The sequence below is a fragment of the Coregonus clupeaformis genome, chromosome 27 (genome assembly GCF_020615455.1).
Source record: "Coregonus clupeaformis isolate EN_2021a chromosome 27, ASM2061545v1, whole genome shotgun sequence".
In the NCBI taxonomy this organism is placed as follows: Eukaryota; Metazoa; Chordata; class Actinopteri; order Salmoniformes; family Salmonidae; genus Coregonus; species Coregonus clupeaformis.
In genome coordinates, this window is record NC_059218.1 from 30,408,735 (window position 1) to 30,480,823 (window position 72,089).

Sequence of the window (72,089 nt, forward strand, 5' to 3'; positions counted from 1 at the left end):
CTCGAATATGGAATTATCACAACACATAGGTTGTAATATGCCTTTTTCTTCTGGCTTGGCTTCCTCAGTGATTTAACCCACGCACCGCTACTGGTCCTATCTGCAAATTCTCGTCATTACACTGTATGCCTATATGTGACTACAGATAGAATGAACTTCTGAACTTGTTCAAGAGGGACCGAGACTAACTAGTGAGTAGGATTTGGTGAGACATTTTTCATTTGGTAGATTGAATACTGTCTGTCCGTCAGAAGACAGATAGAGTGAGGAGCAGGCAGGGGGTTCTGTTAGAGTGAGTGGGAGGAAGCAAGAAGCCTAATTACAGTAGAGTACATTACAAAGACCTCACATGGACAGACTTTACTTCTCTGAATCATCTCTTCTTCCTAGACTCAACTGACCTAAGATGAAACACAGCCACATTAAAATATCTAGTTTCCTTTTTGGCTAGGTTACATGAGGATGCGAATCGTAGAAATACACATAGTTTTTGATGCAGAAAGCAAAACCCTTCAATCTTTAAAATAGTTATTCATGTTAGTTCTTAACATCTAACTGTTATTCATGTTACATGTCTACTACTGTATGTTAGTAAATGCATTGCCAATTCACTCTACACAACATGTTTGCATACACTATCCAAGCTAGGAGTGGCACACGTAGACAGACATAGGGAGTAGGATGTGGCCGGAGGGGCTAGTGTAGTCGTGGTCGCTAACCTCCTTTGCATTCAAACTGTATGTGCTCGACTCGTCTGTACATCAAAGCTCACCTCTCTCCAGGGACAAGGACATAGGCAGCAGAATCAAATCACTCTGCATGTGATCTGATGGGGAGCAAGTGCCTGGCATGCAGATCCATTTCCAGCTCGGTGCATGCCAAGAGCGCTCCATGGGAAGAGGACAAACTGTTGGAGTGGGGAAATGCAAAAAATAACAGGAAAAAACAGAACTGACACCCACGGAAGAGGACTGTCATATTTACTCACCTGTCTGCTGGCATGAGAAATTAGGAAGTGTGCTCCCACTGGGGCCCTCACAGCAAGATGAGGATGAGGAAGCCATCAGGATGGCTGGGTGGTTACATAACGGAAGTTCCCCCACAGCACTCTGATTTATAGTTGTAATGCTGTCGAAGAGTGGGCCATGCCATGGTGAAAATGTGAACTAACACTTAGGGGGAGTGAGCATGAGAAGTGCCTAAGTGTGTATGTGTATTAGTGTATGAGAAGGTGAGGAGAAGGTGGGGAGACAGCCCATCAGTCCGCACAAAACCAATGGACAAGAGGGAATACATGCATACAAATCTACATAGGCAATTCTCCTTCCCTATTGGCAAAGGTTACAGTGATGTATTGTAGCTAGTGTGGTTTGGTTTCAACAGCTTATAGTGTTACAGTGAGACAATTGTAGAATTATTGCTCAAGCAATGAATCAATGTTGATTCATGTGATTTACATCTCAATGTTAATTAAACATATTGACCGTAAAGTGGTTTCCTGTTCCTCTTTTTCATCACATGAAAATGTAACAACCTGTTCAAATAATCATTTAAAAAAATTATGTCAAATAAACCTGATATACAACTAACTTTCCTTTTCACGTTGGTTTGTTGGAAATAATGTGCTTGGTCTGCACTCTTCTGATTTAGCTTATCCTCAGCTTATAGAGATGTCAGCAAAAGCTTATTTTAATAGTGTATATGTGTTTAATTCATTACCAAATGTAAACTTAACTCTGGAGAGAACAGCAAGAGGAGCTGGAGGTAAATTTGGAGGTTTATTTTACACCACTAATTACTCAGTAAATGCAAAGCCCCCATGGGAAACAGAGCACACTAGAATAAATCAGTGTTAAACGAAATTACTATTACACTGCCAGCACATGTAATTTTCCCCTAACGTGGTGAAACATACTTTAAAGATATTACCAAGAAAACACTATTTTGCTTACGTCAACAGAACTGGCTCAGATGTTCAAACAATACATTGAGCAATACAAAGAAAAGAACAGAACAGAATAGACGAGTGCCAGACAGAACAGCAAGGGGGGAGTAATCAGTAGATTACTTTACTCAATATTCTAGTCCTGAAACAACCTGTTATATTAAAAACCAAATATAAAGAAAGCAAAAGAATACCTATAAAACCTCTAGCCCTATGTTGATAGGAACATTGTGGGAGATCATGATGCACTATTGTAACCACATAGGGTTTTAAATGGTCTGGATGAATAAGCCATAAGTTAATATCCTATTAGGTATTACATATCCCATTGTAAACCCAGCCAGTAAGAACTAATACAAAGTAGCGACGTTCCAGCGGCAGCAGGAGTGTGACAACAGGGTAGTGATAAACTAAACATCATTGATGCATCCCTGTCACTCTGCCAAGGTGGTGCTGTTGAGACAAACACCCAGGTGCACCGTGCAACCTGAGTTAACTGGCAGCACAGAGGTAAAGCCAGCTAAAACATTCTTCTAGTAGACACCTTTCTGTCCTGTCCTGTCTGTCTGTCTGTCAACACATCCGTTGCCCTCTCTTTTCTCCTCGCAGAAGGATGGCGTTTCAATGTCACCAGACACCCAGTTGTCATTATAAGCCAGATAGACAGACAGACAGACAGACAGACATATAGACAGACAGATAGACAGACAGACAGACAGGCGACATTACAGTGGATGGGGTCTGGCTACAGGTGACGGCTTGGGGTGCTCCTAGGAATGTCAAGCACCTGGGATACAGCAGGAGGCCACGTTAGGCAGGAAGGTGAAATCAACAAGCACACAAACTAAACCATGCCAAGGATGATGAAGAAGAATTTAAAAAGTGGATGTATGGATCGAGGCATCCTAAATGTAGTTTATCCTTGTCTTCTGGCTCCTGCAACACTTTCATCACCTTGAATAGAAGATGAATAGAAGCATTAAGCTGTCCGTTAAGCCAAATCATATAGCTTTCACCTGGCAGTTCGAACCACTTCCCAACTCCCCCTGGTTAGGAAATGCCAGTATTTATCAAATCAAATAAAAGTTTATTGGTCGCGTACACAGAATTGCAGATGTTATCGCAGGTGCAGAAAAATGATTGTGTTTCTACCTCCAAAAGTGCAGTAATACCTAGCGATACAAAGCAATAAACACATAATCCCAAAATATTCAAATAAATAAGAAATATCAGACGAGCAATGTCAGAGTATATATACACTAAGTGTACAAAACATTAGGAACAAATAAAGGGAGCATATTCTATTACATACGTGAGATTCATGAGGAAAAACATCCATAAAGGACACAACATTACAAAACATTAAGAACACCTGCTCTTTCCATGACATAGACTGACCAGGTGAATCCAGGTGAAAGCTATGATCCCTTATTGATGTCACCTGTTAAATCCACTTCAATCATTGTAGATGAAGGGGACGAGACAGGTTAAAGAAAGATTTTTAAGCCCTGAGACAATTGAGACATGGATTGTGTATGACTGCCATTCAGAGGATGAATGGGCAAGACAAAATATTTAAGTGCCCTTGAACGGGGTATGGTAGTAGGTGCTAGGCGCACTGGTTTGAATGTGTTAAGAACTGCAACGCTGCTGGGTTTTTCACGCTCAACAGTTTTCTGTGTGTATCAGGAATGGTCCACCACCCAAAGGACATCCAGCCAATTTGACACAACTGTGGGAATCATTGGAGTGGAACGCTTTCGACACCTTGTAGAGTCAATGCCCCAATGAATTGGGTCTGTTCTGAGGGCAAAAGGGGGTGCAACTCAATATTAGGAAGGTCTTCGTAATTGTTTTGTACACTCAATGTATAATGGTGTGTATAAACCGTATGGACAGTATATGAATAGAAAAGATGTGTACAGCAGTAGTTATATAGGATGAGCCATGACTAGAATACAGTATATACAGTGGGGAGAACACGTATTTGATACACTGCCGATTTTGCAGGTTTTCCTACTTACAAAGCATGTAGAGGTCTGTAATTTTTATCATAGGTACACTTCAACTGTGAGAGACGGAATCTAAAACAAAAATCCAGAAAATCACATTGTATGATTTTTAAGTAATTCATTAGCATTTTATTGCATGACATAAGTATTTGATCACCTACCAACCAGTAAGAATTCCGTCTCTCACAGACCTGTTAGTTTTTCTTTAAGAAGTCCTCCTGTTCTCCACTCATTACCTGTATTAACTGCACCTGTTTGAACTCGTTACCTGTATAAAAGACACCTGTCCACACACTCAATCAAACAGACTCCAACCTCTCCACAATGGCCAAGACCAGAGAGCTGTGTAAGGACATCAGGGATACAATTGTAGACCTGCACAAGGCTGGGATGGGCTACAGGACAATAGGCAAGCAGCTTGGTGAGAAGGCAACAACTGTTGGCGCAATTATTAGAAAATGGAAGAAGTTCAAGATGACGGTCAATCACCCTCGGTCTGGGGCTCCATGCAAGATCTCACCTCGTGGGGCATCAATGATCATGAGGAAGGTGACGGATCAGCCCAGAACTACATGGCAGGACCTGGTCAATGACCTGAAGAGAGTTGGGAACACAGTCTCAAAGAAAACCATTAGTAACACACTACGCCGTCATGGATTAAAATCCTGCAGCGCACGCAAGGTCCCCCTGCTCAAGCCAGCGCATGTCCAGGCCCGTCTGAAGTTTGCCAATGACCATCTGGATGATCCAGAGGAGGAATGGGAGAAGGTCATGTGGTCTGATGAGACAAAAATAGTGCTTTTTGGTCTAAACTCCACTCGCCGTGTTTGGAGGAAGAAGAAGGATGAGTACAACCCCAAGAACACCATCCCAACGTGAAACATGGAGGTGGAAACATCATTCTTTCGGGATGCTTTTCTGCAAAGGGGACAGGACGACTGCACCGTATTGAGGGGAGGATGGATGGGGCCATGTATCGCGAGATCTTGGCCAACAACCTCCTTCCCTCAGTAAGAGCATTGAAGATGGGTCGTGGCTGGGTCTTCCAGCATGACAACGACCCGAAACACACAGCCAGGGCAACTAAGGAGTGGCTCCGTAAGAAGCATCTCAAGGTCCTGGAGTGGCCTAGCCAGTCTCCAGACCTGAACCCAATAGAAAATCTTTGGCGGGAGCTGAAAGTCCGTATTGCCCAGCGACAGCCCTGAAACCTGAAGGATCTGGAGAAGGTCTGTATGGAGGAGTGGGCCAAAATCCCTGCTACAGTGTGTGCAAACCTGGTCAAGACCTACAGGAAACGTATGATCTCTGTAATTGCAAACAAAGGTTTCTGTACCAAATATTAAGTTCTGCTTTTCTGATTATTCAAATACTTATGTCATGCAATAAAATGCAAATTAATTACTTAAAAATCATACAATGTGATTTTCTGGATTTTTTGTTTTAGATTCCGTCTCTCACAGTTGAAGTGTACCTATGATAAAAATTACAGACCTCTACATGCTTTGTAAGTAGGAAAACCTGCAAAATCGGCAGTGTATCAAATACTTGTTCTCCCCACTGTACATATAAAGTGGGTAAAACAGTAGGCCTATGCTAACATTATTAAAATGACCAGTGTTCAATGACTATGTACATAGGGCAGCAGTCTCTAAGGTGGAGGGTAGAGTACCGGGTGGTAGCCGGCCAGTAACAGTGACTAAGGTTCAGGGCAGGGTACTGGGTGGAGGTCGGCTAGTGGTAACTGTTTCACAGTCTGATGGCCTGGAGATAAGCTGTTTATCAGTCTCTCTGTCCCAGCTTTGATGCACCTGTACATTTACATTTTAGTCATTTAGCAGACGCTCTTATCCAGAGCGACTTACAGTTAGTGAGTGCATACATTTTTCAGAACTGATTGTTCCGAAAGGGTTCTTCGGCTGTCCCCATAAGATAACCTTTTTTGGTTCCAGGTAGAACCGTTTTAGGTTCCACGTAGAACCCTCTGCAGAAAGGGTTCTACATGGAAGCCAAAAGGGTGCTCCCTGGAACCAAAACGGATTATTCAAAGGGTTATCCTATGGGGACAGCCGAAGAACCCTTTAACCCATAAGAGTCTAAGCCCTGTCTAAGCCGGGGGGGGGGTTCTACTAAGCTATATGGAATTGTTTTAAGAAGGTCATACCAAAGATAATTTCGCTATTTTATTTGGAATTTTAAGACCCTTTGAAGTATAAAAAAATATATATACACTACCAGTCAAAAGTTTGGACACAACTACTCATTCAAGAGTTTTTCTTTATTTTTTTTATTTTTTACATTGTAGAATAATAGTGAAGACATTAAAACTATGAAATAACACATATGGAATCATGTAGTAACCAAAAAAGTGTTAAACAAATCAAAATATATTTGAGATTTGAGATTTTTCAAATAGCCACCCTTTGCCTTGATGACAGCTTTGCACACTCTTGGCATTCTCTCAAGCAGCTTCATGAGGTAGTCACCTGGAATGCATTTCAATTAACAGGTGTGCCTTCTTAAAAGTTAATTTGTGGAATGTATTTCCTTCTTAATGCGTTTGAGACAATCAGTTGTGTTGTGACAAGGTAGGGGGGGTATACAGAAGATAGCCTTATTTGGTAAAAGACCAAGTCCATATTATGGCAAGAACAGCTCAAATAAGCAAAGAGAAATTACAGTCCATCATTACTTTAAGACATGAAGGTCAGTCAATACGGAAAATCTCAAGAACTTTGAACGTTTCTTCAAGTGCAGTCGCAAAAACCATCAAGCGCTATTATGAAACTGGCTCTCATGAGGACAGCCACAGGAATGGAAGACCCAGAGTTACCTCTGCTGCAGAGGATAAGTTCATTAGAGGTAAAATTCTCAGAAATTGCAGCCCAAATAAATGCTTCACAGAGTTCATGTCACATCTTAACATCAACTGTTCAGAGGGGACTGCATGAATCAGGCCTTCATGGTCGAATTGCTGAAAAGAAACCACTACTAAAGGACACCAATAAGAAGAAAATACCTGCTTGGGCCAACAAACACCAGCAATGGACATTAGACCGGTGGAAATATGTCCAAATTGGAGATTTTGGTTCCAACCGCCGTGTCATTGTGAGATGTGGTGTGGGTGAATGGAAGATCTCCACATGTGTAGTTCCAACTTTAAAGCATGGAGGAGGAGGTGTTATGGTGTAGGGGTGCTTTGCTGGTGACACTGTCTGTGATTTATTTAGAATTGAAGGCACACTTAATCAGCATGGCTACCACAGCATTCTGCAGCAATACACCATCCCATCTGGTTTGGGCTTAGTGGGACTATCATTTGTTTTTCAACAGGACAATGACCCAACACACCTACAGGCTGTGTAAGGGCTATTTTACCAAGAAGGAGAGTGATGGATTGCTGCATCAGATGACCTGGCCTCCACAATCCCCCGACCTCAACCCAATTGAGATGGTTTGGGATGAGTCGGACGGCAGAGTGAAGGAAAAGCAGCCAACAAGTGCTCAGCATACGTGGGAACTCCTTCAAGAGTGTTGGAAAAGCATTCCAGTTGAAGCTGGTTAAGAGAATGCCAAGAGTGTGCAAAGCTGTCATCAAGGCAAAGGGTGGCTATTTGAAGAATCTGAAATATAACATATATTTTTATTTATTAATCACTTTTTTGGTTACTTTATGAATCCATATGTGTTATTTCATAGTTCTGATGTCTTCACTATTATTCTGCAATGTAGAAAATAATAAAAATAAAGAAAAACCCTTGAATGAGTAGGTGTCCAAACTTTTGACTGGTACTGTACGTCGATACTATTGTCAGAGGCGACCCGGGAACATTTCCCAGTCCGCGTGATCAAAACAATCTTGAAGCATTGATTCCGATTGGTCAGACCAACGTTGAACAGTCCTTACCACAGGTGCTTCCTGCTTAAGCTTCTGCCTATAGGTGGGGAGGAGCAGAATGGAGGCGTGATCTGATTTGCCGAAGGGAGGGCAGGGTGAACATATTTATTAGTTCAAATGTATGCCGGCACAATTTCCGACACTAGCTGTGAGGCAGCGTTTGAAAGTAGGAAAGACAATGCCTTTCTACTGTTCACACTCAGGGCACGACCGCAACAGATGTGTGTTTGTCATACCACAGATCTCCACATCAGACTCCACTCTGCATATCCGACCATGCCTGCCACAATTACCACTGAGTGAGCTCTGACATGAAATCTGTGATAGGGGCTTGTTTACTTAGTAAGGCTTTGTATCACAGATAACAGTGACAATCTCGTTCTTACCAGGAGGTCAATGGGGGGTGAGCAAAATAGTGGCTAAAAGGGACGAGAGTAATTGAAAAAGATGAGACAGAGAAACCATGCCTTATAAGATTTTCTTCTTTTTTTGTGTGTGCGAGTTCACAGAGAGAGACAGAGCGAGGGAGAGTGAGAGAGAAAGCGAGAGAGTGGAGCGATAGGACGCGAGAACCCCACAGTGAACAGATCCATCAGTCGCCTTTTTCCTTCCTGTATACGTCAATGAAAGTATATTTTTTTATTGTTGACAAACAAGCCTAGAGTGGGGCCAAACTTTTAATATATGGACTCGAATCTGGCCAGTCGATAAAATAATAATCAATTTTCAAACATATAATTATTTTCTAACAAAAATAAGACTTTTATGTTTCAAAGGGATGGTTGATTTTTATATCTATTTTACAATGACCTTGGTTGTTCTTGATTGATCCAGACAGTTTTTAAGTACATAACTTGCTGGACAGGTTCCTTGACATTTACATTTACGTCATTTAGCAGACGCTCTTATCCAGAGCTGTCCTGGCGTCGTGGGGGAGCTTGTCCCACCATTGGGGTGCCAGAGCAGCGAATCGTTTTTACTGGGCTGAGCAGGAACTGTGCTTCCGTAGAGTTAGGGGGGCTAGCAGGCCAGAGGTGGATGAATGTAGTGCCCTCGTTTGGGTGTAGGATCAGAGCCTGGAGGTAAGGAGGTGCCGTTCCCCTCACAGCTCTGTAGGCAAGCACCATGATTTTGTAGTAGATGCAAGCTTCAACTGGAAGCCAGTGGTGTGTGCGGAGGAGCGGGGTGACATGAGAGAACTTGGGAAGGTTGAACACCAGACGGGCTGCAGCGTTCTGGATAAATTGTAGGGGTTTAATGGCACAGGCAGGGAGCCCAGCCAACAGCGTGTTGCAGTAATCCAGACGGGAGATGACAAGTGCCTGGATTAGGACCTGTGCCACTTTCTGTGTTCCTTGAAGCACATTTTGGTGTTTTGGGAGAACAAAACATTTGCCATGAAGGATTCCATTAGCTTCAGTCTACGCTACCTAGGGAAAGCAAAAGAGAACCATTGCTTTAACCTTTTACTGCAATGGGCAAAATCAGGGGCACACAGTGTTTCTTGGTAGTCTTAAACAAATCTACTTTGAAACAAAAGTATACACTTCACACACATGGTTATGGGCTTAAAAAAAGAAGACACCTGTACCATGTCAGATATAGAGTTGGAGTGTACTCAATTTTGAGTTTGCATCCCAATATTACACTTAATATACATCACAGAAGACTGAAATATAACAAAACCGTTGGACATAGAAACACCAAATTTTCAGCGTTTAAAAAATTATTAATGTTTATTAATTATGAAATTATGAAAAATATTAATAACATTCCACCCATGAGGCCACTATAGCGCGATTTGGTCATTTGACTGCAGGAAAGCTACAGCATAATTTGGAGTTGGTGGGGACAGTGAACATGTATAATACAGGAATTACCATAACATCCATACCATTGACATTCATGACCATTACTATAGATTGAGGTTTTCATTAATAATGAAGAGTTCTCATGTAGGGAATAATCATAAAAAGACACAAGCTGTTTTGTGTAACCACAAATGCTACCAGGTCATTCAACTCACCTCTTACATAACATCTGACCTATGGACAACAATCAACAAAGCAAACTTGAGAAAGGTATTGCACATTCATTCATATCTCAAGGCAAATTCTTATCGATGACGACACTGTCCCTCTCCCATCGTCATCCCTCCTATGGCTGTACCCAATCATACTGAAAATGCAGCACAACTTCAGGATACGGTGACAACAATGGCAGAGTATAATTGTCTGGCACAGAGAAGGTTTCCCTTTGGTTTAATGGCACTTGACAGCCCCAACAAGAGGCTCTTAGGTGGAGGAGCTTTGAGACGGGCCCAACAACCCCTTGCCTCTCTCAAATCTGCAGCAAGGTGCCAGGAAGGTGCAAAAAGCAATTTGATGCAAGCTAGCAACAGAGGAGTTTGGGGGAGATGCCTGGGAATGGTACAGTAGAATAATAATGGAGTGATAGGGTGGAGGGTGGAGGGCTGGGGGCAGGAGAGCAGTTGTTATTGGTTTGAAAAGCTTGGTTGACATGAGGGAGGGAAGAGAGGCCGTCATCCATCCTGGGGCACTTTACCCACTCTGTCCAATCAGGATGTACCACTCTCTGTCCTCCCCTGTCCAATCAGGATGTACCACTCTCTGTCCTCCTCCTGTCCAATCAGGATGTACCACTCTCCGTCCTCTCCATGTCCAATCAGGATGTACCACTCTCTGTCATCCCCCTGTCCAGACAGAAGGTAAAGGACTGGCATGGTGGTGGGTGGCAGATGACAACAAGCTGACCTTTAATGGCAAAGACACTTCATTAGTGATTGTGAGATGTGAGCAGATCAGGCGTTAACTGAGAGGTGTTGCTTGACAAGCTTTCAGCTGAGAGGAAATGTGTGCCACGCAGCCAGGCATGCTGCAGAGAGAGACACTGAAACAGAGGGACAGGGAGAGAGGAGAGGAGAGGAGAGGAGAGGAGGAGAGAGAGAGAGAGAGAGAGAGAGAGAGAGAGAGAGAGAGAGAGAGAGAGAGAGAGAGAGAGAGAGAGAGAGAGAGAGAGAGAGAGAGAGAGAGAGAGAGAGAGAGAGAGAGAGAGAGAGAGAGAGAGAGAGAGAGAGAGAGAGAGAGAGAGAGAGAGAGACTGACTCACAGTGATACCAGCAGGGATACCTTTTTCTGAACCAATTATTCTGCCGCTGAGGGATGTGCTCTGCCCAGACAGGGCCAGTGAAGGGAAATCATTCAGAGGGCTCCAAGCTGTAGAGAAGCATGGGGACAGGACCCGAGACCTGGGTAAGGACGGATCGCAAAAAACTACCTGAATGACATGGAACTCACAGAGAAACAACACTTTGGGTTGAAGGTTAAAATAGCTGGATCACCGAACTCTCTATAGGGCTTAAAGATACAATGCAGCTGTTTTTATCTCAATATCAAATAATTTCTGGGTAACAATTAAGTACCTTACTGTGATTATTTCAATTAAAATAGTCAAAAATAAACAAAAATAGCTTCTTAGCAAAGAGCAATTTCTCAAGCAGAGTGGTCTGAGTGGGGTGGGCAAAACTGAAAACTAGCTGCTATTTGCAGAGGTTTGGAACTCTCCTTTTTATTGCTCACCAGGCAGGCCAAAACGCCATCCCGCCAAAACAGACTGAAATTTCAGGCAATCTTTTCAAACAGCTCTTACACTAAAAGGGAATTATCATGATTTTCACAATTTCACAGTATTATTCCAACCTCAATGTGGAAATATATATAAAACACAGGAAAATCATGTTTTTGACTGCAGTGAGCCTTTAACAGTTTATACAGAAGAGAGCGAGAGAGCTTGCACACATGCGTGTGTCGGCGTGCATGCACGTGTGTGTGTGTCTTTGCTGAGTGTGTGCACATGTGCCTGTCTGCCTGCCCCTAGCTCCCGTGGGTTCACCCAGGGTCATTTCTTTAACCATGCTCACCACCTGTGACAAATGCTGCATGATGTTGTGCTGTGAGTCTGACTGAGGACGAGCTAATGAAGTCAATGTGCTTCTCTCTCTGGGCTCAAGGTCAAGTCAATTCTAATAGGCCGTGTGAAGAGAGTGAGAGAGATGGAAGAAATGGTCTATAAGACACCTCATATACAGTACAGTAGCATCATCTGACATCTATCACAGTATGCTTAGTATTCTTCCCAGCCACGTCTTCTCCACAAGGAACACTATATAATCATGGCAAGTTTATATAAGTGCAAATGTGTGTTATTTTGTTTTTCAACTGCAGCAACTTTATAACATCAATCCATCACCAAGGCAACAGTATACTTGACTGACCATAGTCAATACACAATCCTTGATCTATATCTTAAATCATTGTTTTACATAAAGGATATTTTTGATATTTCTGTAATTTTCCTCTGAAATTTTTTTTTTCAAAAGAATACTGTTTGTTTTATGAATTCCATGGCAATTCCATTTCCTTTTGTGGTCGTTATTTGATAACTTTTCTAAAGCATGGCTAAGTGAAAATGAAATTAAACATCACCATCAAATGTCACACCTACTGATAAACAAAGGTCTCAAAGTCTGAAGTTTGTTAATTGTTGTTCTGTGAGTCGGTGAATACACATGGTGATCAAAATGCTGGGTAACAACACGCTCTAGTGGAAGAGGTAGGTCCTTCAGACAGATAGGCCTAACACATGGAATAGTTATCTGCTGCATCATGACCTGTTAATGGCTTTATAATGATGTCCTCTTCCAGACCGAGGGAACGCTTCTGATGGAGAAAAAGCACAACTGCATGAAAAGGTGAAAAGTTATATCAAGGAGATAAAAGAGAGATAGAGGGACGTTATTTAATGTAAACATATCAAGCTTCAGGTTTATAATAATGTGTTGAAGTAGTAAATGCTCATTTAAATTATAATTTAAAAAAAGCCAAATAATTGCTTTGGGGTACTGAATAAAACATGAATAGAACAAGTATTTATTATTCAGTTCTCTGGAAAATATGTATGTATATAAGGATACATTGTACAGTAAGTAGTACATAATCAGTAAACAAAGCACAGAACATACAAAGGAATACACTATAGTCAGTCTATACAAAACACTGAATAATTTTCGGTATAAAAACAAATATATCTTAAGTGCACAGAAACCTGGAAAATAGTTAACCTTTATAATTTTGTATACAATCCCAATGTGTTCCTTTACAATAGCAAAGTAGCAATATATTTGTTGTCATTCTTCTTGCTGCATTTGCACTCAGTCTGAGGAAAATAATTAATGTACAGTATATTGGCATTGTATTGCTATTGAGAGCCATAGCACGTATATAAAACCCAAAGTGGACAAACTGACATTTCCCTGGAAGTAATTTCTGTGTACAAAATGTTAGTTGAAATTAAAATGGAGGGTAAGTGGGGGTGATCTGCCGTTGTAAACTGATAACAGAATGAGTACAGCTCAAAAGGCATTTATATCCCCGGCTCCCCTCCTCTCCTCTCCTCTCTCACCAGACGTTGTGCTGGAAGGCATTCTAGAACCTAATTAACTCCTCTGACATGCTGTGAATTCTCATCTCCCTCCCTGACTCGGATGACTCGGAGATCGACTGATTGAAAAAATCTGATTTCAGTTTCAATCTCCAAATTAGACATGGCAAACAATATCTTGCCGCTAATGCGCACTGATAATCATTCTCATTTTACACAAGTTTGGTGAAAAAAATGGCCTTCATTTATCGCAGCAACAGGCACACACACAAAAACTACTGCACTCTGGGTACAAAAAAATCAATTGACAGTACAAAACATTGCACGACATCAATGAGGTTAAAAACAGAGAGAAATTAGATGAGCTACATCTTGAGAATATGGGTAGAAAAGAAAGCAGTCGTTCTTCATAGCGTGATCTAAAGCTACATCTGATCAACCCTAGTGAGTTAACCTCCTGGGGTAATGGTATTGATTGTCTACTCAGAGCTCAGGGTTGTACTGCAGATGCTGTCACACTAGGCCAGGCCTGTGAAAAAAGAATACTTGTGAAAAAGCCATGATGCGGCCTACTTCTTCTGCACAATGTCCATCAGTCCTGTTATCCGGCCCTCTCAAGCTCTCTCTCTCGCTCTCTCTCTCTCTCCATCTCACAGAAAATTGATCATCCATCATAGCTCTGTCATACGTTGAAAGTGTTGTAGCAGTGGAACAAAGTGCCAGCCCAGCAGTGGTTTGCCTTTTCTCAAACCAATAAAAAGAGTCTCCAACTGTTCTTCTGTGAGACCAAGAGTTTGATTATTGTATTGATTAATGTCAGTGCCATGATGATGGGCAAGGCAGACCAAAGATTGTACCTGCTTATTCACTGACTTGGTAACAAGTACCATATACATAATATTCCATAGAAGTAGCAGAGATCAATCAATGTAACTACTAGCTCTTGTAAATCAGTGGTGAGAGTCCTCTTTGGTAGGTACAGCTCTGAACAACAACAGCCAATCCTTTACTCAGCCCCTGAGCGTCCACCAGAGTCCAGTCAGTCAGATGGTTGAGAGGTTGATCCATACTGAATTGCTGAGGATGGCACTCTATTTTCACATTGTTGGTGGAAGTCTGTATAAATAAAAGTGTGAAATTCACTGGGATATTAGTAGAAAGTAACGGGAGAAGACCGACAGACGCATACAAACAGAGAAAACAAAAACACCCACACAATAAGGTGGGAGGGACATGGGTAAACACAGCCAATCACACAGATCTATAGTCCTGTTCAGACAAACAATAACAGAAATGAGAGCTCTGAGCTGACCTTAGGTATAGATTGGACTGTCAGAACAGCACAGTCTCTGGCTCGGGGTCTGAGTAGCGGCTGGTCACATGGTGATGACCCTGGAATTGGACTGACTCTTTGAGGCCCTTCCTGGAATGGTGCATGCTGGGAGTAGACTTCAGTAGACTCACTGAGGAGAACAGGCCTAGAGCAGGAGAAGATTGGATATCGATTAGAAAGATCCTTATATGATCTAAAGCAGGGGTGTCAATCAAACCAATTGAAGAATTTCTGAAGAACCTTTAATTTAAAAAAAATAACTAAGTGTCTTCCCTGTGTCTAGCCCGCTAACAGTCACCACAACGAAAGCTAGACAGGAACATTAAAAATGTCCCAAAAGAGTGGACAGAATATTTTGTGTGGATCTTGACAGCAAGGCAAGATAACCAATTTGCCGTGTGGCCTCGGTGAAGACCGAATGTGACCCTTAGGGCAAAATTAGTTTCACACGCCTGTTCTTAAGCAACAGAGCTAGTGTTATTCAACTCAGTTCTGAACATCTTTAATTCACAGACAGTGGCATGCCAGTCTAAAAAGGAACATTATAGCTCTCTCACTTCTGCCTTCAAGGTCTTGGTCTCCTGGCTGAATGGACACATCAGTTGAATCCCACTCATAGTTCTCATCCACTGAGGCCTTTCTCCTGAAGAAACACACACACACAAGTGGAAAGTTTGTGATGGCTGATGTTGAAGGACATTTTATTTAATTGGCTATTCATTGTGTTGCATCTTGCTCAATGTGAAAGGGACAATGTAGACAGATAGCAATAGAGATGTAAATAAAGGAAGACTGAAGCACTCACCTTTTCAATGCCTCCATGTCCTGTAGGCGTGTCTCCTCTGTGTTCCCCTGTATCTCCTCGATGGTCTCAGGAGAGCTGGTGAGGGTTGGGGACAGGCAGATGGACAGGCGCCCATTGGGAGGCTCCAGACTCCCCCTGCCACTGCTCTGGCTGGTATAGCTACTGTAGCTCCCCCCTGAGTCTGGCACTCCCCGATGATACCTCCCAATCTCCACCTCTGTCTCATGCCCCCCATACCTCTCCTCTCCTTCCTCCTCCTCCTCCTCCTCCTCTTCCTCCTCCTCCTCTTCTACCACCTCCTGCTTCTCCTCCTCCTGGGGTGGCTGAGAGGTGTGAAGGGGTGCAGGCCAGCTGTAACCCCTGACCAGGGAGGGAGCTGTAGTTCTGCCTCTACAGTGCTCCCTGTGGTCCCTGGGGAGAGAGGCATTCTTCCTGGCCTCCATGCGCTGCACGGACCTCAGGGCCTCCTGGTAGGTGATGGGCCACCTGGAGGCGTCTGGGAAGATGGAGGCCTTTTTGCGGGGGTTGTGGGGGTGGTGGATGGGGCCCGAAGGCACTGGAGGAGGGGTTGGGGGGAGCGGCTGCTGTCTCTCCAGCACCAGTTTTCTTACTTTTGGGATGTGCATATTACCCTTGTATGCTTCATAAAGCTGCTGTGGGGCCCTGCTGGGAGGCTGGGGGTCCTGGGGGGGAGGAGGGGGAGGAGGGCAGGCAGGGGGGGCCTCTGTGTGGTTGGTCTCAGGAGCTGAGGTGAATTCCGGTTCCCAGAACACAGAGTCTGGCCGGATGGAGAAAGGAGAGGAGCAGTTCTCCTGGCTGAGAGAGTCTACCCAGGCATCAGGCGTCAGGAAGTTAACCTGGGATTGTCTCCTGGAGTCTAGACTGTGGCTGCGCTGGTGGTGGCGGTCATCCCCGTTCTGAGAGCCTCCTAGACTGAGGGCCTTCCTGAGCACCGGCCTGGGAGGCTGAATGGTAGCTGGGCTTCTGCCCCAAGGTGACCTCCTGTGCCACTTCTCCCGCTCCTCTCTAGACACTGGGCTCTTTCTGTGGTCCAATGGATGGCCTCTGCGGACTTCTTTTGTGGTTTGCGGTCTTCTGTGGTCTTTCTCGGCCAATAGGTCATGTCTCTGGAGCATTATGGGATTGGTAGGAGGATCCACTGAGCCTTCATCCTCTGGTTCATCCACGCTCATCTCTATACAGTCTAAGAGATCCACCAATGTGTGTTGAGATGGCTTTTCAAATGGCTGTGACCTTGCTAACTCCACTTTCCATGAACCAGGCACTTTGTTGACAGATACATCTGGTTTAGACTTGGAATGGCATTGATTACTCTTGCTGTTCCATTCATGTGACTCTGAGTCATCTCCCTTCATCTCTGTTGACATGTGAGTAGCATCACAAAGCCCTGTGTGTGTCTTGACCCTCGCAGCTTCTTTCCCTTCTTGCCTCTCTAGTGGCTGGTGACTCACCCTCCTCTTAGAGTGACCCTCTGCTCGCTTATCCCTGAGGGGGTGTTGTGTGACAGGTGACAGAAAGGGACATTGAGTGACTGGACGGTCACAGTGGAGGGTCGCTGTCCTCTCAGAGGGGGTGTGATGGGCTGCGACCAGGCTGGTGGCTGAGGTGAGAGGGCTGGCCTCCCAGTGAATATAAGATGGGGACAAAGGCCCTTTGGCCATGCTAGAGCTCCCCAAGTTGGCCTGGGGGTCACAGTGATGGGGGTGATTTTGTGGAGAGGTGCTTTCCTGAGGTTTCCATATGGGATCGCATTCTTCAGTCTCTCTACAGCTCTCCTCATCTCTGCCTGGTCTCTCGCTCTTCCCATCTAAAGTAGCGTTCCTCTCCAGCGTGTACTTCCGTAGCTTTCTCTCCAGCTCCTCTCTCTCCCGGGCCAGCTTCAGACACCTGCTCATGTTGCCCGTCTCCCTCTCATGCTCCATCTGTAGCACCAGGGTGCTGGCGGTAGCGGGCTGGACGGCCCGCTTTAGTGACGTGTATCCTGGGTTGCTCTCCTCCAGGCTTGTCTGGGGGTACATGTCTGAGTTACTGTCTGAGTAGGGACTACTCTTGCCTGGATGTCCAGCAAAACTGTCCTGCTCCCCATCCAGATAGAATCGTCCATGGAGGGAAAGGTGTTTGGCCATGGCCCGGACCCTGGTCGTGGGGTTGGGGTTAGATCCACCACAGGGGGGTAGGTCCACTGAGAGAACAAACGGCGGCTCCCTCCTCACACTCTTCTCAGAGCGAAGGGACACTGACCTCTGGACCCCTGTGGATTGTGGGAAGTCTTTCCTCAGGGATCTCATGTTGTGGGAAATGTGGATGGAGGCCTGGTCGTAGGGCTGCATCATGAAGAGACTGTCAGGGCCTCTGGAGATTAACTCTAGAGGGGAAGTGGGAGAAGAGCCTGTCCTGGGGAGGTGGTGGTGGTGGTGGGGGGCGTAGTGAGGAGGAGGTGGGCGGCAGGAGAGCAGCTGCTGGCACTGGTCCTGGTACTCACCGCGGCTGGGTCTGCCGAAAGAGGAGTGGTCCGACTGGGAGGAGGAGCAGGAGGGGGAGGTGGAGCCAGGATAGTGGGAATGGAGGAGCTTCTGCTTCAGCACACTGTCTGGACTGTTAGCAAGGGACCCGCTACGAGAGAGAGCGAGAGAGCGAGAGAGCGAGAGAGCGAGAGAGCGAAGGGTTTAAAGGAAGGATGAGAGCGAGAGAGAGCGAACAGGGAATATTCACCAGGTCGAAGGGCCACTTTACCGAGCCATCACCAACCATGTCTAGAGATGTTTTGTGAAGACATCTTGAGACATCTTAAGCAAGGTTGGGGAGTAACGGATTACATGAAACCCGTTACATGTTACAGTTTAACAAAAGACTGTAACTGTAATCTGCTACGCTACCAGCAAAAATATTGTAATCAGATACTTTTGAAAAACTAGATGATTACTTCTAGGGTTACTTTAAATTCAGAAAGGATATTTGCGGAAAAACATATTTGACACATTTCTGTTTTCTCAATGACATTCAAATCAGCATTGAAAAAAGGCACAAGTTAAAATTTGTTCCGCCTGAGCGAGTCTGACCACAAGTCAGAGACCACTATGATGACACACTAAAGCGTTTGATGGATCGCAGGAAAAGAGCAGGAATAGGCTTTTGTAGGATACAATGGTGTGACTGCTGTCGGCATCGAAAGTTTATCCAACTTGAATAAACGCTTGGAGGTAAGGACGATACAGATATCACTTATTATTGATATCTACATAGCGCATTGATGTGAATCACACTGCTGCTCTCTCATTTAGTTATTTGAGCCTTACAGATTATGGTTGTTGTGGATGGCTGTTCACAAATATAGATGTGTATTTTAACCCAATTATGGTTGAATTGAAGAAGTTTAAATTGCCTATCGATCATTGTTTTTGCGACCAGTGGACAGCCAGTGAAAGATGCGCTCTTGCAACAGCTGCATATGGATTATTATTTGACCCTGCTGGTCATCTATGAACGTTTGAACATCTTGAAGAACAATCTGGCCTTAATGGCCACGTACTCTTATAATCTCCACCCCGCACAGCCAGAAGAGGACTGGCCACCCCTCAGAGCCTGTTTCCTCTCTAGGTTTCTTCCTAGGTTCCTGCCTTTCTAGGGAGTTTTTCCTAGCCACCGTGCTTCTACATCTGCATTGCTTGCTGTTTGGGGTTTTAGGCTGGGTTTCTGTATAGCACTTTGTGACATCTGCTGATGAAAAAAGGGCTTTAGAAATACATTTGATTGATTTAATTTGATCATGGAATAAAAGTTTGAGGGAGTTCCTAACTTGTAAACTCCTCCTTGGTATTGTGCTCCATACTGTCAAAAACAAGTTTAATTTAAGAAGACCACGACTGGGGTTTTTATTGCTCAATCTAATTTGTGCTGATTGAAAAATAATGTCTATAGGCCTAACGGACACATACTCTGATTCGCATACTTTTAATAGACTTAAAGGGGCAACATGTAGTTGCTACATCCATGTTTGGACTTATAAATTAATGACATATACCCATTGATTCTTGAAGAATATAACTTATAAATGCCTCATGAGCTTAGTTCAACTGTCACACCCCATGAGAACCCAAAATATATACTTGTTTTTCTCTAATGTTTGTAAACATTGTCAATGTAAACAAACAATGTAGCCTTAAAACATGGTTCAAACAATAATGTTGATATGATAGATGGTCAGTCCTTGCAGCTGTAGCTCTGTCTATTCATCTGAGCGTGGTTACATTTCTCCAGGCCCAGCCCTCAGCTTTTTACCAAAATAGAGGCGGGGTGTCCATTTTGTTATTGTTTCAACTGTGGATTCACCCTTAAACCGCTGCAAATTATTGAGATATCAAAGTGTCACCAACAAAAACGTAAACAATAGGGTTATAGCAAATGCAGCATATGGCATACATTTTTCAAATGCAAATAGCACTTTCTCGGTAGTGCTCAAAGCATACCATTCCATGAGAGCAACATTTATTTTTCAATTCGAAACAATGAGCCCAATCAGTCCTCCATGACAACAAAATCATAAACAACAGAGTAGGCTAATAAATCTGTAGTTTTTGGGTTATGCTGAGGTAAAACAATTTGGCTAATCTATACTTCCATATTTATAAGTCCTATTTTTGAAGATCAAGGGTTATTAAATTAATTGAAATGACTGGAAATCTGACAGACTTAGTTTTTTTATGTAAAGATATAACCTAATAATCATATTATTATCTGTAGTAGAACGCAATGGGTTAGAAGAAGCCTACATAACCAACCCATAAAGTAAAATGCAACATCCATTTATGGCCAGCTATGTAAACTCTAACTTTGATTTATCCTGCAATAGATGTTGTTTAATTGGTCATATATATGTGTGTCTTCTTCTAATGCCTCTTAAGGGGAAACTAATCTAAAATTAACTTAAAGTAATCAGATTATGTTACTGAGTTTGGGTAACAATTTTGGACAGATTACATTTAGGAGGTAACCTACCCAACCCAATGTCTTTGAAAAAATTGAAATGTGTCTATAGACACGTCTTGAAGACGTCTTAAGATGCCTTGAAAATACCAGTCTTTTAAAAAATGACATTAAGACAAAGGCGAAGGTTGGGTATGGTACTTTCAAATTTCCTGAAAGTCTGAAAAAAATAGAATCTTAAGTAAAACTAAAATGGCAATGAGAGGGAAAACAATGAAAAAGAATATGGAGGAGAGGGACTTACTTTGAGGAGGGGCTTTTATAGATGGCAGGAGGGAGATCTGAAAGGGCAGGGGGGAAAGATGATGATTCACAATGACACAGTCACCATTGAAAGGAAATCAACGAAAAAATTAAATCAAGCCCAATAATATGAGCCCAATCAAAGCAGCCATAAATGTCCGGAGGCACAGCAATAGGCCATCCCTCAAAGTTAATTACTGGCACATTAATCAGCAACATTAATGAGAAATGACCCTAATTAGCTGCAATGTAAATTACATTAATATATTTTACAACTAAAGTGGGATGGAGTTGACAAGCATGGCATCATGTCTATGCACTGAACTATGATTTATGAAAGAGTATTGGAGGACATCTATATGCTGTATCGTGGTGCTCATAGTGCATGTAATTAGTTAAGTGATAATATTTCACCATCTTTCTTCTTCCTGCGTCGCTGGTCTCTCTTGTGACTGATGATACACACTGTCCCTACGACCAGGATGAGGGCCAAACACAGGAAGGCGACGCCTCCCATCACTCCAGCCAATAGCGGTTCGGGTACAAACTCCAGGAGGCGGGAACTGGCAGGGTACATATCCATCCCTGTGGCATGACCACAACATCAGCATCCATAACACAGAGATTTACCACAACCAAATGTTAACAATGCATTAATTCCCTTACAGTAGATACACTAGGGCAGTTCACCCAATATACAGCATGACAGAATAGAAGCATGATGTCTACCTCTGTTATATCGGTCTTCAATATGTCCCATAATGAAATATTAATATCATGTTAAAAAAGCCAGACTATGGTCTAATTCTAACTAAGTTATTAGCTGCAATATTTCCATCATTCAGACTCCTAATAGACCAGTATTCTCCAGAGGGCTGTTCTAATTATGTGGTGCCAGTGGAACAGAGAGGAGAGAGACTGCCTGCATGGCTCTGCCTGGCTCCCCAGCCTGAAACACTAACCCATGTTGGAGACGTTAACTGATGGACTAGGCTCGCTCAGCAACTCCCCTCGCCGGGACAGCAGCCGCAGCTCGTACACAGAGTCCTAGACACACACATACAAACACACACATAGATACACACACACGGGGAGGACAGAGGGGCAGGGGGATGAAACCATACTTTGTCAACATGGGATTGCGCCTGCAATGCTAATCAGGCTCATCTGAATTCAGATTTAGGGAAGAGAAGGAGAGAGTGAAAAAAGGAGGTAGACAGAGAGGGAAGGAAGGATATACAGTGCATTCGGAAAGTAGTCAGACCCCTTTACTTTTTCCACGTTTTGTTACGTTACGGCCTTATTTTTAAATTGATAAAATTGTTTTTTTCCCCCTCATCAATGTGCACACAATACCCCATAATGACAAAACAAAAACAGTTTTAGAAATGTTTGCTAATTTGTTAAAAATAAAAACAACTGAAATATCACATTTACATAAGTATTCAGACCCTTTACTAAGTACTTTGTTGAAGCACCATTGGCAGCGATTATAGCCTTGAATCTTCTTGGGTATGATGCTACAAGCTTGACACACCTGTATTTGGGGAGTTTCTCCCATTCTTCTCTGCAGATCCTCTCAAGCTCTGACAGGTTGGATGGGGAGCGTCGCTGAACAGCTATTTTCAGGTCTCTCCAGAGATGTTCGATCGGGTTCAAGTCCGGGCTCTGGCTGGGCCACTCAAGGACATTCAGAGACTTGTCCCGAAACCACTCCTGCGTTGTCTTCGCTGTGTGCTTAGGGTCGTTGTCCTGTTGGAAGGTGAACCTTCGCCCCAGTCTGAGGTCCTGAGCGCTCTGGAGCAGGTTTTCATCAAGGATCTTTCTGTACAATGCTCCGTTCATCTTTCCCTCAATCCTGACTAGTCTCACAGTCCCTGCCGCTGACAAACATCCCACAGCATGATGCTGCCACCACCATGCTTCACAGTAGGGATGGTGCAAGGTTTCCTCCAGACGTGACGCTTGGCATTCAGGCCAAAGAGTTCAATCTTGGTTTCATCAAACCAGAGAATCTTGTTTCTCATGGTCTGAGAGTCCTTTAGGTGCCTTTTGGCAAACTCCAAGCGGGCTGTTATGGGCCTTTTACTGAGGAGGGGCTTCCGTCTGGCCACTCTACCATAAAGGCCTGATTGGTGGAGTGCTGCAGAGATGGTTGTCCTTCTGGAAGATTCTCCAATATTCACAGAGGAACTTTAGAGCTCTGTCAGAGTGACCATTGGGTTCTTGGTCACCTCCCTAACCAAGGCCCTTCTCCCCCGATTGCTCAGTTTGGCCGGGCGGACAGATTTAGGAAGAGTCTTGGTGGTTCCAAACTTCTTCCATTTAAGAATGATGGAGGCAGCTGTGTTCTACGGGACCTTCAATACTGCAGACATTTTTTGGTAAACTTCCCCAGATCTGTGCCTCGACACAATCCTGTCTCGGAGCTCTACGGACAATTCCTTTGACCTCATGGCTTAGTTTTTGCTCTGACGTGAACTGTTAACTGTGGGACCTTATATAGACAGGTGTGTGCCTTGCCAAATCATGTCCAATTTACCACAGGTAAATCAAGTTGTATAAACATCTCAAGGATGATCAATGGAAACAGGATGCACCTGAGCTCAATTTCGAGTCTCATAGCAAAGGCTCTAAATACTTATGTAAATAAGAATTTCCGTTTTTTATTTTTTTAAATAAATGTGCTAAAAATTATAAAAACCTGTTTTTGCTTTGTCATTATGAGGTATTGTGTGTAGATTGCTGAGGAAAATGTTTTATTTAATCAATTTTAGAATAAGGCTGTAACGTAACAAAATGTGGAAAAAGTCAAGGGGTCTGAATACTTTCCAAAGGCACTGAACAAAAATACAAACACACATGCAACAATTTTCAAGATTGTACTGAGTTACAGTTCATTTAAGGAAATCAGTCAATTTAAATAAATTCATTAGGCCCTAATCTATGGATTTCACATGACTGGGAATACAAATATGCATCTGTTGGTCACAGATACCTTAAAAAATAGGTAGGGGTGTGGATCAGAAAACCAGTCAGTATCTGGTGTGACCACCATTAGCCTCATGCAGCACGACACATCTCCTTCGCTTAGAGTTGATCAGGCTGTTGATTGTGGCCTGTGGAATGTTGTCCCACTCCTCTTCAATGGCTGTGCGAAGTTGCTGGATATTGGCGGGAACTGGAACATGCTGTCCTACACGTCGATCCAGAGCATCCCAAACATGCTCAATGAGTGACATGTCTGGTATGTATGCAGGCCATGGAAGAACTGGGACATTTTCATCTTCCAGGAATTGTGCACAGATCCTTACAACATTATCTTGCTGAAACATGAGGTGATGGCGGTGGATGAATGGCACGACAATGGGCCTCAGGATCTCGTCACGGTATCTCTGTGCATTAAAATTGCCAACAATTAAATGCAATTGTGTTTGTTGTCTGTAGCTTATGCCTGCCCATACCATAACCCCACCGCCACCATTGGGCACTCAGTTCACAACGTTGACATCAGCAAACCGCTCGACCACACGACGCCATACACATTGTCTGCGGTTGTGAGGCCGGTTGGTGGACAGTGCTGCAGTCAGCATGCCAATTGCACGGTCCTTCAAAACTTGAGACATCTGTGGCATTGTGTTATGTGACAAATCTTCACATTTTAGAGTGGCCTTTTATTGTCCCCAGCACAAGGTGCACCTGTGTAATGATCATGCTGTTTAATATGCCACATATGTCAGGTGGATGGATTATCTTGGCAAAGGAGAAATGCTCACTAACTGGGATGTAAACAAATTTGTGTACAGAATTTGAGAGAAGTAAGCTTTTTGTGCATATGTAAAATTTCTGGGATCTTTTATTTCAGCTCATGAAACATGGGACCAACACTTTACATGTTGCGTTTATATTTTTGTTCAGTGTAGATTGAAAGAGTGAAGAAAGATGATAGCTGCCATGTGATAAGCCTAATTTACACTGTTAGAAAAAAGGGTTCCAAAACGGTTCTTTGGCTGTCCCCATAGGAGAACAATTTTGGGTTCCATGTAGAACCCTCTGTGGAAAGGGTTCTTCATGGAACCCAAAAGGGTTCTACCTGGGACCAAAAGGGTTCTACCTGGAACTAAAAATGGTTATTCAAAGGCTTATCCTATGAGGACAGCCAAAGAACCATTTAGGTTCTAGATAGCACCTTTTTTTCTAAGAGTGTAAATACCACAGCGCTGTCTAAAGTGGTAAATGATCTTAGAGCCAATACAGATCTTAGAGCCAACACAGATGCCAAACAGTTCTCTGTCCTTGTACTCTTGGATTTAAGTGCTGCATTTGACATTGTTGACCATGATTTCCTTCTGGACAGACTAAATTGGTTTAGGACTTATTTAACAGGTCGAGAGTTTTTTATCACCCTTGGTGAACATAACTCAGAGAAAATAAATATCACGTGGCATTCAACAAGGTTCGATTTTGGGTCCGGTACTGTTCAGTTTATATATGTTACTCATTGCCAGCGTTATCAGAAAGCACAGTATTGATTTTAGCTGCTACGCAGACGATACATAACTTTACATTTCTGTGTCACCAGAGGATTTTAGCTCCACGGATAAATTATTAGACCGTATTAGTGATTTAAATACTTGGATGGCTCACAACTTCCTCCAGCTAAATCAAGACAAGACCAATGTTCTTATTGTTGGAGCCAAAGCACAGAGAAAGAATCTGGCTGCACATTTTAATTCACAAGCAATAAAGATAAAAATAAAACAGGTAAAAAACCTAGGTGTTATTTTAGATTCTTAACTCAATTTCGAATCGCACATCAGGAATGTGACCAAAATAGTTTTTTACCACCTGAGGAACATTGCCAAGGTGCGGCTGTTTCTCTATCAGGCTGATACAGAGAGACTCATCCATGCTTTTATTACAAGCAGGCTTGACTACTGTAATGCTTTCCTGTCTGGTCTACCCAAGAAAGCCATTGGTCAACTACAAAACATACAGAATGCTGCAGCACATTACACCAGTTTTAAGGTCTCTGCACTGGCTGCCTGTGAATAGATTTTAAGATTCTTCTATTAGTTTTTAAATCAATCCACGATTGTGCACCCCAATACATGTCAGACATGCTTTTAAGTTATGTACCCAGTAGGTCCCTCAGGTCCTCTGGCACTGGCCTTTTAACTATCCCAAAGCCTAGGACCAAGAGGCATGGAGAGGCAGCCTTTAGTTACTATGCCCCCAGCCTCTGGAATAGCCTGCCAGAGAACCTGAGGGGGGCTGAAACCGTGGACATATATAAAAGAGATCTTAAAACACACCTTTTTAGCTTTGCTTTTCCTTGGCGTGCTTTTTAGTTGTTCCGTTTTTATTGTTATTATTTTGTTTTTTATCCTCTTATGTTTGTTGTGGGGTAAATATTTCAGTTTTTATTTTCATTGTTTTTATTACTTTTTTTCCTGTGAAGCACATTATGTTGCATTCCATGTCTGAAATTTGCTGTATAAATAAAGCTTGATTTGATTTTGATAACCAATATAAATATCTCTAAGGCAGCTAAAGCAGGGGATGATATCTGTTGATTGGTCTCAGAGGGAGTGACTAACAGGGACTGGCGGTTACCTTGCGCAGACCTGGAATGATCATCACACTTCTATTGGCACTGATGTCCTCGTCTAGATTTAACCACTCCCCTTGCTCGGAGCGCGATTGGAGGACAAATCCAGTGATGGGCGGGAACTGAGCCACAGGAGACCATTGCAGGACTATACCTGCCGAGCTCTTATTGGCTGACAATGATGTGGGCGGCTCTAGTTTCGCTCTCCTTGGGAGTGGATCTGATGGTGTAAAGCAGAACAGCCTTAGAAAAAAATGCACCTACTTTGGAATAATTTTTTGGGGAGAAGAACATTTCTATTTCTCCAAGCATGCAGCCTTGAGTAGACAATGTCATTCAGGCTCTCAACACAACGGGTACTGACTCAGAGTTCGGATGGTGGCGATCTCACTGAAAGGCCCAGTGCCCACTTTGTTGTGTGGCAGGACACTGAACTGGTACTCTGTGTCAGGGACCAGCCCTGTCACCTGCAGACTGGAGCCAGAGGAGGAGAGCACGGGCACAGAGAGCCACTCCTGTTTCACCCCACTGTCACCCGCCGACATCTGCTTCAACCTGCAGAGAGAGGAGGAGAGGGGGAGTGAATGGAGAGAGAAATAAGAAATAAAGAGAAAAAAAGAAAGAGAGAGAAAGAAAAATTAGAATAAAAAATATATAGAAAGTGTGTGTGTGTGTGTCTGTGCGTCTGTGTGTTAGGGTTGAATATTTTCCCAGTATTTTACAAATGTTCCATCCCGAGAACAAATCACTTTTCTCTCGGGTAACCCGGTATTTCCCACCAAAACCGTAAGTGTCATTCAAAAGCATTATAAAGCATATAAATAGGCCTATGTCTGGATTTGATTAGAGCTTTGATCGGAAATTCAAGCCTGATGCTACCTGAGCCTGATGAGCCATACATTAAATACATTTTATGAGCCCTATATTAAAGACATTTTATGAGCCCAAGCCCAAAAAAGGCTAAATGATTGTGCTGTTATCCAATAGGCTACATACAGTATATGATATACAGCGCCTTCGGAAAGTATTCAGACCCTGTGACCTTTTCCACATTTTGTTACGTTACAGCCTTATTCTAAAATTGATTAAATAAAACATTTTCCTCATCTATCTACACACAATACCCCATAATGACAAAACAAAAACAGGATTTTAGACATTTTAGCACATTTATTAGAAATAAAAAACTGAAATATATTATTTACATAAGTATTCAGGCCCTTTACTATGAGACTCGAAATTGAGATCAGGTGCATCCTGTTTCCATTGATCATCGTTGAGATGTTTATACAACTTGATTGGAGTCCACCTGTGGTAAATTCAATTGATTGGACATGATTTGGAAAGGCACACACCTGTCTATATAAGGTCCCATTTGACAGTGTATAACAGAGCAAAAACCAAGCAATGAGGTCGAAGGAATTGTCTGTAGAACTCTGCGACAGAATTGTGTCGAGGCACAGATCTGGGGAAGGGTACAAAAAAAATTCTGCATCATTGAAGGTCCCCAAGAACATAGTGGCGTCCATCATTCTTAAATGGAAGATGTATGGAATCACCAAGACTCTTCCTAGAGCTGGCCGCCTGGCCAGACTGAGCAATCGGGGGAGAAGGGCCTTGGTCAAGGAGGTGACCAAGAACCCGATTGTCACTCTGATAGAGCTCCAGAGTTCCTCTGTGGAGATGGGAGAACTTTCACCAATCAGGCCTTTATGGTAGAGTGGCCAGACGGAAGCCACTCCTCAGTAAAAGGCACATAATAGCCCGCTTGGAGTTTGCCAAAAGGTACCCAAAGACTCTCAGACCATGAGAAACAAGATTCTCTGGTCTGATGAAACCAAGATTGAACTCTTTGGCCTGAATGCCAAACGTCACATCTGGAGGAAACCTAGCACCATCCCTACTGTGAAGCATGGTGGTGGCAGCATCATGCTGTGGGGATGTTTTTCAGCGGCAGGGACTGGGAGACTAGTCAGGTTTGAGGGGAAGATGAACAGAGCAAAGTACAGAGAGATTCTTGATGAAATCCTGCTCCAGAGCGTCCAGGACCTCAGACTGGGGCGAAGGTTCACCTTCCAAAAGAACAACGACACTAAGCCCACAGCCAAGACAACGCAGGAGTGGCTTCGGGACAAGCCTCTGAATGCCCTTGAGTGGCCCAGCCAGAGCCCGGACTTGAACCCGATTGAACATCTCTGGAGAGACCTGAAAATAGCTGTGCAGCGATGCTCCCCATCCAACCTGACAGAGCTTGAGAGGATCTGCAGAGAAGAATGGGAGAAACTCCCCAAATACAGGTGTGCCAAGCTTGTAGCATCATACCCAAGAAGACTTGAGGCTGTAATCGCTGCCAATGGTTCTTCAACAAAGTACTTAGCAAAGGGTCTGAACACTTATGTAAACATGATATTTCTGTTTTGTATTTATAATACATTTGTAAAAATTGATAAAAACCTGTTTTTGCTTTGTCATTATGGGGTATTGTGTGTAGATTGATGAGGACAAAAACATTTTTTTTCATCCATTTTAGAATAAGGTTGTAACGTAACAAAATGTAGAAAAGTCAAGGGGTCTGAATACTTTCCGAATGCACTGTATAGGCTACTGCACATTACGCATGACAGAAAAACTTAAAAGCCCATAGATGTAGCTAGCTATATGCTCTCTTGGATAAATAAATGAAACTAGCTCCAGTAGGCTAATCTTTTTGAGTGTGAACTGTATTACTGTACTGTATTGTATTATACTGTATTATATGGACTGGAATTACGCACCTTGTTCAACCCATGTTAAAGCTGAGAGAACACGTGATTCTGGTGCAGCACATGCGGCCTACAAAGTTACAAGTAGCGAATTAGATTTTAATTTTGGAATATAATAAGGCCTATTTTTATAATTAGTAGGCTGATGCATATATAGGCCTACCTTTCATAATATCTCGTGTGGCTCAGTTGGTAGAACATGGCACTTGCAACGCCAGGGTTATGGGTTTGTTTCCCACAGGGGACCAGTACAAAACAAGTATGAAAATGTATGAACTCACTACTGTAAGTCGCACTGGATAAGAGCTTCTCGCTTTCAACAGTTAAATATATTTTGTTGTCCTTATCTTCATCATTCTAATAACATCCTTGAATAATATAGGACTAGAGTTAGATGCAGATGGCTTTCACTTCTCTTCACGAAGATCGAATGGTTATGGGTCTGAATAAATAACTGCTATAGCCTACCGCCATCGCGCGTTCGCTCTTCTTTCAAACTACCCGTGAGATCTATTGGCGGTTGTATTTAACATTCAGAAAACAAGAGCTTGCGTCCCTCTTCGAATAGTCGATTGGTATAAGAAATGCAACAACAACAAAAAAAGTCCAGCAAGCTATTCTAGTCTAGCTTTTCCTGTATGGGACTCGAAGAGCTAAGGAGCGTTTTTTTAAGGAGAGAGGCCAGCGGAGCACAGGTGCGTGCGTATTGCGCAAGAGACAGAGGCTATAAGTTAGAAGCTTATTATGCATAACCCATCATTAATTAGCTAAATATAAGGCTAATACTGCATTGCATTTATTACCTAAAAGAGGTATGCTAGGCCCTATATATACTGTATATATATATATCAATCTAGAACAGGATGATCTATTTTGGATGCAATTTTAATGGAATTGATGGAGAGAGAAAGAGTGCTCGCACGTGCTCTGATTTAAAGCAACGATATTCGAGTGATAGGCTGTTTTAAAACTTTGCAGTTGCAATAAAAATATATATATTTACAACAAAAAAATAAGGTGGCCCCTGAAAACCAGATGGAGATGTGTAAATTAGACGTGCATTCGGTCCATATATTACTGTTGCATGGAAGAAAAGTTACCCTGAAGAGATGATAGGGCTACATGCATTGTGAACTGCGCTCCATACTGAAATGGGTTGTGTCCCCACCATGAGCGTTGATGATTGATCATGCAGAGAGCAGAGAGAAGGCCGTAGAGAAGCCAGATTTAAACATTGCATATCATTTAACAATTCCATTTCACGTCATGCTGTTGACATAAATAATTTATTATAATTTACCGGTTTCTAGCAATTATTAATCACGGGAAAAGGGAGTGGTTTTGGGCGGTAAATCTCGGTAAATCTCAGTAACCGGGTTCCCGCCATTCAACCCTAGTGTGTGTGTGTATGTGTGGGTGCAAATTATATGCACTATAAAAGATGAAGAGACTGCACAATGCATTCTATGTTCTATGTGATAGATCTAAATGACAACGTAGATATTCTATACAATATAATCATTTTCACATTTGTTGAACAGCATCATTTTTTAAGCGGTTTCTCTTTTAAATGTTCTTCTATCTGGCATCCATAATTACTATTTGTGGATTTCTGTGTTCTGTACCCCTCTGTGTCAATTCAGCATGTCTGTTTCCCTGTTTGTGATTGTTTACCCCTGCTGTTGATGATGAGCTGTCCTCCACTGATGTTCAATACAGTATATTAATATGTTGCTGCTATGGTTACACAGATGGAGACAGATCAGAGGCTAGAAGAGTAGAGGACTCACCAGACAGTGAAGAGAGGGAGACAGAAAAGAGACTAGAAGAGTAGACGACTCACCAGACAGTGAAGAGAGGAAGACAGAAGGTAGTGGGTTCGATCCCCGGGACCACCCATACACAAAAAATTTATGCACGCATGACTGTAAGTCGCTTTGGATAAAAGTGTCTGCTAAATGGCATATTATTATTATTATTATTATTATTATTATTATTATTATTATTATTATTATTATTATTATTATTATAAGAGTAGAAGACTCACCAGACAGTGAATGTCTGGGGGTATCCCCCATCAAAGCCTGGTTCCCAGGACACATTGGCCTGCTTGAACCCTGGAGACACAGACACCAGGGTGGCAGCATGGGGACTGGTGCCTGACACACAGACAGATAAGGAGAGAGAGAGGGAGTGAGAAGGAAGAAGAGGGAGAATAGAAAATGAGATAAGAGCTGCATCCTTATTCAACACAGATTCATAATACACTGGTGAGGTTCCATAATGTAATGAACACTTTACATATTAGCTACATTAATAAAGATGACATAGATGTATGTGAGTCAGTCTGTCTGTTCCACTCACCCAGCACTGAGATGAGAGTGCTGGCTTTGACAGTGGCCACGAGGTTGGTAACGCTGCACTCCCACTCCCCCTGGTGGTCTTTACTGAGAGGAAACAGCAGCAGGGAGCCGTTGGCTGCTATAGAGTACTGAGAGAGTGTGGCAGGTCCAACCTACAGACAGGGAGGACAGGGAGGAGATCGGACACACCAGCTGGGCTGAATGCTGATCTGCAATCAGTGAGTTTGTTTGTCTCTGTTTGTCGGGAAAAGTGTGTGTGTGCGTGTGTGTAAGTGTGCTTTCTTGCTTGCAGGTGTGTGTTAAATAATAGCTATTTCTGCTCCAGGGTATGTCCACAGTTTACACTATCTCAAGTAGTCAGTAGAGTACAGTTATTTGCTGTGGGGCGGATTGAAGTGCACTCACCTTGCTCCAGGTTACAGTAGGGGCTGGCTCTCCAGTGGTCTGGCAGGGGATAACAAGCTTCCTCCCCACCTCCTCTCGATACTCCTTTCGGGGGGACACGTTGAGTGACGGGGGGTCCTGCGGGTCAGAAACAAAACAACCAGCCGTGTCAATTAGTCAAGGACTTTATCACAATTAGAGAAAGTGAGTGAAACAGTAGATTACCTTTAGCTTCAGCCAAGATTAACCTATTCACAAAAGGATTAGCGCCACAATTAACCTTGTCATACAGGAGCTATTGTAATCAGGACCACATTAAACTCAATTCATGTCACAGATTGACAAGTAGAGGAGTGAAGAATAGATCATCGAAATATATATTTTAAAAGTCCTTACCTGCCTGTCTCAGATATGAGCTCTCTCTTCAGACTGAGAGAGGCAGATAATTGGGTAGCACTTTATTTTAAAGTGCTGTTTTCACATAGTAGGTATTTACTTGCAATTTACAAGGAAACTACGTGGTAAAATGGGACATTCTAGTCTAGGTAAATTGCACAAAATTGGTAACTAACTACCTGGTGCCAAAAAATGGGTCTGTAGTGGTAATCATTTTATAAGAAACAAAAAAAAAATTCAAAAGTTATTATCGTGTAATTACCATTTTACCACGTCATTTCGAGGATGAATACCTAATCTCTGTACTGTACAATAAAGTGCTAGAAAACACTGTGTGCACCCTGACCTGTAGGATGACTGTCGTGGGCCCTGATTGACCCATGGTCCCGAAGCTGTTGTAGGGGGTGCACGTGTACACGCCTGTTGCATCATCATTGACAGTTGCCATGAACACCGAGCCTTCAGACGTCAACGTCCATCCTGGGTACTGATTGGATAAAACAGTGAGGGGTCAGAGAACTTCTCAACAGTTTTTCAATTTAGGTTAATGTACATCTATCTCTCTTGAATGGGAACATATTATCTTCTGAGCACTAGGCCTACAGGGCATATTGATTCCTTATGTAAATGGTAAAATTAGCAGCATCAGGGTAGATATGAGGTTGATCTCCCCACCATGGCCAGATTCAGTGGCTGTCCATCCTTGGTCCAATCAACACGGAGCAGGGGGGGCTGGGCTCTCACAGGGCAGGAGACCAGTCCCCCCAGGCCTGTGGGGAGATATGTCTGCTGAGGCATCAGGAGAGCCTGGGCACGGTCTGAGAGGAAGAAAGGAAACAAATAAAATGATGGATGGATTGATGGATAGGAAGGATTTGTGTCATTATGTGGAGACTGAAGATTAGAGATGAAAACATCAACACATAGACACTTACGTCTCACAGTGAGACTGGCGGATGCAGTAGGCGGAGTTAAAAGCCCATTGGTGGGCATGCAGGTATAGTTCCCAGAATCTTCTGGGGTGACGCGGGTGATAAGGAGGGTGCCGTCCACCATGATCTTCACACGGGACTTCAGAGCCCTAACAACAAAGCAAAACATAAACATTCAGACACACAACCCATGAAGGACATTTAAATAGAGCAAACGCCACATTAGAAACATCATAACAAACGCATAATCCCATGTAAACACACAAATCCGATATAAATAAACCGTGACAAAATACACCAAATTTACTCTATGTGATGGACATTCTCTCCCTGCCTTTGCCACACATAGGTCATGTTGGGCGGATCAGCCACGGCCTGGCACCGCAGGAGGGCATTCTGGGTCAGGTTGAGAGCCGTGTTCTTCGGGGGGATAACAATGACTGGAGGACCTGTTTGAGACCAGATAGAATAGATCAGGGATTTCTTTCCATGATCAAATTTAGCAGGACATCGCAGATTAGCAAGATATCTCAAATCCGATCAGTTATCTGGTGAGAGCAACACTACTACACATTTTTCATGTTGGGAGATTATGGCTGATTGAGATAAATGTTTAGAGGATTTGTTTGAAGGTCTGTTTTACGGCTTACATAAGGCTTCGAAAAAGTGACTACAGCCAGAAATCAAAGCCTTACTATAATCCAAACAGGTGTCACTGCCAAAGCTAAACGGCATATCCTGGTCATATTGACATCATGTGGCATAAACATAGCATGACTTAAAAATAAATGGAGCATATTGTATTACATAAGTGAGATTCATGAGGAAAAACATCCACAGAAAGAACACAACATAAACCCTCGGATTCACCTGTAACTGAAGATATCCCATTCACCACTAGATGGCGATAATGCCTCACTACACTCAACAGAGGATTTGGGTAATACTAGACAAAGTGATGGGAGATTGTTTGGCTCACTGTGTACCAGTGGGGATTCCAGTGACTAAGATTGGGAGAAAATAAGGACAGAGTATGCTGCTGGATTTTTCTATTCTCCTAGTAGGACCCAGGGGGAAACTGTAGACACGAAACTCATAAACAAACAGACAGACAGACAGTGACTGACCTTTGACTTTCAGCTTTGTCACATGAGTCACATTGCCCTCTGTGTTGGTGGCGAGACATTCATACCGTCCTCCGGCCTCTGTGCTCACTGCTCTGAGAGACAACGTCCCACTCAGCACCTGAGATACAGAGAGAGAGACAGAGAGAGAGAGCGAGAGCGAGAGCGAGAGAGCAATGAATTTCACTGCAGGGACAATAAAGTTTGCATTGTGAGCGAGAGAGATGGCAATGTGAAATTAACTTTTTATATATTTTTTTGTTTAGCCATGAAGACTGAACCATGAATCCTCACCTCAACCTTGTCTCCTCCAATCAGAGTACCATCTTTAGCCCAGGTTATGGTGGGTTGTGGGTTGCCACGAGCAACACAGGCTAGAGAAAGAGGATTCCCCACTAGAGCCTCCAGGACAGGGGGAGGGGTCTTGGTGAAAATAGGAGGAGCTACAGAACAACAACAAAGACAGTCAACACAACAACCTCAATCCCTTTTTCCAGAGAGAGAGCTAAACAGATTGTAAAGGTGAAGGTCTCATAAACAACAAAGCTGAATCAGCAGGTTTGACCCTGTTTAAAGTCAAATTGGCTGAAGGCTATTGAACTGGGGTACGCAAACATCCCTTAGAGGCCAGCATGTAATGTACAGTCCACCAGTGAGTGAGTAAAGCTCTCCCTGACAGTGTGCGCCTGCCAAGGCATCTTAAACCTTATCAGACAATGGCCTTAGATTTGAACCTGCAGGTCTTTGACGGAACACCACAGGCCATGTGCCTGGCTAATCTGCCCTAATGCCTCTCTCCTCTCCTGCTCCTCTCTCCTCTCCAGCTCCTCTCTCCTCTCCTGCTCCTCTCTCCTCTCCTGCTCCACTCTCCTGCTCCTCTCTCCTCTCCAGCTCCTCTCTCCTCTCCTCCACCTCTCTCCTCTCCTCCACCATTCTCCTATCCTGCTCCTCTCTCCTCCCCTCCACCTCTGTCCTCTCCTGCTCCTCTCTCCTCACCTGCTCCTCTCACCTCTCCTCCACCTCTCTCCTCTCCTCCACCTCTCTCCTCTCCTGCTCCTCTCTCCTCTCCTGCTCCTCTCTCCCCTCCTGCTCCTCTCTCCTGCTCCTCTCTCCTCCCCTGCTCCTCTCTCCTCTCCAGCTCCTCTCTCCTCTCCTGCTCCTCTCCCCTCTCTCCTCTCCTGCTCTTTCTCCTCTCCTGCTCCTCTCTCCTCTCCAGCTCCTCTCTCCTCTCCAGCTCCTCTCTCCTCTCCACCACCTCTTTCCTTTCCTCCATCTCTCTCCTCTCCAGCTCCTTTCCTCCACTTCTCTCCTCTCCTCCACCTCTCTCCTCTCCTGCTCCTCTCTCCTCTCCTCCACCTCTCTCCTCTCCTCCACCTCTCTCCTATCCTGCTCCTCTCTCCTCTCCACCACCTCCCTCTTCTCCTGCTCCTCTCTCCTGCTCCTCTCTCCTCTCCTGTTCCTCTCTCCCCTTCTGCTCCTCTCTCCTCTCCTGCTTCTCTCTCCTCTCCTGCTCCTCTCTCCTCTCCAGCTCCTCTCTCCTCTCTTCCACATCTCTCCTCTCCTCCACCTCTGTCCTCTCCTGCTCCTCCCTCCTCTCCTGCTCCTCTTTACTCTCCTCTCCTGCTCCTCTCTCTTCTCCTGCTCCACTCTCCTCTCCTGCGCCTCTCTCCTCTCCTGCTCCTCTCTCCTCTCCTGCTCCTCTCTCCTCTCCTCTCCTATCTCCTCTCCTGCTCCTCTCTCCTCTCCAGCTCCTCTCTCCTCTCCACCACCTCTCTCCTCTCTTCCATCTCTCTCCTCTCCAGCTCCTTTCCTCCACCTCTCTCCTCTCCTCCACCTCTCTCCTCTCCTGCTCCTCTCTCCTCTCCTCCACCTCTCTCTTACCCTGCTATTCTCTCCTCTCCTCCACATCTCTCTTCTCCTGCTCCTCTCTCCTCTCCTCCACCTCTGTCCTCTCCTGCTCCTCTCTCCTCTCCTCTCCTCTCCTGCTCCTCTCTTTTCCCTCCTGCTCCTCTCTCCTCTCCTGCTCCTCTCTCCTCTCCTGCTCCTCTCTCCTCTCCTGCTACTCTCTCCTCTCCTCTCCAGCTCCTCTCTCCCCACCTGCTCCTCTCTCCTCTCCTCCACCTCTGTCCTCTCCTGCTCCTCTCTCCTCTCCTGCTCTCTCCTCTCCTACTCCTCTCTCCTCTCCTGCTCCTCTCTCCTCTCCAGCTCCGCTCTCCTCTCCACCACCTCTCTCCTCTCCTCCATCTCTCTCCTCTCCAGCTCCTTTCCTCCACCTCTCTCCTCTCCTCCACCTCTCTCCTCTCCTGCTCCTCTCTCCTCTCCTCCACCTCTCTCCTCTCCTCCACCTCTCTCCTATCCTGCTCCTCTCTCCTCTCCTCCACCTCTCTCTTCTCCTGCTCCTCTCTCCTCTCCTGCTCCTCTCTCCCCTCCTGCTCCTCTCTCCTCTCCTGCTCCTCTCTCCTCTCCTGCTCCTCTCTCCCCTTCTGCTCCTCTCTCCTCTCCTGCTCCTCTCTCCTCTCCTGCTCCTCTCTCCTCTCCAGCTCCTCTCTCCTCTCTTCCACCTCGCTCCTCTCCTCCACCTCTCTCCTCTCCTCCACCTCTCTCCTCTCCTGCTCCTCTCTCCTCTCCTGCTCCTCTCTCCTCCCCTGCTCCTCTCTCCTCTCCTCCACCTCTCTCCTCTCCTGCGCCTCTCCTGCTCCTCTCCAGCTCCTCTCTCCTCTCCAGCTCCTCTCTCCTCTCCTCTCTCCTCTCCTGATCCTCTCTCCTCCTCCCTGCTCTCTTGCTCCTCTCTCCTCTCCAGCTCCTCTCTACCACCTCTCTCCTCTCTTGCTCCTTTCTCCTCTCCTGCTCCTCTCTCCTCTCCAGCTCCTCTCTCCTCTCCTCCTCCTCATGTTTTGTTGAGAGAGAGAGAGGTCAGAGAGAGATAGCGGGAGTGTGTGTGTAGGATAGGACAGGATAGGAAGGATGAGGATCATAGGGCTCCATGGCCGTAAAATCATTCCCATCACCAGCCCCTGCTCTCACCAGTCACAGAGAGTAGGGTCCAGGTGCCGTTGTGGGTCTCGTCCATGGTTTTGTCCAGCAGGAGAATGCGACACTCGTACAGGCCCTGGTCCTCCATGAGGAGCCCCTTCACTCTCAGAACAGTGTTCCTGACCAGAGAGACACGGCCTGGGGACACATAGGGGTTAGACAGCACGAGACAGGGTACAAACCAATCAGACAACTGGAAATAACGAGGAATTTTAGGGGTTTTCAATACAAAGAATGTGTGCTTTACAATTGATAGGAATTTTCTTAAATGGTACTTACATTTCCTATAGATAAAGCCTTCACATTGTCTTGAGCTTTGAAATTTGATCTCCTGGTTGCCAGGTGACTGCACCCTTGGGCAATGGTGTTTGCTGACTCACCCCTCCCTCCCTCCTTCCCTGTGGCTTTTCTCTCTCTCTCTCATCTCTCCCCCTCTCATCTCCCTTACTCCAGTTCTCTTAGCTTGTCATTTCTTTTGTTATTCAATAAAGCCATTTTCACAATAAATAACTGAAACAGTGCAGTTTATCAGTGTGATTAGCCTCTCCTTTACAGACAGTGAAGCATTTAGGAAACTAATAAAATTAACACTTGAAACTTGAGAAAATCCATTGTTTGTTTGCCAATTGCCTCTCTCTCATCCATAGACACATACACCTACCACACACACATACAAGACATTACAAGAACATGAGCATGCCTCACACTGTAGCGCTAATGTGTTTGTGACATTGAGTCATTGAAGTGTGTTGAGCTAATCATTAACCCCAGTCCTTGTCCCTAGTGACAGGGAGGGACTGTTTCTATGCCCACAGTGGGGATCAGGAAGCTAGTTAAAGGGATGGTGGCTGTGATAACAGGTGAGGAACCGCCTATGACATCACATCCTGTTTACTTTTCTAAATGGAATGGGGAGCACTATCAGGGAGAGCAAGGAGAGGGAGGGGTGAGGGTGGAGCAACAGAGGCACTGATAGCCTATCACTGTTTAAAAAGGTGCACATGAAAAAAAAGCACCTCTAGATTTTAATCATGATAGATAAATTGAGAAAGCGAAAGGTGATAGAGAGAGAGAGAGAGAGAGAGAGAGAGAGAGAGAGAGAGAGAGAGAGAGAGAGAGAGAGAGAGAGAGAGAGAGAGAGAGAGAGAGAGAGAGCGAGAGAGAGAGAGAGAGAGAGAGAGAGAATGCGAGACAGAGAAAGAGAGAGAGATAATAGGGAGAGAGAGGGAGAGAGAGAGGCAGGGTATTGCAAACAAATCAACTCTGTAATAAGTTTAGTGGGGCATAGCGTGTGGTTTCAGTGAAGGCATTGTTGATTTAAATACCATCACAATACTGGCCCAGTGTCCCTCCTCTTTGGCAGCCATTCTCCCACATGGTCATTCTCTGCAACCACCACCAACACCCTCTCCTCCACCACTCCTCCCCCTCTTTCTCTTGTTCTTCACTGGCTGGTCCCTCCCCTCTTCTGGCCCTCTAATTCTATAAAAAAATACTCTTTGTTGACCGACATGTCAGTCTCCGTGTGAATGTTTCACCCCTGTCCAGGAAAACTCTCTCTTTCTCACCCATTAGTTCAGATACATGTGTGGAACATCTGAGTCCCATGTGACTAATAATAATATGTTTCCATTGTATGGCCAGTCCAGCGACTCAGAAAATGCGACCACATCCCATTGCACTGAATGCATCACTAACCAAAGCCCAGCCAGGTTTCATCATTCAATGGCCTCAGCTTTGAGATGACAGACCAACAGAAAAGCATGATGTAGTCCACTAACAACACAGACACATGACATAATGGATCCGCTCAAATAATGCACCTAGTAATATTTAATTACACTACTACCCAATATAATGTTACGTTTTAATTTGTTGATGAATGAAAACAATCAAACAGATTATATCAAGTATCACTAAAATATGCTAAACTTACACATAGGCCAACTTCAATCTACAATCACAGCTTTGCATTTGTGTAAATATCAGGATGTGTTGGTTGCTGATGGGACTTTCCAGGCACCTAAGGATATGAAATTCAGAATCTATATGCCCATCCCTTCCTTAAGACTTGTCGTCATCCCTTGGCAAAGGTTTCACAGGCGCTTGTGTTCAAGTTTCTGTCAGAGAATAGAGCAGGTAGAGTTTCACCTCTTGAAACCCTTCACTCCCCAATGTCTCCATCTTGTTCTTCTGTTAAGAGACGCTGTGATCATTTGAAATTTGAATCATCACAGTTTGGCTAAAGGCTCCCTCACTATCAACAGCAGAGATCAAATAGCTGCTATATCGCCAAAAGCCTGCCTCAATGAAAAATGTGTAATTCATTGAAATACAGCACTGTGGACGGACAATATACAGGCCAGTACACTGGGGAGGGTATGAGCTCACACGCACACACACATTTAAACAAAACAAATATATATACACTACCGGTCAAAAGTTTTAGAACACTTACTCATTCAAGGGTTTTTCTTTGTTTTAAACTATTTTCTACATTGTAGAATAATAGTGAAGACATCAAAACTATGAAATAACACATATGGAATCATGTAGTAACCAAAAAAGTGTTAAATAAATCATAATATATTTTATATTTGAGATTCTTCAAATAGCTACCCTTTGAGTTGATGACAACTTTGCACACTCTTGGCATTCTCTCAATCAGCTTCATGAGGTAGTCACCTGGAATGCATTTCAAATAACAGGTGTGCCTTCTTAAAAGTTAATTTGTGGAATTTCTTTCCTTCTTAATGCGTTTGAGCCAATCAGTTGTGTTGTGACAAGGTTGGGGGGTATACAGAAGATAGCCCTATTCGGTTTCTTCAAGTGCAGTTGCAAAAACCATCAAGCGCTATGATGAAACTGGCTCTCATGAGGACAGCCACAGGAATGGAAGACCCAGAGTTACCTCTGCTGCAGAAGAAAAGTTCATTAGAGTTACCATCCTCAGAAATTGCAGCCCAAATAAATGCTTCACACAGTTCAAGTTTTTTTTTTTTTTTATTACATCATTTAGCAGACGCTCTTATCCAGAGCGACTTACAGGAGCAATTAGGGTTAAGTGCCTTGCTTAAGGGCACATCGACAGATTTTTCACCTAGTCGGCTCGGGGATTAGAACCAGCGACCTTTCGGTTACTGGCACAACGCTCTTACCCACTAAGCTACCTGCCGCCCTAGTCCGACTCATCCCAAACCAAGTAACAGACACATTTCAACATCAACTGTTCAGAGGACACTGTGTGAATCAGGCCTTGATGGTCGAATTGCTGCAAAGAAACCACTACTAAAGGACACCAATAATAAGAAGAGACTTGCTTGGGCCAAGAAACACGAGCAATGGACATTAGACCGGTGGAAATTTGTCCTTTGGTCTGGAGTCCAAATTGGAGATTTTTGGTTCCAACCGCTGTGTCTTTGTGAGACGCAGTGTGGGTGAACAGATTATCTCTGCATGTGTATTTCCCACCGTAAAGCATGGAGGAGGAGGTGTTATGGTGTGGGGGTGCTTTGCTGGTGACACTGCCTGGGATTTATTTAGAATTCAAGGCACACTTAACCAGCATGGCTACCACAGCATTCTGCAGCGATACGCCATCCCATCTGGTTTGAGCTTAGTGGGACTATCATTTGTTTTTCAACAGGACAATGACCCAACACACCTCCAGGCTGTGTAAGGGCTATTTTACCAAGAAGGAGAGTGATGGAGTGCTGCATCAGATGAGCTGGCCTCCACAATCCCCCGACCTCAACCAAATTGAGATGGTTTGGGATGAGTCGGACAGCAGAGTGAAGGAAAAGCAGCCAACAAGTGCTCAGCATATGTGGGAACTCCTTCAAGACTGTTGGAAAAGCATTCCAGGTGAAGCTGGTTGAGAGAATGTCAAGAGTGTGCAAAGCTGTCATCAAGGCAAAGGGTGGCTATTTGAAGAATCTCAAATATAAAATATATTTTGATTTGTTTAACACTTTTTCAGTTACTACATGATTCCATATGTGTTATTTCAGTTTTGATGTCTTCACTACAATGTAGAAAATAGTAAAAATAAAGAAAAACCCTTGAATTAGTAGGTGTTCTAAGACTTTTGACCGGTAGTGTATATACATATTTTTTTGTGAGTACTGATCAATTAATTTATACATTTATAATTAGTAGGTTTTGTGATCTGTTTTAAGAAACCTTTTTTATTTTTGTACTTATGTATTGTATATTGTTTTTTGTATTTTTAATTAGTTTTTATCTGTATTGTTGTCCATCACCTTTCTTTGCTACAAATAAATAAATACAAATCTAATAAATAAAGCTCTTGGTGTATTACTACTTTGCTGTGTGGACACTGTGGTCAGGCAGTAATGTAGGAAAAAGGATAACATGATGTTACACAGCATTTATACAGCTTTATTTACCAAAGCATTGACTATTCTCTCTCCTTGGGTCTGAATCAGCAGCTCTGTGTGTACAGAACTAACAGCCTGCTCTCCTCTCCTGACCACTTATCTCTACACAGCAGCCTATTCCCCCCTCTCCTCTGCTCTACATAGACAACGAACACTGAAAAGACCCATTCAGCTCTTTCTCCTAAGAGAGGGTAGAGGGCTGACCTATCCAGAGGACATAATTCAGTTTCTTGCTTTTTCTTTGGCAAGAACAGCACTGAAGACTGAGGCATCCGTTCTGTCTCTTCATCAAGTAATAGTACTCTGAATGGCTATATTGTAGCTCTGCTCTATGGCTCTTCAGCACAGTCACTGAGGCATACAAATAAGGGTATAATGTCTTAAAACTAGGGCTGGGAATTGCCAGGGACCTCATGATATGATATTATCACGATACTTAGGTGCTGATACGATACGTATTGCAATTCTCACGATTCTATATGTATTGTGATTCGATACTGCGATTTTATTGCGATTTGATATTCCAAACATATTGGTCACCATTTGTCTGCTGCCGAGAGACGAGAGAGCAATGAGAAAATGAGTTTTGATCAGTCATGGAAATAAAAGTACAGAAAACATTTTGGCTCACTATTTAAAAATAAGATGGAAAACAAGCTATAGGATCTAAAATACAGGAGTTTTGGCGCAGGTACAGCCGACTAGCTCTAGCTAACACTACCTACAAATCGATACTTGGAGTCAAATATCGATATACAGGCGTCGTCCAAAGATAATATTGCGATATGTAACTGTATTTATTTTTTTCCCCATCACTACTTAATACCAGCATAGGCATTTTGAATTCATGAAGCAGGTTTAACATATGATTAAATACAGGTTGAGCTAAAAGGTGAGCAACATACAGTAGTTTATGGAGCTAAAGTGTGTAATATGATAGGTGGACATTGAGCCTAACTGACACAACCCTGAGAGTCAAGCTGAGGGGCTGTCTAGCAAAAGATACCTGAGAAGAGACATGGCCTGAGGAAGGGAACTCAACACCTCATCTACCCCCCACCAAACCTCCCCTTCCAAAGCTACACCTGTCCTTCCCATCAGTCACCAACTAGCTTTGAGAAAGGTGGACTTTTTCAACCTTTTGTTGCTCTGAACATGAGCTTTTAAAATGATCTGTTTGTTACTGGAGAAGGTTGTATTACTGGTCATTTTAGACTCTTATTTGTTTCCATAGTTTCAGAGGGTTTTTTCACCTGACAGAATCAGGTGAAGCTGTTTTGAAAATAGGTAGAATTTGTGACGTCACGAGAGGCTACACAGCTTTCAGCGGGATTGCTCAAGTAGTGCAAGGAGACAAGGTTCAAACAAAACAAGGATTTTATTATAGGTCTTGGGAAATTAACGAAAATATAACAAAATTCTGTTCTCTTGTGGCTCTTTAAGGGTTAACAGTTCAGGGAGGTCTCTTCCACATCCAGAATCATAATTCTCACTCGCTCAGATAACTTTTCCCCAGCCTTACTGTAGTCCACGTTGCAGCTAGTGGCCAACCCAGCAAAAAGTCCTTCCAAATGTCTCTCACGTATTTCCACAGGTGCATATATCCAAAGGTGAGTATTTCCCAAAGGTAAGTATCTCCAAATCCTTATATTCCTCATGGAAGTGGACGTGCAGCACTCTTGTCCTCCAGAGAGCCCAGGTTGGAGACTGTGTCTCTTCCCTTCCCAAACCTTCAGCTCATCAGCTCCTCATTTGTTTCAGCTGCGTGGGAAGATTGGCCATAGAGGGGTGGAGTTCCCGACCATACCAGCAGATGGAGCCATAGCTGTCTGGGTTTGCAGCCACCTCAGGGGGATGTAACGTCCCTCCAGGACACAGCCTCTCGTGACATCACACATCCCCCTCCTCGGGACCGACGTCCTCGTCGGTAAAGACAGCCGAAGAAGGCATCACGCCGGGAGAGGGCGTCCGCATTGCCGTGTTGCTTGCCAGCCTGCTCTCTCTTCAACTCCTCCACCTCTAGGACCAGGGACTCAGCCTCCTGTTGTCTCTCCTTGAGTTTCTTACTGAACGCATCAGCCTTGGTTTTAGCAGAGTTTAGCTTCTGTTGAGCAGCTTTCAGTTCCTTCTCTCTCTCTGCCTCCGCATTCTTCATCTTGTTCTCCAACACCTTGTACTTCTCCTCTGCCTTCTTCTGGACCTCCTTACTACTGCGCAGGGTCTCCTCACACTCCTCGATGGTCCTGCGCAGCCTCTCCAGCTCCTCCTGTTGCTTATGGAAGGAGCTCTGTTGGAGTTTAGCCTGGAGGATATCTAACTCTTCTGTCTTCATGTCTAACTGTTGCTTTAACAAACGATACCTCTCAGCGGTCCCCTTCAGACCAGACAGTTCTTTGTCCAGATTCTGTAGCTCCGTCTCTGTGTCGGTCTGGGCACCTGCCCTCCCTATCAGAGCCCGGGCGGGAGTGAGTAACTCGGAGGATTGCACCGGAGCCTTCCCAGGATGAGTCTTGCCTCTCCGTTTCCGATGTACTCGGGTTATCCTCTCCTGAGACTCTCTCCAGAGTGGGTAAAAGGCTGGGCAGTCTCGTCCAATTAGGACAGGGACGGGAGGGAATCAACCACCCCCGCCGGTCGTGTGTATGGTTCCCCGTGTGCTGGTCATTGTAAGTTCAGTAATGGGGTATTCTCTGGTGTCCCCATGGACACAGGAAACTGGGAGGACTTTCCCCGGGGTCAGACACGTTGGGCCCACCAAATCCTTACGCACCAGGGTGGCCCGGCTACCAGAATCCAGTAAGGCCTCCACATCATGGTGATTCACAGTTACCGGGCAGGTGGGGGGTCGATCTGGGCCGCCATCTACGACTCCCCAAGAGCGAGGCAAAACGGTGTGTGGGTGCTGAGCTGGAGGACTCCGCAGTGGGCATAGGTTCATCGGCTGGTTTCCCACACTGCCAGGAGATATGTCCCATCTCCCCACACCGGTAACACTGTCGAAGTTTCCCCCCTCCTGGTGTACTCTTCTTGGACCCGCCTGGTTTCTGGCTCCCCCTGGAGCCGGGATAAGTCCTGACGTGGCTGGGTTCGAGACCTTGGGGTCCTTTGGACGGGTTCTTCCCATTTGTGGTGGGGCCGCACTCCTGGGGTCTTTTCGGAAGCATTCAGCATCTCCGCTGTGGCCTGGTACTTTTCCACAGCTTCCACGGTCAGATCAGCCGTGGTCAAGGCCTGTTGACTGATGAACCGTTTTGCCTCATAAGGCAGGGCGCGTAGGTAACGATCCACCACAACGGCCTCCACCACCGCCGCTGCTGTATTCCTCTGCGGATCCAGCCATTTCCTTGCGATTCGGACAAGTTCATGCATCTGCGCCCGAGGAGGTTGGTCTGGTTGGAAGGTCCAGCCGTGAAAGCGCTGGGCCATACCAAACTTTGTGAGTCCATATCTGCTGAGGATCTCAGACTTCAGGGCATCATAGTCAGTAACCTGGTCAGGGCCCAGGTCCCGGACAGCCTTCAGCGATTCCCCGGTTAGAAAGGGGGCTAACAGACCAACCCACTGTTGCTTGGGCCAGGCTTCCCTAGTGGCCGTGGCCTCAAATGCATGCAGGTATGCCTCAATGTCATCGGTAGCTCCCATCTTAGATATAAAGTCACTTGCCTTTATTGGGCGGGTATTTTGGACAACCCTCTGTCTCTGCAACTGCAATTCCTCTGCCTTCAGAAGGTTGGCTTTCTTTTGCTCCTCCAAGAGAGCCACGTTTGCTTGCATCTGGGCTTGCTGGCCAGCAACAAGGGCTTTCAATATGTCCTCCATTTCAGTCGGGCGGGAGCCTACGGCCAACTTGGAAAACTGGGTGATCAAACCTTCGGTATCCTCCTCTGACATGCACTATTAACGCTTGAGCGTGCCCGTGTTCTCCACCATCTGTGACGTCACGAGAGGCTACACAGCTTTCAAGCGGGATTGCTCAAGTAGTGCAAGGAGACAAGGTTCAAACAAAACAAGGATTTTATTATAGGTCTTGGGAAATTAACGAAAATATAACAAAATTCTGTTCTCTTGTGGCTCTTTAAGGGTTAACAGTTCAGGGAGGTCTCTTCCACATCCAGAATCATAATTCTCACTCGCTCAGATAACTTTTCCCCAGCCTTACTGTAGTCCACGTTGCAGCTAGTGGCCAACCCAGCAAAAAGTCCTTCCAAATGTCTCTCACGTATTTCCACAGGTGCATATATCCAAAGGTGAGTATTTCCCAAAGGTAAGTATCTCCAAATCCTTATATTCCTCATGGAAGTGGACGTGCAGCACTCTTGTCCTCCAGAGAGCCCAGGTTGGAGACTGTGTCTCTTCCCTTCCCAAACCTTCAGCTCATCAGCTCCTCATTTGTTTCAGCTGCGTGGGAAGATTGGCCATAGAGGGGTGGAGTTCCCGACCATACCAGCAGATGGAGCCATAGCTGTCTGGGTTTGCAGCCACCTCAGGGGGATGTAACGTCCCTCCAGGACACAGCCTCTCGTGACATCACAAATTATATTGCCCTTCCTCCACTATTGCGAAACTTATGTTGCTGTCCCTGTCCTTGTCCGCATATATTCTGTGTCCTTGTGAAGCTACAATTTAGTGCAAAACTGCGATCAGCCATAAATGGCATCAAGGATAGAGAAAAAAGGCTAGTGTCTTTTACTGACCTGAGGTCAATCCTCGCTCCCTCTGCCATGTACAGATGTAAATAAAGGTGCCATCTAGAACCTAAAAGGGTTCTTCGGCTGTCCCCATAGATTAACCCTTTTTGGTTCCAGGTAAAACCCCTTCAGTTCCAGGTAGAATCTTTTTGGGTTCCATGTAGAACCCTTTCCACAGAAGGTTCTACATGGAACCAAAAAGGGTTCTCCTATGGGGACAGCTGAAGAACCCCTTTGGAACCCTTTTTTCTAAGAGTGTATGATCTTAATTTGAGCCAGTTTGCTACAGCAGGAAAATAATCCTGCAGCAACAGGAAATATGAATTATTATGTGGATTATAATTAAAGGATATTTTTGTAGGGGTTGATACATTTTTCATAAGGGAAAATCAAGTCTGAAATTTCAAAGTGGAAATTCCAAACTTCAGAAGCCTTTTTAAACCTCAAATACACTGCAAGTTTTAAACTTCCTGCTTTTCCAATGATCAGAGAGGTTGACAGGTCAAATCTCACTCCCACCAGCCCTTTGGAACACAGGACGATCCTAACTAAAGGAAGATCTAAAACACCCAGACTTGCTCTCTCTTTGTCCACGTCAACCCTTAGTCTGAGACTTTAAAGGACAGAAGTGGTCTCAAAAGGTATGTGTTCTCTATTGAAGATCCCTTTCCCCACAGACCCTAGGGCAGAATGGGGACAATAGCCAATGATGCAATCTAAGAGACACAACTAACACAAAACCCCCAGCTCCCACAAAGCATCCTGACAATAGATGAAAGGACCAATGGGGTGTGGTGCAGTTAGGAGGACTGAAGCTGACAGAGGGATGAGTTACTGTTATGTTTTGAACTAACATAACTGTTAAGGTAGGATATAGGTAGGATGAAATCTGGATATACTTTCAATGTAGGAAAGGGGGCTTGAGAGTGTTAATGGACAAGGCTTCTAGAAGTGGCTGTGCTGAGACAGTCCTGATATTGGGCTGAAATGAAAGACTCTTACAGTAAGATTAGATCCCAGTTGAGCTCCTGATGGGATGAAGACGGACTTACCCTCGTAGTTGGGATGCACCCGAGGAGCATACACTCCAAACTTGATCAGGACTGGGATGTCAAAGCCCTGGCGCACCCATTCTACCACGTGTAATGATGCAGACGCACCCGTGTCAGTGGGTGGCAGTCTACACACCATCTCCACCACACCCCCTTCCTTGGCACGCACCTCTGGCTGCTGACCATGGCTGACACCTAGGAATGCCAACACAAAAATACGATAACCTGTAAGTGTTGTTATAACCTGAGGAGTGAGTGAATGACAGATCATTCATTACAGAGGGAATGCATTAGTACTACTCACACAGCAGGCAGAGTGCAGTCACTATGGTGACATCCAGGAAATAGTCCCTCTTTGGTGCCATAGCTGCCTGTCACACAGTCTCCAGCATATTTTACCTGCTGACAAAAAGACACACACTTGTCACGTATTGCATCTTCCAACCAGCAGACACCTGTCACCTATCTCCATACCAGCTGGCACAAGAGAGAGAGAGAGAGAGAGAGAGAGAGAGAGAGAGAGAGAGAGAGAGAGAGAGAGAGAGAGAGAGAGAGAGAGAGAGAGAAGAGAGAGAGAGAGAGAGAGAGAGAAGAGAGAGAGAGAGAGAGAGAGAGAGAGAGAGAGAGAGAGAGAGAGAGAGAGAGAGAGAGAGAGAGAGAGAGAGAGAGAGAGCTTACAGTTCACATTTACAAAGTAGCTTTCTCAAGACTGGAATTCACCCCATATCATCAACGGATCAAAGGGATATCCAACAGACAACCCTGTCAAAACCCTCCCAGCCCTACATAGTTATCATAACATGGATGCCCATTAAATGTCACATAAATCTATTGAGAGTCAGTTGTGCAGAGCACCTGCCCGGCTGGAGTAAGAATCAGTGTTGTTGTTTTCTCAGAGAGCTCTGTGAACTTGTCAGGGACTGCAGTCAACAGTCAAGGACAGAGATAAGCTGGGTGGCAGGAGACACATACAACAGCCAAAAGCACTGTACAGCATGTAGTGCATCAGTCATCGGTGCCATAAAGCTTGCAATACTCCTAGCAGGTCAAAGAAGATATTGAGCATGTTTTCATGATCCACTATGTCAAAAACATGAAGGTTTCCAGTTATCAATACGTCTCAAAAAGTCAGAGCTTACCCCTACTATTATAATCTATAAAGTAGACCTACAGTATGCCATCCATGGAGCTAGAGATACATTGATTGCTTTGCTGGAGTCCCCCACATAAAACATGTAAGGTGTGCTCCAGAGGCGCATGGGACTGGGCAAGCTCATGTGAGGGAGCGATTTAACAGAGGGCGGGCTAATACTCCACTCAGCTCTCCATCCACACACCCAGAGTTCCCAGCCCGCTTTACCACACACCCCTAACAGCAGCTTATTACGCTAAGTTAATTACAGCCACTGCTAGACGGCAAGAGCTATATTTAGAGGGCGGGAGCAGCACCGCTCACCAAATCCCACGGAAACATGTCATACATACAAACAAGTCCACCAAGGATCACACCAGATCCCACGTATACAGCCACATATCAACATACGAACAAATCCACCAAGAGCTGCAATCAAGCTGAACAGGATTTCATACCAATTAAAATGTATTTCAGATTGAAATAAAACATATTGCACGCATATGGAAATACATTTTTAAAAAGGATCATTAACTGATAAGAACTGGTAAGTATAGCATGTCATATTCTATAGGTCTTCATGGTCATTACAAGAGAGAGTGATAGAGCAACAGGTCAACAGTGACCGCTCCCTGAATGGCCTACTGAACACGAGCAGTAAGACTCACTCAGGGAACACAATTGGCAAATAGGTCATAGGCTACGTATCGGTTGCTGCTCATCATAAAACTTGATGGCAGTCTTTTGCACAAGGTCAAGATGATAAATGGAATGAGATAGATTGTCTTGTAAATTGAGCAACATAACAAGTCTCTAGTACTACTGTAATAATCATATTGAATGTGTTTGTCTGTTGGCACTCTTTTTCTATTGCATTTCTAATCGATTACTTTGTCCATGAGTCAGACAGCAGCAAGCCAAGATAAATGTAGAGCAGTGTTGTCTGTTGCCTCTTATCTTTCCTCGCAAACAGAAAGTGGGTGAGGTAGGACTGAGGATGAATGGTTTGGTTAGTCAGTCAGAAGGGCTTGGTGTTTCTGGAGAGAGAGAGAGAGAGAGAGAGAGAGAGAGAGAGAGAGAGAGAGAGAGAGAGAGAGAGAGAGAGAGAGAGAGAGAGAGAGAGAGAGAGAACGTCAAGGGACGTCTGCTTGTTACAGTAAATGGAAAGAGGGTAGGTGGTAGGTGTCAGTAAGAGCCAGGAGAGGTTACATTAGAGAGAGAGAGAGAGAGAGAGAGAGAGAGAGAGAGAGAGAGACAGAGAGAGAGAGAGAGAGAGAGAGAGAGAGAGAGAGAGAGAGAGAGAGAGAGAGAGAGAGAGAGAGAGAGAGAGAGAGAGAGAGAGAGAGAGAGAGAGAGAGAGAGAGAGAGAGAGAGAGAGAGAGAGAGAGAGAGAGAGAGAGAGAGAGAGAGAGAGAGAGAGAGAGAGAGAAAGCAGAGTAGGCCTGCAGAGGGACAGTAACACAAACATGCTCATTATCGGTGAAGCTTCTTCAACCGTGGTAACCTAGGCCTGGTCTCCCTCAGTACACTTCCTGCCTCCAGCTAAGCAGCGTTGCCTTACAAACACACTGACAACGTTAACAACACAAAGCTCCTGCAATGTGTGTACAGCAAAAACAACAGCCCCTAACCAACAGGCAATGTCTGTCTTTGATTTCTCACCAGACAGGAGAGCCTGGACAGCAGGGACAGGGTTACTGGTGAAATACTACTACCTTTAATCAAGTAAATGGGCAGCCAACAGAGAATACTAACCCATTTACCTAGCTGTATAACCCAGCCATACCCCCACCTGGAAACTGACTAGGGAGGGAGCTCTGGACACTCTTAAAGATGCTCTAGCCAGATGTGCACTTAAGAGGGAAATATTCCAACTCCTCCATTGCCACTATGGGTGCGAGAGAGATGTTCTCACTCTCATTCTATTCCCGTGACATGGAAGAGAAGGGTTATGCCTATCACATGTGTGTTTTTGGGGTAAGTTATTGGCTGCAATATTCAGAGAGGTAACAAAGATTCCATGCCTCTGAGTGATGCCAGCAACCACCATAATGAAACATCAAGTATTTTTTAGATGCTCTGGGAATGTGTGTGTGTTTGTTTGTGCGTATGAGTCTACGTTCATGCATACATGCGCCAAGAAGTAGAAATAATCTACAAGCTAAATAATGGATTCTAAAGGGGTCTTTCTTTGTGTGGTGGTCAGAGGTGGATGGATAAGCAGCTGTATTTCACACTCCTGTTGATCCAGGTTGATCGTACCAGCCGTGGTTTGGGGACAGAGCAGAGGGGATGAGGACTAGTTATTCCTAGTGAAGAACAGAACAAAGCACTCACATCCCCCTGGTGGGATATTGTGCTCTATCCATAACAAATGAGGCCTCTCATTCTCAACAGCACATAATATCAAATGTGGTGAGGTGATATAAGCCCCAAGGTATATGGGTATCTTCTGAGTAATAATAGCATAATAAGGGGATAGTTTTCCATGAACATAGAAATCATCTGAGAAACAATGACATTCTCACACATCAGTTTGGAGGATCCCATAGATCACTTGCCACTGGATTGGAACTGAGCAGGTGCAAATGGCAATTTCAAATGTCTGTCTAAAATAAAGATCCTCAAAAGGAAGTGGCTTTCAAAATGATTTGAGACAGGTAAAGACCCACATTTGAGTCCTTCAACAAGTTAAAGCCTAGACATTTCTATTACTAAATATTAATGGCCATACAAAACAGATAAAAGGTCTCTTGAAGTTGACAGGGGGGGGAACAAGTTGACTTAAAACAATTAACACAATTTACCTGCGTTATACACTTTTACAAGTAAGTCTGAAGTCTTCTTTCAGTAATTCCTTTAGTCTTCAGTGTGTAAAAGTTGCAGGTGTTTCATTGTGTTATTCTAAGGTGGCAAATATGTTGTTTCAAGTTTCAACTGAATTGCTGATCCTTACTGAAACATCGAATAGTATCCGCAAATAAATGATGGTGGATTCTGCGCTGAATTCTCAAACAAATAATTGATAGACGCGTTGTATCTCCCAAATTTTTACTCCACCGCTTTAATATTCAACAGATAGCCCTATGCGAAGATTCACGATACTTCCACGGTTAGAAAGTCCCCTAAAAAGCAGCGAATAATCTTCCCGACACATTTGATTTTGATGCTCTGTGGCAAAGGTTTTTGTACTCTCTCACCTCTTCCCTCTTCATTGAACAGCTTAACCAACCCCCCTCCCTCTCTCTCTCTCTCTCTCTCTCTCTCTCTCTCTCTCTCTCATCACCCCCCCTCTCTCTGTCTCTCTCTCTGTCTCTTCCACACATATGAAGCGCGCACACACATGCACATGCACAAACACGTAGTTTACGCACACACCATTTTTAGAAAGAAGTTTAAACCAATTTTGCTATTTACTTTTCTGGCTATTTACCTTTCTGGCACGTTAGAGTGTGGTTTAAAAGTGTATTTTGTAGGCCTACTTTGAACTGAATGTTGCTTTCCTGCATGGGCCTAAACGCAACCTATCAAATAAATAAACAATTAAAGATATGTGAAATTAACTATATTACTGGAATCCTTTATTTATATCCACAGAAAATGTATGCTAAGATTTTATGAAAATGATATTTCCATTGGAAAAACAACTGCAGGCAATGTTTTTGCCTGACAGTAATGAAGCCCGGTTCAAATCCATGATAGCATATTACCAATGATTGTTATTAATATTTCCCATACTATTACAAATATTTGGCTAAACAAATATTTCAATGTGATTAAGGTTAATATTTGTTTAAACTCTATTTATTCCAGAGCAGAGTCGGTTAATCAAAATATATTGCTTCAATTGAATCCACAAGAGGGCGCACCTTGATAACTAATAATCTCAGTAAAAAACATGTTATGGAAAGCCGTTATAGCAAAGTTATAGCAAATACCTATATGCTAACGAGCCAATTTCAGTTTAAAACCTTGAAGACAAAGGACATTATACAAGACTAAACGGGGTGAAATCTAGCAAGACAAGTACAGAGTACAAGTACAGAGAAGTACCAAACTTAAAGGTAAGTGTATCATTTTTTGAGTTCTAATCTCAAATTAAAGATACAGAAAAGCACATAATACCAATAAATACTGTAGCCATACCTTTGGATCGTTTTTCTATATATATATATATATAAATATGTAAAATAAACTGGATAGTCTCTCTTCCAATCAAACACATCCATGGAGAGCATTACAAACAGATAGTCAAGACAGAAATATATAACAGGCCCTGCATATATAATAATCTTGCATAATCTATACAGTAATAGGCTACTCTTAAATGTAAAGCCACAGTTGCATTGCGCAAGTGTGACATGCAATAAAACAAAGACAGAATAAAGTGAAACCACTTGGTGATGCTGTTTCTCAGTCCTGGGGAAATTGAGGTAAACAAAACCGTCTCATGCAGCTTTAGTAAGGTTGGCTTCTTGGCATTTATTGCTATAGTCGTTAATTGTACCGGACAGATGGAAAGGAAATCCCAGAAGATTGAATTGGTAGTAACAGCAGAGAACTTTCTGGGTGTCAGAGATTTTAGTGCTGAAGAACTACAGGGAAGGGGTTTCAGCTTCCCAGGACGATGGCCTGGTGTAGGATCTGTTAGGGCCAAATTAGTGGGAAGGGGTGGTGGGGTGTGTTGGGGATAGTGGTATATACACTGAGTGTACAAAAATTAGGAACAACTTCCTAATATTGAGTTGCACCCTCTTTTGCCCTCAGAACAGCCGCAATTTGTCAGGGCATGGACTCTGCAATGTGTTGACTCCAATGCTTCCCACAGTTGTGCCAAGTTGGCTGGATGTCCTTTGGGTGGTAGACCATTCTTGAAACACACAGGAAACTGTTGAGCATGAAAAATCTAGCAGCGTTGCAGTTCTTCACACAATCAAACCGGTGCACCTGGAACCTAGTACCATACTCCGTTGAAAGACACTTAAATCTTTTGTCTTGCCAATTCACCCTCTGAATGGCACACATACACAATCCATAACTAAATTGTCTCAAGGCTTAAAAATCCTTCTTCAGCCTGTCTCCTCCCCTTCATCGACACTGATTGAAGTGGATTTAACAAGTGACATCATTAAGGGATCATAGCTTTCACCTGGATTCACCTGGTCAGTCTATGTCATGGAAAGAGCAGTGTTTTGTACAATCAGTGTATATACTGTGTGTGTGTATATACAGTGCCTTCGGAAAGTATTCAGACCCCTTGACTTTTTCCACATTTTGTTACGTGGTGGTGCAATTTCCCTTTTCCTTTTTTTTGTGAACAAATGTGCAGTGCAACTGAAAAGCAGCAATACGCAACAATGCGTCTAGTCTGCCGGAAAACCACACAAAGAAAAATAACATTTGGGGAGTGGGGGGGTAGCGTCTAAAAACTGGATTTAATAGTTTATTTTGCACTGCTCTGCAATGTAAAGGGAAGCCTATGTCAAATCTGCTCCTGCAACACCCTCTACCGCTCATCCTGTGTCTCCTTGACCTGCCACCACTCCCCCAGTACTCTCTCCCTCTCCCTCTCTCTCTCTCTCTCTCTCTCTCTCTCTCTCTCTCTCTCTCTCTCTCTCTCTCTCTCTCGCGGAGACACGTGTGCTGGAGGCAGAGCAGATCCCCACCAGCTGCAACCTGTTCCATAATCAAGACCTCTACAAATACTCAGTCCTGCCACTTCTACACTGCCAGAACGTAATCTCTGCTCATTCTGCTGCTCCGACTCTGGTCCCTGTCTCCAGTCCCACGCCTCGTCGTCCTGTTACTCTGTCCTGGATTCCCCACTCTACTACTCCCTTGGATTCCCCTCCGGACATGCTCACCCTGTCACAACCCCCCTCGCTCCAGCCTCAGCCTCCTCACCTGGTTTCCAGCAGTTTCCCCTGACCTGCACTCCATCTTCCCCGTGTGTTTCAATAAATACATTAGTTACTTCATCCCAGTCTCCTCGTCTGAGTCTGCTCTTGGGTTCCCCTGTTACACTCCGCGTAACAGTACGATCTGGCCCAAAGAGATGAACCCAGCAGACTCTGCTCACTAAACAACTCATGTCCCTCCGTCAAGGCCCCCATAGAGTTGCTGAGATGGCATGTGAGTTCCGCACCCTCGCTGCTGAGTGCGACTGAAATGAGGAGGACCTTCAGGGAGCATTCTGGTACGCGCTCACTGAGACCCTCAAAGACGAGTTGGTGTCCAGGGATGAGCCTGATGGACTTGATGAACTCATCTCTCTTGCTATGCGCATCGACAACAGTCTCCGTGAGTGTCGGAGGGAGAGGGTAGGTAGGGTTGCATGTCCCATAACATTGGCTTCAGTGCCTTGTCCTCCTTCTCCGCCTGCATCCCATCCCCAGGCTCGTCCTGATCCTGAACCCATGCAGCTCAGCTGGGACCATCTCATTCCAGAGGAGAGGCAACAACGAATCGGTGCTAGGAGCTGCCTATACTGTGGCCAGGTTGGTCACTTTGCCTCCACTTGTTCCCTGCGTCCAGAAAAATAGGAGGCTTGGCAGTAGTGAGGGATATACTTGAGGCAAATCGCCTGCCCATCTTCCCCCAGACCCCTGCTTGAAGGCAACCTTGTGTGGCAGAGCCAGGCTTTTCCTCTGTCTGCTCTCATCGATTCGGGCGCCGACGAGAGCTTCCTGGACCGAGGTGTCGTTACCCAGTTGGCCCTGGACACTGTCCTACTCGATTCACCCCTCGATGCCAACGCTCTCAATGGACAGCTTCTCACCCGTGTCTGTGAGAGAACCGTCCCCGTCACCAGGAAAATATCAGTTTCCACATAATCGACTGTCCTTACTCTCCCCTGGTTCTTGGCCATCCTTGGTTAAAGCTACACAACCCACAGATTGACTGGACCGCCGGAAAGGTAACCACTTGGAGTTCATTTTGTCACTAATTGTTTACATTCTGCCCTTCCCCCTGCCTTGTCTGTTTCCCAGTTCATTCCAGAACCTCCGGACCTGTCATCAGTTCCTCCCGAGTATCACGATCTAGCTCCTGTATTCAGCAAGCACCACGCCCTGTTGCTGCTGCCTCATCGGTCGTACAACTGCGTCATTGACCTCCAGCCTGGAGCTCCTCTCCACAGTAGCCAGTTGTTTAACCTCTCTCGTCCTGAGCAAGAGGCAATGGAGAGATACATCCAGGATTCTCTGGCTGCAGGACTAATCAAGCCATCTTCCTCCCCGGTGGGTGCTGGGTTTTTCTTTGTGAAGAAGAAGGATGGGTCACTGAGGCCGTGCATTGACTTCCGTGGTCTGAATAATATCACTGTTAAGAACAAGTACCCCTTGCCACTCATCAGCTCTGCTTTTGTTCCCCTCCATGGTGCCACAGTGTTTACCAAACTCGACCTCCGGAATGCCTACCACCTTGTCCGCATAAGAGAGGGGGACGAGTGGAAGACTGCGTTCAACACACCACTTGGTCACTTTGAGTATTTGGTCATGCCTTTTGGTCTTACTAACGCCCCTGCTGATTTCCAGAACATAGTCAATTACGTGCTGAGGGATGTGATTGGACGCTTGGTTTTTGTCTATTTAGATGACATCCTGATTTTTTTCCAAGGACCCTGAGGCTCACCAGCAACACGTTCGCCAAGTTCTTCAACGGCTGTTGGAGAATAAGCTTTTTGTTAAAGCTGAAAAATGTGAGTTCCATGCTGCCACAGTGTCTTTCCTGGGTTATATCATTGCACAGGGACAGTTACGTATGGACCCCGCTAAGGTCATGGCAATCACAGAGTGGCCTGCGCCCTCCAACCTGAAGCAGCTACAGTTTCCTGGGGTTTGCACATTTTTACAGACGTTTCATCCGCAACTACAGCAGTCTGGCAGCACCTCTCACCACTCTCACCTCCACCTCCACTCCGTTCCACTGGACTCCTGAGGCAGAGGCAGCATTCCTGGAACTCAAGCGTCGCTTCACCTCCGCTCCGGTCCTTACTCAGCCTGACCCAGAACTCCAGTTCATTGTGGAGGTGGACACCTCTGACACCGGAGTAGGTGCTGTTCTGTCTCAACGTTCCCCCTCTGATCAGAAGGTCCACCCATGTGCATTGTTTTCCCGTAAGCTCTCACCTGCAGAGAGGAATTTTGACATCGGAAACAGGGAACTCCTGGCAGTTAAGCTGGCTCTGGAGGAATGGCGCCACTGGCTGGATGGCTCTGTAACCCCCTTCATCGTGTGGACTGACCATAAAAACCTGTCCTACATCCAGACCGTCAAATGTCTGAACTTCCGGCAAGCCAGGTGGGCCTTGTTCTTCGGTAGATTGAATTTCACACTCACTTATCGCCCGCATTCGAAGAATACCAAGCCTGATGCCCTCTCCCGCCAGTTCACCACCGACAACATGGGTACCAAGTCAGAAGCCATTGTGCCATCCACCTGCATCGTTGCCACCGTCACCTGGGAGATCGAGTGTCGTAACCACCAGGCTCAGCAGAACTAGCCTCATCTGGTTAACGGTCCTAGTAATGCTCTGTTTGTCCCAGATTGTGTTCGCTCTGATGTTCTTCAGTGGGGCCATTCTACCCACCTCACCTGTCACCCTGGTATGAACCGGACACTCGCCTTCCTGCGTCAGCGCTTTTGGTGGCCCACCATGGAGAGAGATGTCCGGGAGTTTGTCTCAGCCTGTTCGATTTGTGCCCGGAACAAAACCTCCACTAAACCCACTTCCGGTCTGCTCCACCCTCTTCCCATACCCAGTCGCCCCTGGTCACACATAGCTCTGGACTTCGTCACTGGCCTTCCCCCATCTAATGGTAACTCCGTCATCCTCACCATTATTGACAGATTTTCCAAAATGGCTCACTTCATTCCCCTCTCCAAGCTCCCGTCCTCCAGGGAGAATGCGGACCTATTAGCCTCCCATGTGTTTCGTCTGCATGGCATCCCCACTGACATCATTTCCGGACCCCATTTTACCTCCCAGGTATGGAGATCCTTCTGTCCAGCTCTTGGGATCAATGTCAGTCTTTCTTCTGGATATCACCCCCAGACCAGCGACCAGACCGAACGGGCCAACCAAGAGATGAAGACTGCCTTATGCTGCGTGACTTCTGCTAACCCTTCCTCCTGAGCGCTCAGCTACCCTGGGTTGAATATTCCCACAACACCCTCACCAACGCCTTGTCAGGTATGTCACCCTTCGAGTGTGCTCTGGGTTACCAACCCCCCTTGTTCCCCGCCCAAGAGGTTGAGGTTGTGGTTCCCTCTGTCCAGGACCATCTGCGCCGTTGTCACCGTACCAGGTGGAAGGACCGGGCTGCCCTTCTTAGTGCCTCCGACAGGACCCAGTCCCAAGCCAACCGTCACTGGGCCTCAGCTCCAGTCTACACCCTGGGTCAAAAGGTATGGCTCTCATCGAAGGACCTGCCATTGAAGGTGGCATTAAAGAAACTTTCCCCCCGATTCATTGGTCCCTTTGAAATTGACTGTGTCATTAACCCCTTGGCGATGCGCCTGAAACTCCCAGCCTCTCTCAGGTTCCATCCTACCTTCCACATATCCCTGATTAAACCTGTCTGCTCCAGTCCCCTGTCTCCTCCTGCAGCAGCTCCTCCATCCCCTCGGCTCATCAATGACCATCCTGCCTATACCGTCCAGCGGCTTCTGGACGAGCGCCGTCGGGGTCGTGGCTGGCAGTACCTGGTGGACTGGGAGGGATACGGGCCTGAGAGGCGTTGCTGGGTGCCCTGCCTTCACATTCTGGACCCCTCCCTCTTACGGGATTTCTATACCTCACACCCAGAGAAGCCTGGTCGGGTGCCAGTAGGGGGGTACAGTCACATCTGCTCCTGCAACGCCCTCTACTGCTCATCCTGTGTCTCCTTGACCTGCTGCCACTCCCCCAGTACTCTCTCCCTCTCCCTCTCTCTCTGTGTGTGTGTGTGATTGTGTGGGTGGAGACAGGTGTGCTGGAGGCAGAGCAGATCCCCACCAACTGCAACCTGTTCCATAATCAAGACCTCTACAAATACTCAGTCCTGCCACTTCCACACTGCCAGATCGTAATCTCTGCTCATTCTGCCGCTCCGACTCTGGTCCCTGTCTCCAGTCCCACGCCTCGTCATCCTGCTACTCTGTCCTGGATTCCCCACTCTACTACTCCCTTGGATTCCCCTCCGGTCCTGCTCACCCTGTCACAACCCCCCTCGCTCCAGCCTCAGCCTCCACACCTGGTTTCCAGCAGTTTCCCCTGACCTGCACTCCATCTTCTCCCTGTGTTTCAATAAATACCTTGGTTACTTCATCCCAGTCTCCTCGTCTGAGTCTGCTGTTGGGTTCCCCTGTTCCACTCCGCGTAACAGCCTTTTTAAGAAGAACTGTCTACCGACTATGAATATACCTTCCAACATGGACCATGTGCTGCTAAACAGGTACAGTCATTTGAGCGTGAGTTATTTTGAATGTATTCTCTATGGAATACGATTAGACCTCATCTCATTAATTAATGAAATAATTAATGAGGTCTAAGTTTGTGCTAGGTACAGCACAACTGCTATGTTGTTCTTGACAGTCGTGTTTACATTCAACAGTTGCCTTATAAATCAGACTGTGATAGCGGTTCTTTGTATAATGTCTGAAACAAAGCACAGCAAAAACGTGGAAAGTTTCCTTACAAGCCAGAATGTTGAATAAAATTACATTTGAACTCACTCTACTGGTTGTCGGTGAGGTTGATCCTTCAGTGGGTCGAAATTTGAGACAAAATATCCACAGGAAAGTATTATTTACCCCACTTTTTAGAGCATCGGTACTGCTGTTCTGTTTCTATCACCTGGCACATGCGTAAAAGCATGTAAACACCTGCAAGACTTTGGTTAGTATGCGTGCATCTTGTGCACGTATCTTAGGTCACGAGAAAACAAATCTTGATTGCCACACACAGAGTCCTGCATTTTGAAGTCAGTTTATTAATACTTTCCTATGGATATTGTGTCTCAAATTCTGACACACTGAAGGACCAACCCCACGGAGTAAGTACAAATATAGTTTTATTCAACATTCGTGACAGACAAGGTACTTTTTTTATTCTATGTAATTGTGCTTGGCTATGCTGTAGTGTTACACAGCATAGGAGCAATTCCATGGAAACGGAATGATGCTTTGACTCAGATTGTTCACTTTAAAATGTATGCTAAACAAAAAACATTGATTTCAAAGTTTAACAAACCATACTACTCTATGCACATGGACTACTTTGAACAATTTATACAGAAAATGTCACAATAACACATTTACTGTAAGAACTGTGCAGATGGAAAGTTTGGTAACAGAATTACAGTAAAATCTCTCTGTTTTTTATGCGACCATGTTTTAAAAAAATTCAAAAAATATCTGCTCCGAATTAAGATTCAAAGATGTCTGCAGAAATAATGGGGTGTCAGCTATGACATGACACCTTGAGTTTAAAAAATTGTATTTTGGGTATTGAACTACAGTAGGTGAAGTGGATTTACATCCGGTAACGGAATTACATCATAGGTCCCTGATACTGTATGTCCTATACAGAAATGCATAATTATGGATATGAATATCATTCTCTTCATGGTGATGTATCCTGAATAGTTACACAAAGGTAGAAATATGCAATGTCCTTCTTTTGCATATTTACAGTAGGTATTATTTTACACATGGGCTATTTTTGTAATGAGCTCCACCCCAAGCAAGACCACATTTGGTTGGTCCTGACCAGATCAAATCTGAACCAATCATAGACCTCTATGTTTCACAAGTTTGGACAGCACAGTAGTGCACAGTACAGTAGAGTAGAGTTCAGTAAAGTAGAGTACAGTAAAGTAGATATTTACAGTACAGTACATTATACTGTACTCTACTCTAGTGTGCTCTACTGTACTGAACTCTACTATTCTGTGCTATACTGTACACTATTTTTCTAATACTTTACTGTACTGTCCAAACTTGTGAAACATAGACCTCTATGATTGGTTCAGATTTGGTCCAGCCAGTGCGGACTGACCAAATGTAAACTACTTTTCAACGTCAATGGACGTCTGCTTGTTACAGTAAATGGAAAGAGGGTAGGTGGTAGGTTTCAGTAAGAGCCAGGAGAGGTTACATTAGAGAGAGAGAGAGAGAGAGAGAGAGAGAGAGAGAGAGAGAGAGAGAGAGAGAGAGAGAGAGAGAGAGAGAGAGAGAGAGAGAGAGAGAGAGAGAGAGAGAGAGAGAGAGAGAGAGAGAGAGAGAGAGAGAGAGAGAGAGAGAGAGAGAGAGAGAGAGAGAGAGAGAGAGTCCAGACCGTTTTCATTCTTGCCTTTACCACCAGAAGTCAGAAAGAGAAAAAATATATATTATGAGCTGAACATAACAGTATGCCATTGGAATGGAGAACAGTAGCAGGTGACCCAACTGTGGTTTGTGACTACTATGATTTCCCATTGTAGCAAATTCAGATGCAGTAATTCCGTTACAGATTTTTGGTAACAGAATTACAAGTTTTAATCACTTAATAATTCATAAACAATACTTGATATCAGTAAAAACACTATAACTAAATGGTAGGTCTACCTTTACTTGTTACTTCTGTGAACGTTCATTATCCTCCCTCATGATGGAGAGAAATTAGAAAATATTTTAAAAGATGTGGCACAAGTTAATGTTTCTTAAACTTACAGAAGACAAATAATTTCTCGAAAACTAAATATAAGTTTTGATATTAGTAAGACTGATAGATGTTGTCTAATACCCCTTTTCCATCTATTTGACCAGAAATAGAATCCTTTGCTTATTCAAAATTTCTAGGATGGAAAATGGGTGAAAAGTGTATTTAATTTCTCAAAAATACAGACTATTAGCTTTCATTTGACACGCAATTTGACATGCTCCTATAAACTTCACATGTTGGTGCTCATGGGTCCTTTTAGATTAAAATGCCCATAGCCACAGCGGGACTAATTCAACCGATGCTCTGGCTAGCTAGCTAAATAAACATTACCTGCACTATTCCTAGATGCAAAATAAAAAGTGACATCAACGTAATACTCTTTCTCCTAATAAATTCTAATTTCAAGGGAGTCAACTTTACAAATAGCTACAGTATTTTGTTGATATGTTTTCTAGCTACAGAACTTCATCAAGTCCTCTGTCAGCTTCCTTGTTTTTCCGGATTCCCTCAAGGGGGTGCGTGCACAAGAATTGGTCAACAAACTCAAGTGGCCATATTGGTAAGGTCTCAGTAGATCGACTGGTACCCCTTGCCTGGCTACGCAGACTCCTTGCTCCAGCCCATGGTAATTTTTTTCTTCTCCGCAAAAGGTCTGGATCTGAGTACCTTGACCATATGCGAACACATTCGGGACCATCTGATTGGTCCAGAAACCGATGGGTTGGGCCAGTGCCAGAACCCATATGGGTAAAGCTGAGGTTTTGAAAATTCGTCATTGGCTGTAATACACTTAGAAATAAAGGTGCTATCTAGAACCTAAAAGGGTTCTACGGCTATCCCCATAGGAGAACTCTTTGAATAATTATTTTTGGTTCCAGGTAGAACCTTTCTGGTTCCAAGTAGAACCCTTTTGAGTTCCATGTAGAATCCTTTCCACAGAGGGTTCTACATGGAACCAAAAAGGGTTCTACCTGGAACCAAAAAGGCTTCTCCTATGGGGACAGCCGAAGAGCCCTTTTGGAACCCTGTTTTCAAAGCGTGTACTCTGATTGGTTAGAGACAATCTAATCGCTGAAGACTTTTTGTACAACAGCCCTCGTGCCCCTCTTCACCACAAACAACTTAAATGACGGAAGTCTCAGATTAAAGTATGTAGCGAATGACAGAACAGTGGAAGAATTTAGGGTGAGTTGTCAGACTATGGTACCCATGGGTCTCTTTATAAAAGTAGCTAGTGGTATTATAAGCAAATATGGGGGGATATAACTTTGCTTGTAAGCTTCAATTTTAATATGTTTTAATGAATAGCCCTATATGGGGCCCCCTCAATGTCCAGAGGAGGTGGAGGAACCTCCCGTTCCTCAGACTCCTGGAGCGGACCAGCTACCACCAGCCTGAGGAGAGACACATGAAGCGAGGGGTTAATACGGTAATCAGGGGGGAGTAACAACCTGTATGTCACCTCGTTTATTCTCCTCAGGACTATAAACAGGCTCAGCTTCCGGTAGGGCAAACGAACACCAGGGCCTCCCTGCGGTGGCGGTCAGCGTTGGCCTTCTGATGACGCACGGCGCGCTGGAGGCAAACGTGGGCAGCGTCCCAAGTCTCCTCCGCGCGCCGGAACCAGTCATCCACCGTGGGAGCCTCGGTCTGGCTCTGGTGCCAGGACCGGTTGGTACCCCAAAACACATTGGAAGGGTGTTAGGTTAGTGGAGGAGTGGTTCACCCTTTCCACCTGCCCATTGCTCTCGGGGTGAAAACCAGAGGTCAGGCTGACCGAGACCCCCAGATGTTCCATGAACGCCTTCCAGACTCTAGACGTAAACTGGGGACCTCGGTCGGACACTATATCCTCTGGTACCCCGTAGTGCCGGAAGACGTGAGTAAACAGAGCCTCCACAGTTTGTAGGGCCGTGGGGAGACCTGGCAGAGGAAGGAGGCGGCAGGACTTTGAAAAGCGGTCCACAACGACCAGAATCGTGGTGTGACCTTAGGAGGGGGGAAGATCAGTGAGAAAATCAATACTCAGGTTTGACCATGGTCATTGTGGAACTGGTAAAGGTTGTAGCTTACCCGCTGGGAGGTGCCTAGGTGACTTATTCTGGGCACACACTGAGCAGGAGGAAACATACACCCTCACGTCCTTAGCCAAGGTAGGCCACCAGTACTTCTCGGTCAGGCAGCGCATTGTACGACCGATACCTGGATGACCAGAGGAGTGCTCCAGCAGGGGGGCTAGCACAACCTTGGCCTACGGCCAGGGGTAGGCCCTGCCAGCAGGTTCAGCACAGCCACAGTTCACGACTGGGGGCTGACTCTGCCGGGAGACCAGCTACCAACCCCGATCCACGACCGGGGGATGGCGTCCCCTCATACCATCCATGCCAAATCCTTCATACCAAACTCTATCAACTACTACCCCTTCCGACATGTTCGTCAGATGGCGAGAAGCTGAACTCGTGAAGTGTAGTTTATAGCGCAGTTTTGTGTGGAGTGCTTTAAAGGCGCTGCATGGTCAATCCGACGTCTGCATTGGCCGTACAGCATTTACGGTGATACGGCCTTTACAGAAGTCTGGGCATTCATACTTCTTGCGCTTCTCTGAGCAGCGCAGAGCTGTTGTGAAGGAAGTAAGTTTGTGTTTATACAGGACCTCCTGCACTCACCTACCGTCAACCAATCATATCAATGCGCCACTATACGGAGCCCTCCACATTGTTACAACATTTGAGAGGCGCACGGCGATGCGGTACGGAGCTCAATTTGGCCTCTGCATGCCTCCGGAGGCTCCGCAATTGCGTCACACCATCCATACCGACCAGATTTTCAAAATTAAGCATAAATTGGCTCTTAACTTTCAGATAAAACACCTAAGCCACAAAAGCAACATCCATATATGGGCTTGTTCTTCAGTATTGGAATGCAACCTTAGAGCAGGAACTCTATATAAGGGCTTAGACTTTTATATTGGAATGCAGCCGGAGCAGGAACTCCATATATGGGCCCAGACATCCATATTGCAACGCGGCCGATCGGCAAGGAACTCCATATATGGACATAGAGCCGTGACCATGCCAATTTGCTCACCAGCATCCAATCTTCATTAGCCACAAGCTCGCCTCACTCACCTGAATTAAATTACTTAATCAACCACCCTCATAGTATTTAAACGGCGTTCTTAGTCATGCCTTTGTACTTCTGACTAATAAATGGTCTGTATTGTGGTTCATGCTGAGCTCTGGCCCTGGCTGCATTGCCATTGAGCCACCTGCCAGGCACCATGTTGGGTCAGTGCAACCCTGATCCCCGACTGGTGCCCTGCCAGCACAACTTCAGCTTACAGCCGGGGGTTGGCCCTGCCAGCAGGCTCAGCACAACCACGGTTCACAACTGGGGGCTGACCCTTCCGGGAGGACAGCTACCGATACATGACCAGGGGCTGGCCTCCTAGATGCTCATCTGTGCCAAAAACCCTCAATCATAACTCTATCAACTACTAGTCCTTTTGACATTTTTGTCAGATGACAAGAAGCTGAACTTGTGAAGGCTACTGGTTCAGTATTGAACTGGCTGCATGGAATTGCATGAGATTTTATTCAAGCTTTTTTGACGTTGCAGACAATGAGTGATGCTTCTAAGTGGTTCATTAAATGATTTGCTGTGGCAGTAAGCGCTTTGGAAAATATAGGGTTTAACTGAGCGTGCACATTTGTGTGTGTGCAAGAATGAGTGGTTGACAAAGTGAGTACATCAATTAGTGAGGAGGGAGATACATTGTCTGACAACACAAGATGCTGATGGCAGAATGAATAAGGTGAATGCAAATTAAATCACAAATTGCTTCCAAGATGCTCAGGTGGATAACAAAAACAGAAGCGATGTATTACTTTTTCTTATTATTACATTTTCCTTTCCTGGCATCTCACCACACCATAACCCTCAGGTCCCGTGTAGCTCAGTTGGTAGAGCATGGTGCTTGCAACGCCAGGGTTGTGGGTTCAATTCCCACGGGGGGCCAGTATGAAACAATGTATGTACTCACTAACTGTAAGTCGCTCTGGATAAGAGTGACTAAATGTAATGTAAAAATGTCATGATGAGTCACCATATTGAATACTTTGATAGAAGTTTCAGAATAGTTTTATGAGGTTTATGAGGTCTTTGGTTTACGAATGTCATCATGTGTCCTGAGTGTTGCTGCGGTCTAAGGCACTGCATCTCAGTGCTAGAGGCGTCAATACAGACCCTGGTTTGATTCCAGGCTGTATCACAATCTGGCTGTGATTGGGAGTCCAATAGGGTGGCACACTATTGGCCCAGTGTCATGTGGGGTAGGCCGTCATTGTAAATAAGAATTTGTTCTTAACTGACTTGCCTAGATAAATAAATAAAAAAATAAAGATGTTTCCTGTTAGATGCATTCTCAGTACCTGTGCATACCCAGACTTCTTCCTGCGTTTTAGCAGTAACCTGCGGAACAATTAGACACACTAATCTCCCAACACCCAGCCTTCACCCCACTATGAATAATTGAACATTTATCCACCTGGAGCTGATAAGAGGAAATTGTATTTCCCTCCACTGAGCGACGGTAAGAGAAGAGGCTGTCAGCATTCCCCTGGCAATGGGAATTCAATTTTACCCAAATGTAATCAGCCTAAAATGTCTGAAGTTGTGCTATGTTAGGAAAGCTCAGTTGTGAGAGACTGCCTCCAGTTTAGCAGTAGCAAAGGGTAATCAATGCCTGCTGAGATGGCTCTACCACCAGAGGCTTCTCCTGGGGCTTTGATTACCTACCTGTAAAGTAATGAATCTAGGTAGACATTTCCAAGGCCTTCTCCAGTGAGTCAAACAGTCTATTATATCAAATAGATGGATTGGCCAACAATTATCATCCTTCAATATGCGCCTAATTGTTACTGTAGGCACATACGTCGGCTCAGTTTGGAGTTCATCCCAGGCTAAAGGTAACTACAGTAACTTGTGGGGAAATGAGACAGACCGTGCTTTTAATATTCCCAGCACAGCATCTGTCTCAGCACCCATAAGACAAACAGCACAGTGGTGGGCCAAATTACACTTCAATTATTGCTTTTCATTACCCTGTTCTCTCGCTCTCTGGCCAATGTCATCGTAAGAACCTTAAAAGTTTAAATGAATTTCATCTAAAAGGTTGGTGTCATTTTACAAAAAATGTATGAATACATAAATGGAAAATAAAAATAAATGTATCAGTAGAGGCACACAAGTGGCAGAATGATTACGGACATGGGGTGGCAGAATTATTACGGACATGGGATGGCAGAATGATTACGGACATGGGGTGGCAGAATGATTACGGACATGGGGTGGCAGAATGATTACGGACATGGGGTGGCAGAATGATTACGGACATGGGGTGGCAGAATGATTACGGACATGGGGTGGCAGAATGATTACGGACATGGGGTGGCAGAATGATTACGGACATGGGGTGAGACAGAATGATTACGGACATGGGGTGGCAGAATGATTACGGACATGGGGTGAGACAGAATGATTACGGACATGGGGTGAGACAGAATGATTACGGACATGGGGTGGCAGAATGATTACGGACATGGGGTGAGACAGAATGATTACGGACATGGGGTGGCAGAATGATTACGGACATGGGGTGAGACAGAATGATTACGGACATGGGGTGAGACAGAATGATTACGGACATGGGGTGAGACAGAATGATTACGGACATGGGGTGAGACAGAATGATTACGGACATGGGGTGGCAGAATGATTACGGACATGGGGTGGCAGAATGATTACGGACATGGGGTGAGACAGAATGATTACGGACATGGGGTGGCAGAATGATTACGGACATGGGGTGAGACAGAATGAACAGGGTGAACATGTTTGTCTTCATTCTGCTCAGCTAAATACCAACACATTAAATACATTCAAGCCATTCAAGCCTGCATAAATGAAATACCAGTTTTGTAATGCCTCAGCATTGTATCCTTTTAACCACACACAGACAGGCTTAACAAGGAACACAGAGCATTCACCCTGAATAATTAAAGCTGATTTGCCTTCACATTGCCTTCAGTGGAGATGAGGGTAGGAGGTATAGACACCAAGCCTTGAACCTCAGCATGACCTCTATCCGGCAGAGCTAAATTAAGAGAGAGAAAGTCCTTCTGTATAATGATCAGAGATTCATGGAGCTTTTCTCCTAATCTATTGTGACTCACATGGGTTATGTAACCGATTGGGGTCTTGACCAGGTCTCAAACTTTGCAACTTGAATCAAACTTAATCTGTAGATGACAAAGTTGTGTGTGACATAATCTTCTCTTTTCTTATTTTACTTGATCATTCCTATGACCGGTTGTGCCATATAATAGGTCCACAGCATTCAAACAGAGAAAGTCCTGCTACTTTCCAAAATCATAAGAACATTCAAACCATTTCACACATGTACATTCCTCCAACCCAACCAATAATTAAATTGGTTCACACAGGGTCATTTTGGTCCCTTGGGGAGAGAGAGAAAATCAGTTCCACATTTGATTATCAACTTCTCTCCAGGACAATAATGCAAATAGTTTACTTTATCCATCTCATAAGGGGTTATACACACAAACACAATCATTCAATTCAGAGGCTTGCACCTCATAGTGAATTGTGTTCAAAGACACAGTGGTAGAGGACAATGCTCCCCTGTTTCGAGAAATAAGATATGAAATGATAAATGGTCCTTATCACCTTTGATTTATCTCAATTTCCATGAGTAAGTGCCATTTGTCAGATCATGCCTCAAGTGTTCACGTGTATATTATCTCTGCCACATAGCGACCTTAAACACACGCACTTTCTGAAGGAGGGTTGTCTCTGAGTCTGTTGTCTGTCTGGTTGGGTTATTCAGTCAATACATTCTGCGGATGAAGTCATTTATTATGCCTTGGGTGAAAGTTTACAACAGGACCAGAATAGCTACCCAGACCCATTCTGTCTAGCATTTATTTTTAACTAAACCCCTCAACCGTTTAATAGCCAAAACGTATACATTTGCAGTGCATTTCACTGGACGAAATATCAGACTATAGCCTACATATGCCACTGACTGTAGATCATGAAATGTAAAAGGCAGATGTAGGGTGGTGGAGGGTAGGGGTGAGAAAGAAAGGAGGGTTGGTGTTGTCTCAATGTTGAATATTAGGTGAAGCGCGTCTCTAGCGGCTGCATTTCTGAGGACTGAGGACCGCAGCAGACCAATTCCTCAGTGCGCTACAGGGGTTGTGCGCGTCTGGGCATAAGTCATAAATACCGTCTGAATAGTTATTCCAGTCCATACGAAAAATATCTATACTTTCAGTATACTTTATTTATACTTTGAGCATACTTGTACTGTCGAAGAACGCTACGTTTGGGAGGCATTTAGGGAAAACAAGGTAAGCCATTCCCGTATTTCCATGATTTGATGAAATAGTGTTCTTGAATTTATTATTCAAAACGAACTGGTGGGAATGTTAGTCAACTCTGTTATTTCTAACTAAATTGCCTGTACCTAGGACTAACATATAAATACAATGGCTAGCTTATACATTATTGAAATAAGTTATACTTTTAGTTTAGGTTTTATTTAAATAGTTTGAGAGAAAATGTATGAGAACTGTAGACTATAATTCGAATGCATAGTCTGCCCGGAGTCATTTGCATCACATTTTCTGCACCATTTCACATCTACCTGTTTTCAATGAGAAATCATCAAAATTCAATGACTTTTACAAATAGCCAATCAAAAACCTTTCAAAATGCTATAAGATGGGCATTTTGTGCCAACATAAATTGCATTCCTAGGCTATAAGCAATCAGAACCTTGCCTTGGATGCACATCACATAGGCTGTGTTTAGACAGGCAGCCTAATTCTAATACCAATCAGATCAGCTCTGAAAAAGATCTGATGTGAAAAGATCTGATGTGATTGGTCAAAATACCAATTGGTGGAAGGAATATCAGAATTGGGCTGCCTGTCTAAACTCCTCCAATATGTGGATTTTTTGTGACATTGAAATTGTTGCTCCTCAAAACATACAATTAATCAGTCAATCAACCAAACAATATATTACAATTTAGCACCACAAGTAGAACCTAATTATTCTACAAAACAATCAGTCAACTATGAGTACATTAGGCTACAAGAAAGCTTTGGTGGTATGAACAAAACAAGTGTTTTTTCCATGAAAAGCATTGAATTGTGCATGTAAACACAAAACACAATAGTCTAGGTACACTGCTATGTTCACGGATAGGCTTGTTCTACTTGTTCTGGGAGTAGGTCAAGTTGTCAACCCATTTGAGAGCACAAGAACATAGTTTAATTCCAAAAGGCTATATCCACCAATTTTTCACATTCTGTTTTTTCACCAGAAATGATTGCTTATGGGTACTTTCACGTGTGTGTAAAATATAATTGTTTTTAATTCATAGATTTTAGATGTGTATTAAAATTAGTTATTTTTTGTTGCAAAACGCTATACACTGAGTGTATCAAATATTAGGAACACCTGCTCTTTCCATGACATAGACTGACCAGGTGAAAGCTATGATTTATGTCACTTGTTAAATCCACTTCAATCAGTGTAGATGAAGGGGAGGAGACAGGTTAAATAAGAAGACAAAATATTTAAGTGCCTTTTGAACGGGGTATGGTAGTAGATGCCAGGTGTACCAGTTTGAGTGTGTCAAGAACTGCAACGCTGCTGGGTTTTCACGCTCAGTAGTTTCCCATGTGTATCAAGAATGGTCCACCACCACCACTCAAAGGACATCCAGCCAACTTGACACAACTGTGGGAAGCATTGGAGTCAACATGGGCCAGCATCCCTGTGGAACGCTTTCAATACCTTGTCGAGTCCATGCCCCAACGAATTGAGGTTGTTCTGAGGGCAAAAGGGGGTGCAACTCAATATTAGGAAGTTGTTCCAAATGTTTAGTACACTCAGTGTATATCCATTGTTTAGCTTGAACGGAATGTTTCTATACTGTATATTTGACTGTGATATGTGGTTGTCTCACCTAGCTATGTTAAGATGAAAGCACTAAGTCGCTCTGGATAAGAGCAACTGCTAAATAACAAAAATATCAAATGTAAATGTTTTACATACAGATCTCATATTACATTTTTCATTTATAAAAGAAATATATTGATGACACAAATATATTATTTGTATAGTTCTTTATATAAAAAAGTGTTATTTGTTGCATTTGACTGTGTAAAACCTAGCAGTACTACTTATTTCTCTGAGACTAGTTAGGTTTCCATCCCATTGGCAACAGATATTCAAAAATCTGCATAAAAACAATATGCGCGTTTTCCGACCAGAGATGTGTTTCCATTAGATTGACTTGTTGAGGATAAAAGGCTGTGCGTGATGACGTAGTGCACATAAAAAATACTTTTGCGATTAAACTCCCATGCACTGTATAAAATAACACAAGTTAAATGGGTTTCCATTGCATTTTCAACACTACTGATGGTTTTGCCACAAAAAAGTGTTATATAGTGAATGTGCCCACTGGTATTGACACCTGCACTCTAGCCAAGAGCTTGCAGATACAGTGCTGGTATAGCCTACATGATGAGATTTTTATGGACAAAATATTATTTTGTATTTGTCAAACGGCAGCCAAGCATCGATCATCATGTCACCAGAATAAGACCCTTGATATTTATTGGAAAGGAGCATCAAGCTCATCATCTTATACTTTCACCACCTTATGAAGTTCATCAAAACATATTTAATCTGTAGCCTAATAAACTGCATGGTTTCCCGAGTCGTAGAGAGAGGACCACACAACATGTCATCACGTGACTCCAAAGTTTACTTCCATATGATGGCTATGGATAAGAGCGTCTGCTAAATGACTAAAATGTAATGTAAAATGTATTATGTCAATATTTAATTTAATATTTAATACATTAATTAATTTTACAGACACAAAAGATCCCACCATGTCGAACAAACAAAAAATCTGTCTGCATTTATAAAATTGTACCGAAACTTCCTGTTTCCATCACAGCTGTCATGATTTTATTGTATATGGCATGACTTGACTCGCATAAAAACTGTGGATGGAAAAGTGGTTAGTGAGGTGAATATATAACGTTTAGCAAAAAAAAAGATTATTTGTCTCTCTGAAATGAAACCATCAAGTGATAGATTAAACAAATACATGTCTGTCATTGAACCTGCCATGCCATGATTAGATAGTGAAAAAACACACCAACCGGGAGACCCATGGGGCGGCGAACAATTAGCCAGCGTCGTCCAGGGTAGGGGAGGGAATGGCCGGCAGGGATGTAGCTCAGTTGATAGAGCATGGCGTTTGCAACGCCAGGGTTGTGGGTTCGATTCTCACGGGGGGCCAGTATGAAAATGTATGCACTCACTTAACTGTAAGTCGCTCTGGATAAGAGCGTCTGCTAAATGACTAAAATGTAAATGTAAATAAGTTCTTTAAACAATAAAAGCTAATTTACCAACAGTTCTGAAAATTGATATATAAGGCCTCCCGAGTGGCATAAGGCACTGCAGTGCTTGAGGTATCACTACAGACCTGGGTTCGATCCCCGGGAGTCCCATAGGGCTGCGCACAATTGGCCCAGTGCAGGGTTTGGCCGGGTGGCCTTTACTTGGCTTATTGCGCTTTAGAGACTCCTGGTGGCGGGCCGGGCACCTGCAGGCTGACTTCGGTTGTCAGTTGAACAGTATTTCTTCAGACACATTACATTACGTTTCATTTACATTTCAGTCATTTAGCAGACGCTCTTATCCAGAGCA

General features: G+C 44.4%; 1 protein-coding gene across 1 annotated transcript; it reads right to left on the minus strand.

Moving 5' to 3' along the window:
• Positions 1-12,781: 12,781 nt before the first annotated feature.
• On the minus strand, positions 12,782-51,738 carry LOC121541732 (protein turtle homolog A-like). The gene is made up of 22 exons (XM_041851003.2): positions 51,385-51,738; positions 47,750-47,847; positions 47,446-47,640; positions 37,297-37,443; positions 34,567-34,715; positions 34,276-34,393; positions 33,456-33,597; positions 33,152-33,297; positions 32,892-33,034; positions 32,563-32,703; positions 31,842-31,958; positions 31,438-31,588; positions 31,121-31,232; positions 26,676-26,866; positions 26,317-26,531; positions 21,663-21,747; positions 21,115-21,285; positions 20,702-20,738; positions 15,454-18,087; positions 15,206-15,291; positions 14,628-14,793; positions 12,782-14,431 (listed from the first exon to the last, which is right to left on the minus strand). Exons 2-21 carry the CDS (start codon positions 47,808-47,810, stop codon positions 14,648-14,650), a joined length of 5,187 nt encoding a protein of 1,728 aa, XP_041706937.2. The 5' UTR covers positions 47,811-47,847; positions 51,385-51,738; the 3' UTR covers positions 12,782-14,431; positions 14,628-14,647.
• Positions 51,739-72,089: the final 20,351 nt, after the last annotated feature.

What these genes read in the sequence shown, in the direction of transcription:
- LOC121541732 (XM_041851003.2), bottom strand. Translation starts at nt 47,810, where the DNA reads ATGGCACCAAAGAGGGACTATTTCCTGGATGTCACCATAGTGACTGCA. An exon ending in GGTGCATCCCAACTACGAGG is followed by an intron (nt 37,444 to 47,445) that starts GTAAGTCCGTCT and finishes ATGTGTCCCCAG; the next exon opens with GCCGTGTCTCTCTGGTCAGG. An exon ending in GAGAATGTCCATCACATAGA is followed by an intron (nt 33,298 to 33,455) that starts GTAAATTTGGTG and finishes CTTTGTTGTTAG; the next exon opens with GGCTCTGAAGTCCCGTGTGA.